General features: G+C 40.6%; 1 long non-coding RNA gene across 1 annotated transcript, besides 1 other annotated feature; it reads left to right on the top strand.

The window, feature by feature from the left end:
• Positions 1-57,745: 57,745 nt before the first annotated feature.
• LOC105373134 (uncharacterized) lies at positions 57,746-67,028 on the top strand. The gene is made up of 3 exons (XR_001755798.2): positions 57,746-60,299; positions 64,782-64,980; positions 66,929-67,028. It is a non-coding gene; the product is annotated as an uncharacterized LOC105373134 (long non-coding RNA).
• Positions 69,736-70,335: an enhancer, noted in NCBI's record as "OCT4-NANOG hESC enhancer chrX:13170505-13171104 (GRCh37/hg19 assembly coordinates)". NCBI's record gives its function as "activates a minimal SCP1, AML or CMV promoter by ChIP-STARR-seq in primed H9 embryonic stem cells {active_cell/tissue: H9 hESC(primed)}" and the evidence as "EXISTENCE:reporter gene assay evidence [ECO:0000049][PMID:30033119]".

Here is a 72,089-nt window from a genome sequence, read left to right as displayed (position 1 = left end):
TACAGAAGTAAAGATTTTAAGAAGAAAACAGTGATTGACCCTGGCATACCTTACAAAGTGGTTATGTCAGAGAAAAGACCATTGGATTGCAAATAGGACAGTATTCAATGACCTTACCAAACCCAGTTTCAGTGCAATGGAAGGGGCAGAACTAGACTCTAGAGGTTGTGGAAAGAAAGGGGGATCCTACAGCCAATCCATGCTGTTAATATCTACACCACAACAGAAAATCTAGGCTAGAATGCATGTAGAAGTAATTACAAACACACTGATTTATTTATTTATTCCTTCATTCAAATATTTATGGCATGCCTATTTTGTACTTGCCAATGACAAAAGAGACATGTAAAAATCATAGTTGAGAGCAGGGGAGTAGGCAATAAACAAAGAAACTTATAACCTGACGTTTGGTGATAGCAAGAGCAACAAAGTCGATTTTGCCTAGTGTAAATACGGAAGAAGGGCTACTGCAGCATTGACAGAGATGGCAAACACATGGGAAGTCAAGGTTTAGAGAAAAAAAGAGGCCGGAAGCAGTGGCTCATGCCTGTAATCCCGGCACTTTGGGAGGCTGAGGCAGGAGAATCACTTGAGCCCAGGAGTTTGAGACCCGCCTGGGCAATACAGTGAAACCCTGTTTCCACAAACAATTTTTTAAAAATTGGCTGGATGTGGTAGCGCATGCCTGTGGTCCCAGCTACACAGGAGGCTAAGATGGTAGGATTGCTTGAGCCAGGGAGGTCGAAGCTGCAGTGAGCTGTGATTGTACCACTGCACTTCAGCCTGGGTAACAGAGCAAGACCCTGTCTCAAAAATAAAATAAAAAAGAAAAGCAACAAGCCAGTAGGGCTCATTTGTTTATTTATTCATCATACTACAACTAACAATATAGGGAAACATTTACAGACTGCTTACATCAGTGTATTCAATTAACAGGATGAAAAAAATAATTTAGGAAAGAATCAAAGAAGGAAAATAACATTAAAAAGTAAGACAAAGCATAGGGGTAAATTTGGTGTGCAAACCATTTCCCTACGTGCTTGCTAGAAGAGGGCAGAAAGTTTGTCTCTAAGCTTTTCTGTGGCAAAGACAGAAGCAAAACAATAAAAACAACAACAATGTTAACAACAGCAATAGTAGTAACCATATTAACCTTTTCATGCGTGCCAAGCACTGTTCTAAGTTCTTTAACCCTTACAACTCCAGGAGATAGAGTTTTTTTGTTCGTGTGTGTGTGTGTTTTGTTTCATTTTACAAATGAGGAAATCAATCACAGATAAATTTGGTCAGTGTGGCAGATGGATTATTGTTATTAATTCTTCTCTCCCTCCCTTTGCCGTGTGACCTAGCATTGCAATAGTACAGAGTGCGTCCCCACCCCTTGACTTTGGGCTTAGCCAGTGGAAACTCTGCAAACTTGACTGGAACTTTAAAGCTGAAGAGGCACAGGTGTGTGATTGGGCATGACATCTTATGCTCCTGTGATTCACCGTGAGGAGAATATACCCTGAGTAGCTGCTGGTCCAGAGAGAGTGAGGAAACACATGAAGCAGGCCTAAAACCAATGTGCAGCCTGGAGGCAAGCTCTCCTAATCCTGGATGATTCCAGCCAAACCACAGCTGACCCATAGACCTGTGCGTGGAAACATGACTATAAGCTCCTGAGAACTGGAGATCGTTTGTTAAACAGCAATGACTAATTAACACTTTCAGTTTCAATGCACCCCTAACCTGGAGTCCCTGAATATCCGTAGTAAGCAATGGATTTTACATTCCTTAGGTGGTCTCATGAATATTCATTCTTACCACCAAGCTTTTCGTAAGGATTGTGCAGTTATTAGAATTCAGTAAGTAGTCTTCATTGTGCCTTTTATAAGCAACATAAATCAGGTTCAAACAATTCATTTCCCGTGGTTGAAGATAGGAATAAAACAAATTGCTTATATCTATCACAATATATGTACGAGAAAGAGGAAAATTTTTAATCCAGTTATACAAAAATTTTAAATCAAAAGCAGGTGACCCAGAAAGAAAACAAGAAGGGAAAAACTTGCTTTAGTCATGCCTTTTGCCTAGAGTCTACCTAGCTTCCTACTCCTGGGCTTAGGATTTTTCATGAAGGCTGGTAGAAGCATGGGGCTCAAACCAGTTCTAGCTGATGCCAAAATATTACAGAGAAAAAGGCAGCAGGAAGCAAACAGAAGACAAGAAAGAGAAAAAAAATCAGGTTTCTCTCAAGCCTCTCAGATTAATCATTAACACCAGTATTTTATCCTTTGGCCATTATAAAAGTTAATTTTAATCAGAGTTAGTTATCCTAATTTCCAAATCATTTTCCATGTTTCCATTATTCTCTATGTCTTTTAAGGTATTTTAAGATGGATCTGATGTGAAGCCCTACTGTCTGGGCATCTGTAACTAAAAACACTCTGACTCTATAGAATTGAAGTTATTTTTAGAATACTGAAAATTCCTCTGGTGCAACAGACATAGTGATGATCATAATATTTTGAAAAGAAAGTGTTTGGTTGGGTTGTATGTAAGAGAAAGGCACACACACACACACAGACCAGAAACAAGTGGTCAAAAACCAGGACTCAGATTTTTTTTCCCAGTGTGTATTTACACAAAGAGTCTTTACAGTTCTTGAGATGGATCTACTAACGTCAACAGAGTCTTTATTAAGATTTTTCAGACCACTGATGAAAGATATAAAAATGATTTATAAATCAATTATAAAAGCTTTCTAGATTAGATTTAAAAAGAAAAGCTAATCTTATTCAAACTGGCAAGCATTGTTATTCAAGAGAATAAAGCCTTTTTAAACCACCTTCTGGTGGCTTTTTAAAAAATACTTTATTTGAACTCTTGTTTTCATAGTAAGTTGAAACTTTTATCATCGTAATCGTGTAGAAATAATTCTATTCCCTTTAACTTCTCCTATATTCCTGGCAAAGTATTTGCTTTAGTGAAGTAGTCAAATAAGTTCTTTGTCAACCCAAAAAGCAAAACTCTTGCTTTATTTGGGTGGGGCGGGGGGAACTCTGCTAAATAGTTGTTTCTGGGCTGGGTGCAGTGTGGCTCAAGCCTGTAATCCCAGCACTTTGGGAGGCTGAGGTGGGAGAGTCACTTGAGCCCAGAAGTTTGAGACCAGCCTGGGCAACAGGGCAACATAGAGAGACTCTGTCTCTACAAAAAATAAAAATGAACTAGTCAGGCATGGTGGCATGTGCCTGTGGTCCCAGCTACTTGGGAGGCTAAAATGGGAGGATCGCTTGAGCCCAGGAGGTCGAGGCTGCAGTGAGCCAGGATCATGCCACTGCACTCCAGCCTGGGTGACAAAATGAGACCCTCTCTTAAAAAAAAAATAGGTGGAGTTAGCAATAGAGAAGGTTCTAGTAGTATATCATCCAGTACCAACCCTTGCCCCTGAAGTGGATTCATCAGGAAGCATAAATGTTCCATGGCATAGTGGGCCCCTTCAAAGGCAACGTGTTCACATGGTCATGTTTTTATAACATTTGCAAAACTAATACTTCCCTTCCTTGTACTGAGTGGCATTGAAGATGGCCATGGCATTTTTGAAATATGCCTAAGGTGAAGTTGAGTTAGGAACAGTTTGGGTTTAGTGGGATATATTTGTATTTCATATTTAAGTTATTACCAGCCATCCTGATGTAGGAATCGCTTTCAGGAACACCTTTACCATCTACTGTGATGTCTCACTTGGAATCACAAAGAAAAGGCGTAGGGCCAGAGGCCATAAATTGTAATGTGTGTCATTGTGCCTAGCAGCACTAGCAGTATGGGGTGGTAGAAGAGAAACAAGATTTGAAATATACACGGCCAAAAGCTACTTTGTGAAAAACCTCTCCCAAGCATGAGCTATATGAAATTGTAAGCAGAAGATTTAGTTCTCAATGACCTCAAGTCAAAATAGAAGTTCTTTCCCATCAGGAATAGACTGTGATACTCAACCTATCCAATTATAAACTTATTACACAGTAAAACTGTTATAAATTATATACAGAAATATATGTATATTAATGAAATCATGAGAAATTATTCTGACATGGAGAAATAAATTGTAATTGAAGGATTCTTTTAGACCATAACAAAATCAACAATATTTGAAGAGGAAGAAATAAATTTTGAATAGAGACTCTTGTATTGCTTACTAATCCAACTAATACAAATAAATAAATTTATAAATATATTTGAAGAAAATTAAATTTCTTGCCAATTTGATAAGAAATACTGATATTGACAATGATTAACATAAAAATCATAATACACCACTAAACAAGGACATCAATGACAAATTCTGTAATGAGTGCCATTAGTTCAAAGATTGTGATTAGTTGCTGTGTAAGGAAAATTAAAATACCTTGAAATTTGACAGTTTATACATGAAAAAACTTGATAGGTTCTCCAAATTGGACAACAAATTCTACAAATTTACCACATGGCCAAAAATGAATTAGGAAGCTGAAAACCAATTTGTTTTCTTTTCTTTTTTCTTTTTTTTTTGAGACAGAGTTTCGCTTTTGTTCCCCAGGCTGGAGTGCCATGGTGCGATCTCTACTCACTGCAACCTCTGCCTCCTGGGTTTAAGCGATTCTCCTGCCTCAGCCTCCCAAGTAGCTGGGATTGCAGGCGTGTGGCACCACTCCCAGCTAATTTTTGTATTTTTAGTAGAGACAGGGTTTCACCATGTTGGCCAGGCTGGTGTCGAACTCCTGACCTCAGGTGACCATCCGCCTCGGCCTCCCAAAGTGCTGGGATTACAGGCGTGAGCCACTGCTCCCAGCCGGAAAACCAATTTCTAAACTATCAATAATTTTTTAAAACATCTCATCAATCATGCTAGATAGAGGAAAGAATGAATCTATTCCTGTTATAAAAAAAAAAAAATCACTGTCATTTGAAGAGGTGATCAAAGAAGATTTAGCTAAAAAATGTAGGAAAAATAGTATAGAGATGTGTTAGGGAATTAAGATTATGCTATGTTCTAGATTTTGTGTTGCTTTGGGTTATTTGCCAGCTTTTTTAATAGTTGTAATTTGTTATTTTTTTCCTCATTGTAAATACATATTTCTATTTTTTGTACCTACTTTTGAATTTGTAAGGTAGTATTTTTTTTCTTGAAGAGGACCCTCAAAATCATATAAGCTTCAAGCCTACAAAATCTGGAATCTTTCCTTCCTTCCCTCTCCCCCTTGATGTAGGCACAGGCATGCGCGCGCGTGCACACACACACACACACACACACACACACTTATATCACCACTACTACTCCCCCACGTTTTTGGTAGTGAGTGTTGCCACCCACAGAGGCAGACATTAGGCCTCTAGAATATCACCTGACTCCAAGGGAGCTCTGGGTCATTGAGCCCTCAAGACAGAACTGGAGAAAACCAAAGAGGCTATTGCCACTGTGGAGAGAACGCTGTGAGCAATGGCGGGATTTGGCCCAGAGGGTCTCTAGGGAAGAGCCCTCGTTTTCAATCATGGGCACCTCAGGAGCTCTGTTTCTGGGATGTCTGGTGGAGTGAAGTTCCTTTGACTCTCAAGGACCCCATGAAGGATATAGAATCCCCAATGGGTCCTCTAACAAACACCACTTCCCAGCATCTTCTGGGCTTTTGAGGGCAGCACAAGCACTTATGGCTCCTTTGAATAACTGCAGACCCCTACCTCTAAAACCATCTCACACTGAAGAGCGAGTGGCTTCTCAGTCCCTGGGGAACATCGGCAGTGAGGAGCCTCCGCGGGTTCTCAGGGGAGCAGCAGTTGAGTGGTTGCTTTGCAACAAACTGGCTCAAATCCCAGGGAATCCAAGGGCTGGCTTCTTGTACATGAAATGCAACTCAAGGTAGTGAAATAGCTTTGCAAACACTTGTTAATTTGCAATGGGCCACACATTACACGTGGGTTAGGAGGTACCCTAGGAAGGGGAGATGTTGAACAGGCAGTGAACACCCAGCAAAGTTGAAGACACATGGTAGGCACACCACGAGACATGATTTTAGATCTCACACTCTCCGCATCCACACAAGCTAGCCCAGTTTACAACCGGGTTGTCCTTGATGCAAATCTCACCACCCTTTTTAGTTTCCCTGTGAAATCAAATCAAACATGGACAAGTTACTGTTTGGGTGAAGATCGGGAATAACAGGGAGGCATCCCATCTACCGCACACTGAATTCCTTTGAAAATATGCTATAGGTTTGTGTTTTCCTTCGAAACTTTTCTTCCAGCCTCAGCTGCCACTTCTCTACCCTCTCCTGACTCCAGCCGTAAGCAGCCTCAGCCCCATTGCTCCTCCTTCTCCCTTCCTTAAAGTGAAATCTGAGGAGTGGTTCAGCACTGGGGACTTCCTTCTGCTGGTGAACTTCACAAAGCTCCTTTTCAGCTTTTCAACTAAGATAGGTCTCTCCCAACATAGGAATTTTAGTACCAGCTGCTAAAATGGTAACTGTTTCTCCATCTGGCTACCTAGATGAAACGAGGAAGAATACTGCTATTTTACCACAGAGGTCATGACTGATGGTGTCCTCTCTGGCAACATATATCACTGCAGCTCTCTAAATAGGATTTTTACTTTCTCAGATCAAGTTGAAACTTAATTTTAGTGTTTTCTTCATGCAGGCCCATTAAAGGAAATTTGAAAAATTCATAAAAGTTGAAAGAAAAGAAAAATGAATCGGCATCATTCCACCCCTCACATTACTCACGGTTCACATTTTTCTGGCTTTTCTCCCAGATTTTATATTCACTCAGCTAAGATTTCTGTTTCTTTGTTTATCAAACCTAGTTCTAACCGCACTGTGTATACATGTCTGTATATTGCTTTTTAAATATAGATCCTAAATATTTTCCATGTTATTCCATAGCTCTCAAGGTATCATTTAAATATTTACATGACCGAGCCTCAAGTATATAGTCCATTTTGGCTTATTGTATTAGTTTCCTATTGCTGCTGTAACAAATTACCACAAACACAACAGCTGAAAAACAACACAGATTTATTATATGACAATTATAGAGGTCAGCATTCCGGCATGGGTCTCACTGAGCTGAAATCAAGGTGTCAACAGGGCTGTACTCCTTTCTGGAGGCCCAGAGGAGAATCATTCCTTTGTCCTTTACAGCTACTAGAGGCCTCCTGCATTCCTTGACTCGGGGCTCCTTCATATATCTTTGAAGTCAATAACATTGCATCTCTCTGTGCCTTTCTCCCATAGTCACATCTTCCTCTTTCACTTTTAAGGACTCCTGGGCCTTAAAATATATAGTTTGGATGTGTGTCCCCGCCCAAATGTCACATTGAATTGTAATCCCCAGTGTTAGAGGTGGGGCCTAGTGGGAGGTGATTGGGTCATGGTGGTGGATATCTCATGAATGGTTTAGCACCATCTCTCTTGGTATTCTCCTTGCGTTAGTGAGTTCTCGTGAGATCTGGTTGTTTAAAAGTGTGTGGCACCTCTCCCATCTTTCTCTCCTGCTCTTGCCATGTGAGGTGTCTGCTCCCACTTTGCCTTCCACCACCAGTCAAAGCCTCCTGAGGCCTCCTCCTCCAGGCTTCCTGTAGCGCCTGCAGAACCATAAGCCAACGAGATCTCTTTTCTTACAAATGACTTGGTCTTGGCCGGGTGAGGTGGCTCACACCTGTAATCCCTGCACTTTGGGAGGCCAAGGCGGGCTGATAACTTTAGGTTAAGAGTTCGAGACCAGCCTGGCCAACATGGTGAAACCCCGTCTCTAATAAAAATACGAAAATTAGCTGGGTGTGGTGGCATGTTCCTGTAGTCCCAGCTACTCAGGAGACTGAGGCAGGAGAATCGCTTGAACCTGGGAGGAGGAGGTTGCCGTGAGCTGAGATCGCATCACTGCACTCCAGCCTGGGTGACGAAGCGAGACTCCATCTCAAAAAAAATAATAATAATAAAAATAAAAATAAATAAATAAATGACTTTGTCTCGGGTGTTTCTTTATAGCAAAGTGAGAATGGTCTAATATAGGCCCACTCAATAATCTCCCTGATTAGCAACCGAATTCCATCTGCAACCTTACTTCCCCTTTTCCCTGCCAAGTAACATATACACAGAATCTGGAAATTAGGTTGTAGACATCTCTGGGTGGCTCTTATTTTATTATTATAGAATAATAGTGTTCCACACATCTGTAAGTATTCCACACTTATGTGTCTCTTATTATTGAGCTTTTAGGTTGTGCTGTCTTATTACTGAGTTTTAGGTATCTTATTTTTAGTATGATATACAATATTATAATAAATGTCATTGTTCATTTTACTTTTTCCTTATTAGGTAAACCAATCTTTCTTAGCTACAGGTCTTTTCTCTCTTAAAGGGGGAAATTATAGACAGAAGAGATGTTCTGAGCAGATGTTGGCACTGAAAGTCGTGTAATTTAGCAAAAATAATACTGGAATTCTAGTCCATACCCCTCCTCCAGCATTTACTAGCTGAGCAATTTTGGACAAGTCACATAATGCATTGGAAAATTTTCCTTATCTGCAGAAAGGGAGCACCCCTTACCCAGGCATTATCACAAGCTCAAATGAGATGATGTAAACTGTGATGTAACTGTATCATTAGAGGTCATAGTGGTGACTATCATGACTATGATAATCTTTTTTCTAGTCTGAATATGTTCATATATGATAATAATGTAATAATTGAAACTATATCAGAGAGCATGGCCTTATTATTATTTTTAATAATTTCTAGTAATAACCCACCTCAAATCATTTATCTTGTCTAAAAGGAGAAGGAAAATGAGAAATATTATCCTAGTAGGAATCAGGCTGAGAAAGAACGCTTTTTTTGAAATTTTAATTATAATTCCAAACTATGCTTCACTTCCTCCCTTGCTCCCTGTAGCCAACCTGGCATCAGTGTAGCCTTGCCATCAGCAGGGCAGTCTCACTCCATGGCCTTCACATTTGTTATTTCACCTTTGTGGAATGTTCTCTCTCAAACATCTGCTTGGCTCCCTTCTCCTTCTTTGCTCAAACATCTCCACAAACATTACGTCCCTGGATCAACTGCTATAAAGCTGCTCTACCACCGCCACCCTGGGCATTCCCAACCCTCTTCCCTTTATTCATTTTTTTTCCTATATCACCACTAGGGTCTAAATTCCATAAAGGCAGGGATTTGTGTCTGTTTTATTTGCTGTGCTGTGTTCCATGCCTAAAATGGTCCGCTATATATTATGCATTTAATAATTGTGTTAAATGATTGAACTGATTTTAATGCAGTCCAAGAAATTCATCCATTGGGCTAATGGACTCTTTTTAGCAGTAGTTTTCTCCATTAAGGCATACTCTTCACACTGATTTGGGCAGCAACAGGCCTGTGGGGAGAGCAGGCAGACGCAAAAGAGTGTGCACATTTATGAAGCTTTTATCAGAAAAACAAATGCCCAAAATGACTGTTTACTCTGATTTTTAAAACTGAGGTATAAACAGAGAGCCATGGACTGGGCATAGTGGCTTACGCCTGTAATCCCAGCACTTTGGGAGGCTGAGGCAGGAGGATTGCTTGAGGCCAGGAGTTTGAGATCAGCCTGGGCAACATAGTGAGACCCCCATCTCTATATAATAAATAAACAAGACTTTTTAAAAATGAATAAGCAAAAGAGCCATGTTGTGTAGTTTACAGTGGTTGGTTTGGAGAAAGAACAAAGAAAGAAGCCATAAATGAAGACTTTTGCATAAAGATAAATCCAGGTGGATACGTCGCTCAGTCCTGTGAAGCTGTCTTTGTGGCCTTTGGTTGAAAGCTGTTGTCGTCATTACGCACACCTTGGTTTAATGTTGAAAGGCAGAAATGAATAGAAATTGGTATTTAATCTGTACGTATAGCAGAAATCCACTGAGGTGGTAAACTAATTGAATCTCAGCACGCCCTTCATGCATCTACAGCAGGAAAAGCCTGTGTTAGAGAGAGATGAATACCTTGCTGAGTACTTTCACTTTATTCATCTTTATGAACTTTTCATAAACTAATTTTAATTGTCCTTTACCCACAAGCAATAAGGACTCACCACCCCCCTGCCCTGCTTGGACATGCTGTTATTTTACACTCATGCATTTGTAACTCTTGCCTAATTTTATTCCCCCTGTTCAGAAAAATAGAACAGCTGTTAGTCCCAGCTTCCTGGCTGTTCTCTCAGCTTCCCCTTCCTTCCTGTCCTTCTACTCCAGGCCCATGGTATTTCTCTTAAAGCAAGTTTTCAAAACATCAAGGTAGATAAAGATCTAGGAATCATAATTCTTGTATACTCCTTAAGCACAATGTTGGTTTTTTTTTTCTTTTTGTCTTGGATCCCATATCCCTAACAATGCAACTGTGCCAAGAATCCATTTGGAAAGTAAAGCCAAGATATATCCCTGTGCAACTAGCAGCAGATAAACAGCTTTCAGTTTAATCCTAATGAGAATGAGCAAATGGACACCGATACTTGGCTTAGTATTTCACCAGGATAATCCCTTTCCCATGCAGTGAAACTCTTCTGTGACCTATTTGTGTGAGTGTGTGTCTGTAGATATAGTCTCCCTTTATCCATGGGGGATACATTCCAAGATCCCCAGTGGATGCCTGAAACCCTGGATAACACTGAACCCTATATGAACTGTTTTTTCCTATGCATACATACCTATGATAAAGTGTAATTTATAAATTAAGCATGGTAAGAGATGAACAATAACTAAAAGTAAAATAGAACCATTATAATATACTGCAATAAAGTTAAATAAATGTGGTGTCTCCTTCTCTCTTTCAAAATATCTTTTTTTTTCTTTTTTTTTTTGAGACCGAGTCTCACTCTGTCACCCAGACTGGAGTGCAGTCGAGTGACCTTGGCACAGTGCAACCTCTGCCTCCTGGGTTCAAACAATTCTCCTGCTTCAGTCTCCCAAGTAGCTGGGACTACAGGTGTGTGCCACCACTCCTGGCTAGTTTATGTATTTTTAGTAGAGATGGGGTTTCACTATGTTGGCCAGGCTGGTCTCCAACTCCTGATGTCAAACGATCAGCCCGCCTTGGCCTCCCAAAGTTCTGGGGTTACAGGCGTGAGCCACTGTGCCCAGCCTCAAAATATCTTATTATACTATACTCATACTTATTTTCCAACGTTGGTTGAACATGGGTAACTGAAATCATGGAAAGTGAAACCCCAGATTATTTTGTATTTATTCTCCTAGGACATGAAGTGTTTAATTCTGGTAGTATTTAGAAATTTCTAGAAAATCCATTTGAATGTTCAAGTGAATGGAAGAATATGTCACACTTGTCTTTGGTGAAGTCATGAGTGTATTGGAGGATTTCCACTCACAAAGATGGCCTCCTTCAACCTAAATGGTAACACAACTGCCAGGAAAAATGTGGGGGGAATTTAATCCAGGTGCTCTCACCCAGCCCTATTTCAGTGGACTCCAGTCTTGCATACCAATTCAGAATGTTCAAGCTTCAGCTCTAGGGTTCAAATGAGAGTAGACACAAAGGGGCATCTTGAGTCCAGTGCCAGTTCACGACATCCAATTTGGGCCTGAGTCAATTACTGGTGGGAAGAAGTTGGCCAGTTCCAAGAGAGTCCTGTAATTAACTATCAATTAATGTGGTGGGAAATTTATATAGAGACCAGAATATGGAACTAGGAATCAGGATCAAAACTTCATTTTAAAGATACTAGATGTGAGACTTCCTCAGCAGATCCAAAACAAGGTTGGTGAGACCAGGGGCAATCTATGGGACAACTAGCTAATATTTCAGTTTGGGGATAAAATTAGACTCACAACTCTGGATATTTGGAAACTAGATTTGATTCTTCTCTGAATGATAAAATTAGCTTGAGGGGATGATTACTGAAAGTGAACGATTCAAAGAAATACCAAGAATTCACCAACAAACAGGACTTCAGGAAATTTGAGATATCTGATTAAATTTTTGGAAATTCTAGAAAGTTTATTTTATGTTGATAACCAAAAAAAGAACATTTTTTTTTTGCTAGTGGGTTTTAAATTTTTTTTATTATACTTTAAGTTCTAGGGTACATGTGCACAATGTGCAGGTTTGTTACGTAGGTATACATGTGCCATGTTGGTTTGCTGCACCCATCAACCCTTCATTTACATTAGGTATTTCTCCTAATGCTATCGCTCCCCCAGCCCACCACCCCCCAACAGGCCCTGGTGTATGATGTTCACCTCCCTGTGTCCATGTGTTCTCATTGTTCAACTCCCACTTATGAGTGAGAACATGCAGTGTTTGGTTCTCTGTCCTTGTGGTGATTTGCTGAGAACGATGGTTTCCAGCTTCATCCATGTCCCTGCAAAGGATATGAGTTCATCCTTTTTTATGGCTGCATAGTATTCCATGGTGTATATGTGCCACATTTTCTTTATCTGGCCTATTATTGATGGACATTTGGGTTGGTTCCACGTCTTTGCTATTGTGAATAGTGCTGCAATAAACATACACATGCATATGTCTTTATAGTAGCATGATTTATAATCCTTTGGGTATATACCCAGTAATGGGATTGCTGGGTCAAATGGTATTTCTAGTTCTAGATCCTTGAGGAATCACCACACTGTCTTCCACAATGGTTGAACTATTTACACTCCCACCAACACAGAAGTCACAGGTCACAGAAGAGTTTCACTGCATGGGAAAGGGATTATCCTGGTGAAATACTAATATATGGTCCACTGAAAATGAGTCAGAAAACCCAAGTGAACTGATCTTAACTACATTAATAAATACTTATATGTATCATTTATTCATTGCATTCCTATTTCTCCACATCCTCTCCAGCATGTGTTGTTTCCTGACTTTTTAATGATCGCCATTCTAACTGGCATGAGATGGTATCTCATTGTGGTTTGGATTTGCATTTCTCTGATGACCATTTGATGAGCATTTTTTCATACGTCTGTTGGCTGCATAAATGTCTTCTTTTGAGAAGTGTGTGTTCATATCCTTTGCCCACTTTTTGATGGGGTTGTTTGGTTTTTTCTTGTAAAATTGTTTAAGTTAAAAGAACATTTCTTAATTCAGCTACATCTCTCCTTGAGTTTCTGGTTTGTGGGCAACAGTAAAGAAGGGGTGGTCTGGAAGTAAAGGATTCACAGTAAGTAAAAGTAATCCACACCAATTCTGAGGGGAAGGACCGAGTTGAGTATCTTCCCAGGCAGTATGGTTCACAGAGAGGCTCAGGGATCATAAGAGCTATGAAAAATAAGGTACAAAGAATAAGGAACATAAAATATATGAGGAATTATCTTTCTCCTCTCCAGTTAGCCTGACCCCTGTTGGCCTCTCATTAAGAAGGAAATCTTAATTATTAGTGTTTTCCTGGAAAATGAACATTTTTTCCATTAAATTCTTTTATGTTATCTAAAAGTCCACAGAAAAGAAAAATGATATACGTTTGTGGGATTAAAGACTTCAGAAAGTCCGGCAAAACTATTTCCAGATCTCAGATCTTCCAATAACAATCCAGTTTTATCTCAAATCTACAGGGCTAAAACTTTTATGTGCAGAAAAGCTTACAGGAGTTGCCCAACGATTGGCAATTAAAGATTCTGCCTTCACTTGGCTTATTTTATTGCAAGGAAACTTAGGGTGAGTTTATTGGGAGGCTGTGCCTGGGATGACCCTAGAATGGAAACACTGTCAGAGAGAAGAGCTCTGGGGGTGTCTCCAGATCTGCAAAGGGACAAGCCCATCAGTGGTAGAAATTGCTAGCAAAGCGAATCCTTATTGATCCTTGTGGTTGGCCCAATCCTTGGACTTCAGACGTCTTGTGGGAAGAAATACCATTTGTGGCAGTTAGTGTGGGTGCTTTTGACTGGGTTTCCTCCTGCTGCCCTTTGGGTACCCAAAACACTAAGGCTCAGAGCTGCCCAGGGCTTTCCCCAACAGTACAAACTCACCCACTTTCATTCCTGGCTTGAAGGATCTTGATAGAATAGAAGTTTTGGGTTCTTTCCATATTCCCCCCTCACTCCTCCGCTATGGCCCAGCTCTCACTGTGGGGAAGCTAGAAGTGGCACAGCTGGGGGTCTTGTTTCAAAATGAATTTCAAACTGTGGCTCAAAACCCACATGAGACTTCAAAAAATAATTTTTAAAACAAGCTAAAAAAAATTCTAGTGAATTCTTCTTACTCATGTCCAGCTGCATCTGACTCAGGTAAGCAAGGGCTCATGTCTCATCTGCCCCTGCCACTGTCTGTCTGTCCTTTGATGTTGGATTAGTTGTTTGCCCTGTGACCTCAGCTTTCTGATGGATTCAAGAAAGGTTTGAACTTGCAGTTTGTCTGTTTTTTTTTTTCTTTTTAAAATAATTTTAAGCCCAGACGGCTTTTTGATGTTGTAAGGGTGGGAGCCATGCTATTCCTTTTTTTTTTTTTTTTTTTTTGAGACAAAGTCTTGCTCTGTTGCCCAGACTGGAGTGCAGTGGTGCGATATCTTGGCTCACTGCAACCTCCACCTCCCAGGTTCAAGCGATTCTCATGCCTCAGCCTCCTGAGTAACTGGGATTATAGGTGTGCACCACCATGCCCAGCTAATTTTTGTATTTTTAGAAGACACAGAGTTTCACCATGTTGGCAAAGCTGGTCTCGAACTCCTGACCTCAAGTGATCCATCTGCCTTGGCCTCCCAAAGTGGTGGGATTACAGGCATGAGCCACTGCCCCCGGCCTAGAGCCACGCTATTTCTAACTCCCACATCTCCAAGAGGAAACTGGAAGTCTCCTCCATAGAACCTAACAAAATGGAAATGTTTGTCTATGGGTCTCTGGATCAAGACACTGCCAAGCTATGGACAGCAAGAACTGTGGCTCCTCCTCTGTATCCCCAGGTACGGTATGGTACCAGGTACATAGTAGGTGCTCAGGAAAAATGCCTGGGGCTTTTTGCTGCATTTTCATTTTAAGTGATCCTGTTCTCCCCTGTATTGCTGGGGCTAGCAACATTGGCATCACCTGGGAGCATGTTAGAAACGCACATTTTCTGGCTGCACCCCATCACTGAATCTGGAAAGTGGGGGGGTGGATGGGATCCCACAGTCTGTGGCTTAACAAGCCCTCCAGGTGATTCTATTTGAGAATCACAGGCCTTAGAGAAAGATAAGATCTGCAATTGCTTCTTCTTGCCCTTTTAGGGCTAATGCTGTGAGGTTTCAGGCTGTAGCCCTGATTTCTCACCCCTGGACACAGCCTAGACTCTCTCAGCTACTTTGTACTTGCCCATGCAGTTTCCCAAACCCTGAATCAATGACCTCAATTTTACCTCCTCCCACTTTAAGTGAAAGTCAGTGGCAATCAGTAAGCTAAAAAAAAAACAAAAAACAAAAAACAAACAAACAAACAAAAAAACAAACCAGCTGGGGAGCAGTGGCTCATGCTGTAATCCCAACACTTTGGGAGGCCAAGGTGGGTGGATCACCTGAGGTCAGGAGTTCGAGAATAGCCTGACCAACATAGTGAAGCCCCGTCTCTATTAAAAATACAAAAATTAGCCGGGCGTGGTGGCACACGCCTGTAGTCCCAGCTACTCGGGAGACTGAGGCATGAGAATCGCTTGAACTCCAGAGGCAGGGGTTGCAGTGAACCAAGATCGCACCAGTGCATTCTAGCCTAGGCCACAGAGTGAGACTGCATTTCAAACAAACAAAACGATGGACTTTCAAAATCTAGCCAGTGGTTTTTCAACCTTGGCCGCATATTGGAAGCACCTAGTGAGCTCTCAAAAACAAAACAAAACAAAACAAAACAAAACAAAACAAAACAAAAAAAACTTCACACCAATTAAATTATAATCTCTGGGGATGTGGCTTTTTGCTTGTTTGTTTTTTAGTTCCGCAGGTAATCCCATGAGCCAACAATCTTCTAGAGAATCAACACTCTGGTTCTGGCTTGGTAGGGAGACTCTGCCCTCAATTTTTTTTTTTTTTAATAAAATAAACCTAACCTCAACATTGGCTTTTTTTGGAGTAAGGCATTTCTCTCTCCCAGCACCCTCCACCCCACATCATGTGTGCCCTCTCCATGTGTGATCACGAAGGCAGAGATGAGGGTGTGTGTCAGTTCTGGGCACACAGCTATGGAGCTGACTGACTGCTCTCTAATATCCCATCCTGGGTGCACCAGAAAATGATCTGTAACACACTAAGGTGGAGAGGGTCCTCCTACGTTCTGTCTTTGGGTTTCAAGAGCAAAGAAAGTGCATGCATTCTGTAACTGCTCATTACCCTGGATTCTGTGTCATGGAGAGGTAGAGGAAAGGTTCTGACAAGTAAGACGTTTACCGGAGAATGAGTTTTCACTTTTAATAAACATCCAGCCTATTGCCTGGGCAAGCCAGCCAGCTTTGAGGCAGGTGAACTAGGTCATTGTTTCTGCTAAACTTTTCAGTGCAAAAGCAGCTCTCCTGTTAGAGAGCAGATCTGCACATCTTTGCAGAAGCTGAGTGACACATTAGCACATTCTCCAGCTTCTTCCTTCTGAGAGTGTCTAGCAGGTATGCACGAAAAGAAGTGTGTGCACAGGGTGGGGACCAATACAGCTTGACAGCTGAGACCACTAAGCACCGTACCCTCCTTCCGTAACAACTTCTGTGCCCTACTCTGCTCCAGCTTCACCACCAAAACTCTCCTCTTATGCTTCTGAAGTTGGCAGGACAGCAACCTTATCTCCCACAGCTCCATGCAGCTCCATCATCTGTGCATCCTTATCTACATAGCATCATCATCTGGTCCTATGCAGCCTGACCCCCTGGGCGCCCACCAGAGCCATCATATGGTCCCACCACACCTCTGCAGCCTTGCCTCCTATGGCCTCCTGCAGCTCTGTCATCTAACGGGCACTTTCCACCTCCACCTCTATGAACTCCTTCCTCTGATAATCAGAGACAGAATTAATCTTGCTTTTCTTGGTTCCAATAGTAGTACTTTATACATACTGTGTACTTTAGAACTTTTCCCACTTTATTATAATTGTTTGCTTGTAGTCCTTTCTCCCTTAATAAACTATATGTTCTTTGCAATCTGGTTTTTACTCATTAAAAATATAAATCCAGAGCCAGTAAGCAACTCATGAATGCTTATTGGTTTGATATCAGTACATGTTAAAGTTATGTTGGTTGATAGTTTGGAGTTGGGTGGAGGAAAACGGTAAGCCCAACTTTGAGGACGACTAAGGAGTTTCTGGGGAGCCATGTAGGTGGAAAGAGGCCACCACAACGGAATGATGTGGTCTGCAAAGGTAGACAGCTGTTGGGTGAAGATGGTGGACGATTGTCCAGCATGGCAATACCCAATGGCAACAGAATGTGAGCCACAAATACAAGCCAAATGGAATTTTAAATTTCTAGTGACCATATTTAAAAAAAAAATAGCAAAATAAATTGATGGAATTAATTTTAATAATGTATTTTATTTAACCTAATACAGTTGACCCTTGAGCAACACAAGTTTGACTTGTGTGGGTCCACTTATATGTAGATTTTCTTCCACCTTTGCCACCCCTGAGACAGCAAGACCCACCGCTCCTCTTCCTCAGCCTACTCAACACAAAGACGATGAAGATGAAGACCTTTATGATGACCCACGGCCACTTAATGAATACGAAATATATGTTATCTTATGATTTTCTTACTAACATTTTCCTTTCTTTAGCTTACTTTATTGTAAGAATGCAGTATATAACGTACAAAACATGTTTTTTTTTGAGACGGTGTCTCACTCTGTCGCCCAGGCTGGAGTACAGTGGTGCGATCTGAGCTCACTGCAAGCTCCACCTCCTGGGTTCACGCCATTCTCCTGCCTCAACCTCCCAAGTAGCTGGGACTACAGGTGCCCGCCACCACACCCGGCTAATTTTTTGTATTTTTAGTAGAGACAGGGTTTCACCATGTTAGCTAGAATGGTCTTGATCTCCTGACCTCATGATCCACCTGCCTCGGCCTCCCAAAGTGCTGGGATTATAGGCGTGAGCCACCGCGCCCAGCCACAAAATATGTTTTAATTGACTGTTTATGTTATTGGTAAGGCTTCTGATCAACAGTATGCTATTAGTAAAGTTTTTGGGGAATCAAAAGTTATACTTGAATTTTCTATTGTGCAGGGGTTGGTGCCCCTAACCCTGTCGATGTTCAAGTGATAATATGTAAAATATTATCATTTCAATATAATCAATATGAAAAATATCAAGGTATTTGATATTCTTTTACCTTTTTCTATGAAGTCTTTGGAATTTGGTATGAATTTTACACTTACTGCTCATCTCCATTTGGACTAGCCACATTTCAAAAGTATTTCAAAGCCACATGCAGTTCATGTCCACCATATTGGACAGCACAGTCTAGAGGCTGAGTAGACTGGAAGAAGGCCAACTCTTCCTTCTATACCTTGGGGCAGGGAAAAAAAAAAAAAGCCAGGTCCCGCCTAAAAGGCCCCAGGTTTATGAAAAAGGAGGGCCATGCCAGAATAAAAGACTACCACTAACAGGGAGCTTGTGGTCCCCCAGAGGGGCAGAGTAGCATGCACTAGGGGCCAGGTGCGAGCCTGGGCAGGGGTGCCTCAGAACTGAAGGGGCCGAGCAGAAATTCCACAGGTTCAAGACACATGTAACAAAGTCATTCTTTTAATGAGCCTCCCCACTCGATGCTGGTTTTATACCACTCAGTTTCATTATCTGTGTTATTATGGGATAATAACTCGCACGTGTTGCAGATAAATGACCAGACCAGCAATTTATGAGGGGCCATTCATCTTAGCCTCATGGCTGGACTAAAGGGGAAAATAGACAAGTTCATCCTTACAAATCCAATTAGAAGCAGTAAGTGAAGATCTTCCTGTAGTAGGACAGGGAATATTTGAATGTCAGACGCAGTTCAGAAGATGGAGGAGGTTAAGCATATCCCGAAGCTTTTATGTGGAGCAAGAAAGTTCAGCTTCTTGAACATGGAATTTTTTGGAAAACACAAGGGGAAAGCCTGAGCTAACACCCCCAAAAGGAAGCAGCAATTTTTCAGGGAGATTTTCTCGAACAATATATTGCAAAATAACTAGCCACTTAAGGAAAACACTGTATATTTAAGTTCTTTATATTCCTGCCTGTGTTTCCGGACAAATAGCAAAGGTACGTGGGAGGAGGGGGAGCCAGGAAAAGCAAGGGGACAACAGAGACTGTTCACCTCTCACTGGTTCAGAAAACAGTGAGTGTCCGGAGAACACAGCTCTGATCTGGAGACTGACCTCAAGCACTGGGAGACTCCTGTTCAGGATATCTTTTTCAGGGTAAAAGCATAGAAGGAAGTATTGCTTGGTCTTGCAGAACTGTAATAGCAAAACCCTCCACCTGCTCGATCCCTCAGATCTGCTTTCTAGATTATTCAGGGATAGATAAATTATTAGACTGAAGCAAAACAAAATGTACACAAACTTAGGTTGTTTTCAGTATTTAAGAAAGTTCATCCAATAATTAAAAGGGCGTCATTCTAGGCAACTGGCTCACCCCTTTGCATTTCTGGCTAATAACTGCCAAACAGCTTTGTTAAAGCGTTGTCAAAATATGGAACGACTCTGGGTATTTTTAGTTAAGGAGACTTTTTAAAAATAAGATTTTCATTTATCTTCTCACTCATTCACCTTAGTATTTCAAACCATGCCTACCTAAATAAACCTCCATAAGATTTGAGATCTGAATGTTTTAGATCAACATTTCAGACTATACCTACCCAGTACCTATTTTGTTGATAGACTCCACACTTCAGAGCCAGATAAATACAAAATAGCACATAAATAGCAGACCACAGTGCAAACAGTAGCCTGAATGCCCGTACTGCAATAAAGAGATGAACATGCCTTATAATATTTCAAAAAATGAAATATCTTTTAAATCAGAAAAAGCCACTTAAATACACACTAGGTGATCGAAAACACATAGTTAATGACAAGGAATTTCGTGAGATAAGAAACCAGAAAACAAGCACGCCGGCTGACCTAGTAGGACTTAATGGCTTCTTTTAAAATAAAAACATGAAAAGATCTTTCTTCCTTTTTTGAGTAGGAAAAACAAAAAGATCCCTTTGTAAACACACACACACGCCAATGTCAGAACTATATCAAGGGACCTAGCTGTTTAAATATTTTATTGCCAACAAATTTCACAGACAAGTACTTCTCTCCCTCATGGAGGCTAAGGTTTCTCCTGGGTTTGATATTAGAACTTGCTGGGTGTTTGGGCTTTTCCAGGTTGTTATGAAATAGCTACTGCTCCAGCATGGGTCTTCGTGATTGACTTTCAGGCACAAGTTAAGCTGCCTTTTTGATATGGGAGGTAGAAAGAAAGTATTTAGGCAGATAGGGTAAAAGAGTCCTCGGCAAGGCTTTCCTTCTAACAAAAATCAGCCCGAGAAATTATTCTCTTCGAACAAAGAGCAGCCTGAAAAATCGAGCTGCAGACATAGATAAGCAAGGTGGAAGCTTGCCCAGGTGAATGCCAGCAGTTGTGCCAAAAGAAAAGGGCTACCTGGGGGCCAGGTATGTTCAACGTGGAGGCCCATCTTCCCCTTTCTTTGTCACCATGTGTAGAGTAAAGGAACAGGCAACATGGCGCCAGCCGGGTAGATGACCCATCTGCATAATAAAAGATCAGGATGCGGGTGGCCAGCTTTTCGTGCCCTATGCAAATGGCACACCTAGTCCTAACCAGTTTGTCGTGCCTTATGCAAATGGAACACCTGGTCCGACCAATCTTTCGTCCCCTATGTAAATCAGACACCGCCTCTTCAAGCTCATCTATAAAACACACTGCATTTCACCTCAGAAGCAGAAACCCATTCAGGACCCCTTTCTCTGCAGGAGAGAGCTCTTCTATTTCTTTCACCTGTTAAACTTCTGCTCTAAAGCTCACTCATTGTGTATCCACGTTCTAGTTTTCTGTGACGGTGAGACAATGAATCTCGGGTATTTACCCCACACAACAATGCTACTTCATTATCATTTTGGAAAAGCCAGTTTTCTTTCCTATTTTGGCTCTGGGAAATGGTGGGCCGGTTCAGTCCTCTGTCCCGTGGGTTCCCCGTGGAGTGAGGATGGGAGGGGTGCTTCCATTGTGTGCCAGTTACTCTTGTAATCCCCAAGACTCCCACCAGCCCATTACCACACAGGTTAGAGGCCACAGATGTTACGTACCTTTCCAGATTCCTCTTGTAATTAATGTTGTGGAAAAGTTTTTCTGAGGCTATAATTCCTGAAGGGAAGTTAATAGTATGTGTTACAAAAAAATAACTCTAGAAGCAGGAATCTGTGAAAGGATTAGAATAGCTACATTGATAAATCTGGCTTCTCTTTTTCATTCATCACATCTGCCATGACTGGCTCCCATGTCAACTGTTCATGACTCTTTTCAAAGTATCATTTTCAAAAAGTTAAAATCATGGCTCAGGTCAAAGGTTTAATTCAATTCATTAATGATGGAACCAATGAGACAATAAAGTGTTTCAAAGAGCATTGGAAATGTATAGGCATTAAAAAAGAAGAGTGTTTGAATGAGATTGCTAGGTTGGATACAAAACTGCTCACTGTCCTACAAGGCAATAAAACTATAATCTTTGGGAAAATGATTTGCATCTCTACTAGACATTATACAAGTTAACAAGTAACTTCACAAAGTCTGGGATCTTTAGCAAATGGTATATAGCAAGTTATACAAAGGTATCTTCCTATGGAAGGCCCTGGGGTGGGCTTATAAACCAACACACTATTATGACATTGAAAGGATATCCTGAACTCTCCTGGCCTTATTTCCAAGTTCTGGATAATTTTTCTTAGCACTTTTGTTATTAATCCTTCCCTGCTCTATTTCCATCCATTATGAAGATGGTCAGAAGAATGTGCTGGCAAGTAGATTTCACAATGTGAAAGTTTTCAACACACACCAGAAATTCAGAGAATTGAGATGCATTTTGGAGTTGGGGTAGACGGAATAGGGGAGGGGGACTGAGGCAAAACTAAACAACAAATATAAGTGGGTTTTTTTTCTTTTTAAACTGACTATACCTCTAGGTTTAAAGTGCTTTGTCATAATCTGATAAACTACTTTGGGAAGCAGTTCATCAACTGCATTTTGACTTTGAATAACACATGGAGAATGCACATGCTCATTTTTTCATAGATAAGAGCCTCTTGATTTATCTCATGTTAATTATGCAATTCTATAAATGTTAATTGGTAACGGGCTAGGGACCAATTTGCAGAAAACAGAACAATAGAAAGCAAAGTGAAAAACTGAGGTTTGGAGCCAAGCTCAGGGTGGGGGAAAGTGCTGGGAAAAGGAAAGAAGAGGAGTTAGAGGTTGTGACCTCCTAGAAGCAACATGACATTGAACAGTTAGAACGGAAGCTGAATGAAGGTCTCTGGAAGTGGAGGAAAGCCCCTGGGTATGGAGATAGGGGTCACAAAGAGCAGCAGATTCAGAAAGAGAAAAGCTGTGTGGAGTTCCAGGGCAGCCTGGATATCAAGCTGTGTTGTAAGAGTTAGCTGAAAAAGTGTTACAAAGCGGTGACATTACCAAGGGGGCCAAGGTGATGGGAGCAGTCCACCCTCACCTAGGCAGCGTATTGTATCTCTGTAATTTTTCAGAAATTCTGGTGGATGGTGATAATGAAAAGCAAACTGACTCTTAGTTTCATTGTTGTGTGGAAATTAACAAAGACCACCCAAAAGAAAACAAACAGAGTCTCTTTATTCAGAGCAAGGGAGTCAGCCATCATCACTTGCAGAGACTCCAAGGTGGGCAGAGGAGTAGGAAAGATTTATGGTAGGAAAAAAAAGGCTCCGAGTGTGCTCTGATTAGAGATTGCTGGCATGGGGAAGCTGGAGGTGAGGTAATTAGAAATGGGGCATCTTACGGGATTGATTTGGGGAGCATATTTGCCTTTCTCTGGTTGGTCCTGAGTTGAAAGTGGAGGTAAAAACTAGGGAGGCTGGCAGTCATTGACCAAGTCCTGACCATTCTTGGCAGAGATTGTTGGTTAGGATTCTGTTGTCATATATGATCTGACCATTGTCCATTTGTATATGAGATAGCCATTGTCTGTCAGTCTCTCAATTGTTTCTAAATATTCTACTTGCATTCCTTTATTGCCTGCACCTTAGCAGATGGCTCTCTTGGTATGCTGCAACTATATAGAGATCTGACTGTAGTTGTATTAAAGTTGTACTGAATATGGATCAACGTTGTTGACAAAAAAGAATCAAACTCTGTAAAATATTTGAAGAGATTTATTCTGAGCCAAATATGAGTGACCAAGGCCCAAGGCACAGTCTCAAGCAGTCCTGAGAACATGTGCCCAAGGTAGTTGGGTTACAGCTTGATTTTATACATTTTAGGGGGACAGAAGTTACAGAAAGACATCAATTGATATATGTAAGGTGTACATTAGTTCAGTCTAGAAAGGCGGGACAATTGGAAGCTGGGGGCTTCCAGGTCATAGGTGGATTCATAGGTTTTCTGATTGCAAATTGGTTGAAAGAGTTAAGTTGTTATCTAAAGACCTAGTATCAGTAGAAAGGAGCATCTGGGTTAAAGTAAAGGGCTGTGGAGACCAAGGTTCTTATTATGCAGATGAAGCCTCCAGGTAGCAGGCTTCAGACAGATTCGATGGTAAATGTCTCTTACCAAACCTAAAAAAGTGCTATAATCTTAGTTAATCTTTCCTGGATCAGGAAAAGACCTGGGAAGAGAAGGGCATTCTCTGCAGAACGTAAATTTTCCCCACAAGAGACAGCTTTTTAGGGCCATTTCAAAATATGTCAAAGAAATATATTTTGGCGTAAAATACTTTGATTTCTTTCAGGGCCTGCTATTTGTCAATGTGATGCTATACTAGAGTCAGGTTGGAATTTAGTTTCTTATTTGCTACAAAGAGTCTGCTTTGTCAGTCTTAAGAGCTCCATTTTAATGTTAATGCTGGTCAGTTGTGCCTGAACTCCAAAGGGAGGAGGGTATCATGAGGCCCATCTGACCCTCCCACTTCCCATCATGGCCTGAACTAGTTTTTCAGGTTTACTTTGGAATTCCCTTGGCCGAAAGGGAGGTCCATTCAGTTGGTTGGAGGCTTAGAATTTTACTTTTGGTTTACAATGTAAAAAAGAGAAATCTGATTTATCTGGTAGCCATATTCAGGACATCCTGGCCATGAAGACACTCAAACTCTGACACAAAACCTGGGTTCTGGTGATGCATAGACTGAGCTATGATATTCCTGGCTTGATCAGTCTCCTGCACTTTTAACTTGTAATTCTCAGTAACTCTGCAGCCTGCCTGCACATTACTATGACAACCACAATCTATTAAATCAGAATCTCTGGGCATGGGCCCCAGGAATCAGTAATTTTTAGAAATCCCCCAGGCGATTGTAATGTACAGGAAGTTTGAGAATGAGCGCTCTAACCCTTGCTACTTAAAGTCTGGTTCCCCAGTCACTGGCAACATCTGCAGCACACAGGAGCTTGTTAAAATTTCAGAACACTGGGCTGCACCCTCCACCTTTGGAATCAGAATCTGCATTTCAACTAAGCTCCAGGTAATTAGTATGCGCCTTGAAGTTTGGGAAGCACTACTGAACAATTGGTTCAGTGTGGTCTCTTTGTGAAGAGGAGAAACACTAGTATTATTTCCCATTTTGCCACCCAAAGAAGAGATCTCTTCTCCCTGCCTTCATCTCATCAACTGACTGTAAACATTGCTAGAGGTGACAGCTCAGGCCTTCTTCTCTTGGAGAAACTGAGCAATTAGTCACCAGAGCTAGACTTTTAAAAATTAAAAGGTATAGTGTGGTCATGAACAGTGCAGTTGCTTATCACAATTCCCAAAAACTTAAGGAAAAAAGAAAACCGAGAGCAAAAGCCACCCCTACCAAAAAACAAAGTTGTCTTTTTTTTTTTTTTTTTTTTTTAAGACAGAGTCTCACTCCGTCACCCAGGCTGGAGTGCAGTGGCATGATCTCAGCTCACTGCAACCTCTGCCTCCTGGGTTCAAGCAGTTCTCCTGCCTCAGCCTCCCAAGTAGCTGGGATTACAGGTGCACACCACCATGCCCGGCTAATTTTTTTTATTTTTTAGTAGAGACGGGGCTTCACCATGTGTGCCAGGCTGGTCTTGAACTCCTGACCTCGTGATCCACCCGACTTGGCCTCCCAAAGTGCTGGGATTATAGGCGTGAGCCACCGCGCCCGGCCCAAAGTTGTCTCTTCCCAGGAAAACATTTTAGGTCAAAGAGTCAAAGGCTATTCCATTAGATTACCAAAACCCTTGAAGTTTGTTAAATAAATTAGTGTCAATAAAAAAAACCTCTGATTATTTCATGTTTTAAAAGCATTTCTAAGGAAGAAAAGATTCAGGGTGGGAATAAGTAATAATGAAATATTTGTATTTGTCCTTCTGTATGTGGAAGAGCTCACATCCAAGAACAAGATATTCTTAAGAATATCTTAAAACTTATTGACAAGGGTCTTAAACTGAATTAGGTAAGGCATGGATATTTCTCTAGAACCCCACCCCCACACACAAGAAACAGTCTAAGACTTCTTATCACATCTCATAAAAATTGTGAAGTCTACTTCTAATGAAGAAGTTAAATTGTGAGGATATGGTGTAAGGAAATGACACCAGATGCTAACTCCAATCCACAAGAAGTGACGATAACCAGAAGTAATAAATATGAAGGTTAATATATAACAAACTCTGTAAATATATACTTGCTGTCCTTTCTTCTCTCAGCCGCTTTAAAAGACATAAGATTATGTAAAGCAATAATTATAACAATGTATTTTTAGGTTTCTAACATATACAGACATGGTATATATAGTAGCAATAGCACAAAATAGGGGAAGGGAATGGAGCTATATAGGAATAAAGTTTTAATATCTTACTGGAATTAGGTTAGAATATTAGGAGTGAATTATAATAAATTAAGATGTATATTGTAAGCTGCAGAGCAACCACTAAAAAAAAAAATTAAAAAAGTTAAAATGTAATTAAAGGAATTAAAAGGATACACTAGAAAATATCAACTTACTACAAAAGAGAATAGTAAAGAAGGAAGACAGGAACAAAAAATACCTGAGACATGTAGAAAGCAAACAAAACAAAATGGCAGACATAAATCCAACTGTTTCAATAATAACTGTAAATGTAAATAGATTAGACAATCCAATCAAAAGGCAGTGATTATCAGATTGGATAAAGAAAACAAGATCTAACTATATGCTGTCCACAGTAGACACACTTAGGATTCAAAATTGTAAGGGCATGTTCATGTCTAAGGATTGGAGTCTATGCTGCGTGTGGATGAGTACATTTGATCTACTGTGTGTTGGGCACTGAGGTACAATGATTTTTTTTTTTGTCTTAACTATAGCTCTTTTGTATGAAAGATCCTAACCCTCTAATACCAAGACAATTTCAGCTCTTTCAGTGAGCATCCTGGAACATTCAAATATTATTCTCTCCTAATAAGTTCAAAGAGGAGAAGGACAAGATGAAAAGATGAGGCTAGAAACTATCAAATTATAATTTTCAAGAAGTTAAAAACATAGTTATACCTACAATAAATGAACATGTTTTGAAGATTTATTTAACTCACAAATGAAGGAGCCAGTAGGATGGTATAGCTGGTCCAAAGGAGAATGCTTAATCCTTAAGCATTTATAGTCTCTGAAAGAAAGAATGCTGAAACAAGATCTCCAAGCTAGAGACAAAAATGCTTAATATCAGATGGGGCAGAAAACCCATAATACTTTTCTAATGGAAAGAAATCATCTACATCTCTATCTGACAAAATCTCCTTCCCATCTCTTTCAGTTTATCAATTTTTTACAAGTTGTCATCTAATTTTATAAAGTCTTGGGTCTAACCAAGTAAATAAGAAATCAAGTTTGCCTACATTAACTGTACCTTAGGTGGGCATGAAGATAATGTTCTAGTATGACATGGAAAGGGCACACTATAATCTTTCTATGATCTAAGTTTTGGAAAGTTTTTCTTAAAAGCAGATTCAATTGTGAAATACTTTTTAATACGACAACAACAATCGCATGGCTAGTATTTACTACTGGCTCCTTTCCAGGCACTCTATTGAGCACTTTACATACTTTACTTCATTTCCTTCTCCTCACTCGAACAGTAAGGGATGGGTGTATAATGATTCCCTCCAATTTTGGATGAGAAAATTAAGGCTCAGGTAAATTAAGTAAGCTCCCCAAGGTAACACATCCAGTAAAAGGTGTAGCCAGGATTTGAACTTGTGGTTTCTTACTCCAAAAACCTTTTTGTATTTCAAAAAGAGATTTTCTAAAATGTCTTTGCATCCACAATAGTGCCTTGAATGTAACATGTATTCAATATGTGTTTCTGGTGACTTAATTGAAATTTCAACCAATACAAGCCAAAAAAAAAATTAACAAATAATTTTTTAAAGTCTTCCCTTTTGAATTTCTGTACAATTTCTCCTTCCCCATAGAAAATTCTTCTCTTTAGCCAGATTCCTTCTCATTCCCTTTAGGTAAAGATGCATAAAATTATACAATGATTGTATCACTCCAAAATACTCTGCAAGTTGGGAGCATGTATGGACATAAATCACTCTTTATCACAAAGTGCTGGCAGTGGAAATGTACTGGCTCTTCTTGTCACGGGGGTTAATTTTGAAATTCCATCATCTCTTTCAGCAAGGTGTCTAAAAGTACTTCATGGACAACAATCATTCACTAGATCACTTGAGGAAGTGAGTGAATATAAACTTAAATTTTTTTTTTTTTACAGATGGCAGACCCAGATAAGCTAAACAAGCCCAGGGTCACAGAGCAAGGACTTGAAAGAATGCAGAAAAGAAAGCCAAAGTTTTTACTTGAAACTTAGAGTTTAACTATTGAACAATCCCTGCCAAAGTTGTTTTCTTCCGTTTTAATAAGTCCTTTCTTAAGGAAAAATAATGACTTAAAGACAGCTGGTTATAAATGGGCAGTGAGAAAACACTTCAGAAAAAAGAATATCTGAAACATGTTTGGCAGTGACAATTTTCTTGATTCAAACAGTGAGTGATATTTGTATTTCCACATGAGTGACCACGTTCAACAAGATGTAATTGCCAAACACCTGGCATGTGTCACATACTCTTAGCTAAAAACAGAGCCATGGGAATCAAGAGCCCATCTGTGATCATGTACTGGAGAAGGACTGAAGTTAATAATCAAAACGAGTCTGTCTAGATGTTCTTTTCCAAAAACTATGCACTTACACTTACAGATCTCTTTCCACTTAAATAGCTTGAGTGTGTGCAGGTGTTCTGCAAGACTTGTGTTGCCATTGTTGTCAAATTCAATCTTATCTTCAGAAGCAGCTTAGTAATGAGCCAAATGAACAATCTGATCATTCCATTTCATGGTGCACATCATGGGAACACCTGGGTTGTGTCCCAATAAACAGACATATGACAAAGGCAGGGCAATGGCGAGCATGGCACTGGCCCAATTTGTCCTTTCTTCAGAAAATTACAGAGCTTGTCTGTATTTGGAAAAGGCCTTGATATACAGGCCTGAGCTAGGGCAAGAGGGGACAAGGAGTGAAGAGGACAAAGAAGTAATGCAACAACATCAGAAGCTTCTCAATCAATCAGAGCAGATGGTTTTGGGGGCCACGCAAACTATTTCACAACTATTCAACTCTGCTGGTGTCAGGAGAAAGCAATCATAGATAACGCATAAACAAATGGGTGTGGCTGTGCCCTAATAAAACTTTATTTACAAGAAGAGATGGCTGGCTAAATTTTGCCTGCAGACTATAATTTGGCTACCACTGAGTTAGAGGAATAGACGTCCAAACATAGCTTCACCTTGAGCTTGAACATTAAAACTGCAGATGTCATGATCTGACCTGGGATTTTTTTTGCCCTCTCAACACATCACAGAAAGTAGGTGTTTTCAAAATCTTTTTTTTCACATGTAAGTAGATTTACACAAACTGAACACATCCATGTAACAAGCAGCCAGATTTCAAAATACAGAAAGAGCAATACCAGCCCCTCAGAAGTCCAACATTATGTCTGTGAGACTCATCCCTGTTGCTGTGTGTAGTTGGAACTCATTCAATGCTATTTCTGTATAGTGCTCCACTGTGTAAATATTCTATTTATTCATTCTATTGCAATGGACATTAGATAGTTTCCAGTTATTTTGCTATTATGAATAGTTCTGCTATAAAAAGTCTAATCCATGTCTTTCAGAAAATATGCAGTCATATGTCACTTAATGATAGGGATATGTTCTGAGAAATGCATTGTTAGGCAATTTCATCGTTGTGAGAACAACACAAAGCAGACTAACACAAACCTAGATGGTACACCCTACTATACACCTAGACCATATGCTAGAACCTGTTGCTCCTAGGCTACAAACCCGTACAGCATGTTCCTGTACTGAACACTGTGGGCAACTGTAACACAATCGTAAGTACTTATGTATCTAAACATATTTAAAGATAGAAAATGTACAGTAAAAATATGGTATCATAATCTTATGAGACCACAGTTGTATATGTGGCCTGTCACTGACCAAAACATCATAATGCAGTGCATGGCTATATGTACAAATATTGTTAGGTCCATATCTAAGAGTGGAGTGGCACTGCTGGGGCAGGTTTAGTAGACTGTTTTCTACACACTGTTTTCAAAAGTAGTTTGCTCAAGTGGTATATACCCCACTGTGGTATGTGAGAGTTCCATTTTCTCCACATCTTTTCTAAGCAGTATTTTTCATCTTTCTCATTACAGACATTCAGGTGGGTGTGCGGTGGCATCTCATTGATGTTTTTATTCATTTCCCTGATAGCTAATGAAGTTGAGCAACTTTCATTGAGATTATTGGCCATTTGGTTATTATTATTATTCTGTAAAGTGTCTCTTCAGGTCTTTTGCCTATTTCCCTATTGTGTTGTTTGTCTTTTTCTTGCTGATTTTAAGATTTCTTTTTCCGAATTCTAGTTGTATTGCTGTGTAACAGGTTGCTTAAAACAATAGTGTAACAATAAACATATATTCTCTCTCACATTTTCTGTAGGTCAGGAATTGGGGAACAGTTTGATTGGGCTGGTTCTGGCTTGTGATCTCAAGCCAGATGTCAGAGATTGTCAGATGTCAGCGGGGCCTATAGTCATCTAAAGACTTGACTGGGGCTGGTGGATCTACTTTCAAGATAATGCACTCACATGGCTTATAAGTTGGTGCTGGCTGGTAGGAGGCCTCAATTCCTTTCCTATGTGATTCTCTTCACAGGGCTGCTTAAGTGTCCTCATGACATAGTGGTTGGCTTCCCTAAGAGTAAGAAATCTAAGAGAGCAAGGCAGTAGGCACAATACCCTTTGTGTGTTAGACTACGAAGTCATATACCCTCATCTCCGCCATATTCCACTGGTCACACAGACCAGCCCTGATTCAATGTGGCACTACACATGAGCACAAATACCATGAGGGGAGAACCCTTGGAAGCCATATTAGTCATGGTTCTCCAGGGGACAGAACAAGTTTTTTATATATATATATATATATATATATATATATATATATATATATATACACACACACACACACACACACATATATGTATATATATGTATATATATTTATATATACATATATATTCATATATATGTGTATATGTATATATATATATACATATATATGTGTATATATATACATATATATGTATATATATATATACATATATATGTATATATATATACATATATATATGTATATATATATATACACATATATATATATGTATATGTATATATAAAGGGGTTGATTGGGGGAATTCGTTCATACGATCACAAAGGTGAAGTTCCACCATAGAGCGTCTGCAAGCTAGAGAACGAGAGAAGCCTAGTAGTGTGGCTCAGTCCAAGTCTGAAAGCCTCAGAGCCAGGGAAGCCAACAGTGTAACCCCCACTCTGAGGCTGAAGGTCAGAGAGGCCCAGGAGGCTCCTGGGGCAAGTCCCAGAGTCCAAAAGGCAAAGAACCTGGAGTCTGATGTCCAAGGGCAAGAAGAAAAAAATGGCATCCTGCTCCAGAAATGAGAGCGAGGGAGCAAGAGCCAGTCGAGTATCCCCCTTCTTCCACCTGCTTTGTCCTAGCCCGGCCCCCCACCCTGCATTGAAGGTGGATCTTCCTCTCAGCCTACTGACTCATGCATCTATCTCTTCTGGAAACACCTTCACAAACATACTCAGGAACAATGCTTCACCAGCCATTTAGGTATCCCTCAATCCAGTCCAGTTGACACCTAATATTAACCATCACGGGGGCAATCTTGGAGGCTGGCTACCACATGAGTCAGTTATATCAAGTCATTTTTGGAAAAGAAAGAAAAAAAGGAAACGGTGAGGAAAAAATCCTTTGGGATGTGCTTTCAATCATGCTAACATGTCTTCCCTTCTCATCTGACTACTTAGCCATTCTTCAAAATTCAATTCAAGTCCCCAGTGCATCAGTTTCCCTGTGGCTCCACGTTTCTGTGCTTAGACATGCAGAGTGACATGAGACATTGCCTGCCAACTGATACAGATTTCAGAATCCCCAGAGGTTGCTGGCCCCCACGATATTCTGTTCTACTAAGTCATGCCTGAAATCCTGCTTTGGTGCTTTTTTAATTAAGATTTTAATCCTCTTTTAAAGCAAGCATCTTTGGGAGGGTGTAGTGCTATGAGTCATTTATCCCGTAGTTATTAAAGGGTCATCCAAGAGATGGTTTTCAGGTTGCAGAGAGGCACCAGGCACCTGAGAGGAGAGGAGGAATTTCTCAGCTGAATAAGGGGAACCTGGCAACAGGTCTGGGACTGAGAAGAGCCAAGAGAGGTGGTTGGGAACAAAATTTAAGGAAATATTTGCTCTCAGAGTCATGCAAGTATGGAGTCGGCACCTGAGAATGAACACCCCCTTAAACTTTGCATGGTAGGTACCTGGGCTCAGCCTGTGTACACACAATCATGGTAACAATCCCAGGGCTAACAACTTTAGGTAAAATGACTAGTTATTGCCATTTATCGGCGGTTTAATATGATTCAACTTAATATTTATTTACTAATTTACTAATTGTCAGGCGCTTTGCTCAAACAATTATTAATCCTCTCAAACCTCTGCAAAATAGGCATCGTCCCCATTTTATAGCTAAGGAAAGTGAGGCTCATCAAAGCTACAAAATTCGCCCAAGTTCACACAGCTGGTAAGAGTAGTCCCAGAAATCCAAAGTAGGTTGGCTTAAGTCCTACCCCTAGGCTGTTTCCCTCCCACCACGTTGTATATGTCTAGAGGAAGATAGAAATTGACAGCTATGGGTGTGGTGTAACTTGAGGCCAGCTGAGCAGAGGTTTACTCTATTATATTAGCAATGACCTGCAATGACCCACATTATACAAACATATTCATGCCACCTTTTAAGTGAAGCATAAACATTTGTGTCTGCAGAAGATGGCATGGGCAGAAGGAACTAATACAAAGTTCTCATGAATGAATAACTGCAGTTGAGAGAGATGTTATAGATGGAGCAGGGCGGATCTATGTCCATAGAGAGCTGCAAAACCTTTCAATAGAAATTTCTGTTTCAGGACCAGTGAGCCAGTCTAGTCTTTGTCCATTTCCTGTGAAAAGGAAAGAAGATTTTTTTATTTTTATTTTTTTTGTATATGAGAAAGTGATTTTACAGATAAGCATAGCTATTGTGAAATTCTGTTTTGAGCCGTAAGAGCCACAGCAAATTTTAACCTGCAAGAAAAGAAATGCCATTTTTTAGTGGAATCACTATCCTTTGATTTTTAGAATGAATTTATGAAAGTGTAGGTCAAAATTGCCAAGTGGTGGCAATTTCATATGGTACAACCTAATACATAATCAAGAGCAGGGTCAGCAAAATTTCCCTGCAAACGGCCAGACAGTAAATACTTTAGGCTTTGCCAGTCAGAAGGTCTCTGTTGCACTACTCAATTCTATGAAAGTAACCGTGTAAAATATGTACACGCATGGGCGTGGCTGTGTTCCAATAAAACTTTATTTATAAAAATGGGCAGTGGGCTGAACATGGCCTGCAGGCCATAGTCGGGCAGCCCCTGATCTAGAGGCAGTACTCAAGTGTAATTCAGTATTTTTCTTTGCTCTTTAATATTTTGATTTTTTTTTGTTTTGTGGTCTTGTTGTTTTTCTTTTTTTCGTTTTTTTTTTTTTAATTGTACTTTAAGTTCTGGGGCACATGTGCAGAATGTGCAGTTTTGTTACATAGGTATACACGTGCCGTGGTGGTTTGCTGCACCCATCAACCTTAACCTACATTAGGTATTTCTCCTAATGCTATCCTTCCTTCTTTTTTAAAAAACAAGTTTTTAAATGCTAAAGTGATGAGGATAAAAAATATCCTAGACAGTGCAAAGCGTCTTTGAAGGGTAGAGAAATGGTTTGGCCACAGCGCACACAATTTAAAGGGCCAGCTGTTTTCACTCTGCATTGCTAGCTGGAAGAGCCATCCGGTCTCATAACAAGTTCCAGGCTTCAATTTGGTATTTCAAAAATAGAACTTGTTGCTGGAACATCTCTATCTTTAAACATTTGGAGGGGATGCTAAATAAATCATGAGCCAAATATGTCATGTGTCCAATGCTATTGTTAGATAATACATGAGAACCTTTGATTTATGTGTATAACTATGTGATCTTGTGTATGCATATAAGAACACTGTATGGGGAATGAACGCTGAAAGAATAAATAAATGAATGAATAACATAGCTATACCTGAATGCACTAGAGGGTACCTGTGTGTGTATATTGATTCAAACTGACATTGTGATCACTGTCACAGGCTTAGATTCTCGATCTGGTTTCCCCATTGAACCTTAGGCAAATTTTTGGACCATATCATAGCTCCTTCCTCATCTACAAAAAAAAGAGATTAGATGAGATCGGAGGGTTGCAAACTCAGATGCCTCCAGGGGCCACGCTGATAATACAACAACTAAGCATTGTATAAGACAACAGACAGATGTTAAGCTGATTGTGCTATAATCTGCTTTTTGGTTTGGCCTATTAGAACTAGGTAGAGGACAAACAGTACTACTTGCAAAGTTCATATTTGGCCCGTGGGTTACCATCTCCTGACCCTAGGAACTAAAGTAAGGTTTCTGCACTATTGATATCTTGGGCCAGATACTTTTTTCTTTTGGGGGCTGTCTTGTGCAGTATAAGATGTTTAGCAGCATGCCTAGCTTCTGCTTCCTAGGTCCCAGTAGGACTAACTCCCACCTTTCCAATTAGTGGCAATCGAAAATGTCTCCAGACATTGCCAAGTATCTCCTAGGGGGCAAAATCACTCCTGGGCTAAAACCACTGATGTTTTGAGATAACTATGCAAACATGGGTTTTGAGGCATGGACGATATAGTGCTACTCAAAGTGTGTGGTCCCCAGACCAACGGCATCAGCATTATTTGTGCATGGGCCGTACTCATCCTGTACCTACAGACTCAGACTCTGTGGGGGTGGGGCCCAAGAACCGGTGTTTTAGCAAGACCTCCGGGTGACTCTGATGCTCACTGAAGTCTTAGCGGCATTGGAGTTGATTCTTCGGGGAGCAGTTTAAGCTTTTCTTCCCTCTTGAATGGAGGTGAAGGTAATGGGAGTGATCAGGATTCTGACAGGCAGGGTGGAGAGCAAAATGCTGGGGGAAGAGAAGAAACAGGGTTCCACATGGTTTTTCATCAATGAGAAGGGGAAGAAGGGAGTGGAGGCCTGATTTTAGTGGCATTGTCCATTTCCTGTGAAAAGGATTAATGGCCTTTAAGGATTTTAAATAACATGGGGTTCCGGAAATGAACTTTATTCACCATTTACCTGTGTACAGTAGTCCCCTTATCTGTAGGGCGATAGGTATCAAGACCCCCAGTGGATGTCTGAAACGATGGATAGTACCAAACCATATATATATATACATTGTTTTTTTCTTGTACATACATACCCATGATAAAGTTTAATTCATAAATTAGGCATAGTAAGAGATTAACAATAAATAGTAATAAAATAGAACAATTATGACAATATATTGTAATAAAAGTCACATGAATGTGGTTTCACTCTTCCTCTCAAAATATTGTACTGTACTTACCTATTTTTGAACCGTGGTTGATTGACAGTGGGTAACTGACACCTCGGAAATCGACACCTCCCATAGGGGGAGGCTACATATAGAATCCAGGCTCTCTTCATACATTTGGGCCATGTATCTATAGTGAGTTGATGCTAATCACAGTGACTGCCACTCCAAAATAAAGCCCCACACATGACTGCGACTCCTCCACCTCCTCTGCTTCTGCTGATAGAAACTCACATTCTTTTTTTTGAGACGGAGTCTCGCTCTGTCACCCAAGCTGGAGTGCAGTGGTGAAATCTCAGCTTACTGCAGCCTCCGCCTCCTGGATTCAAGCGATTCTTTTTTTTTAACTTAAGTTCTGGGATACATGTGCAGAATGTGCAGGTTTTTTACATAGGTATACATGTGCCATGGTGGTTTGCTGCACCTGTCAACCCATCATCTAGGTTTTAAGCCCCGCATGCATTAGGTATTTGTCCTAATGCTCTCCCTCCCCTTGCCCCCATCCCCCAACAGGCCCTGGTATGTGATGTTCCCTTCCCTGTGTCCATGTGTTCTCATTGCTCAACTCCCACTTAGGAGTGAGAACATGTGGTGTTTGGTTTTCCATCCCTTTGTTAGTTTGCTGAGAACGATGTCTTCCAGCTTCATCCATGTCCCTGCAAAGGACATTAACTCATTCTTTTTGATGGCTGCATAGTATTCCGTGGTGTGTATGTGCCACATTATCTTTACCCAGTCTATCATTGATGGGCATTTGGGTTGGTTCCAAGTTTTTGCTATTGTAAATAGTGCTGCAATAAACATACATATGCATGTGTCTTTATAGTAGAATGATTTATAATCCTTTGGATATATACCCAATAATGGGATAGCTGGGTCAAATGGTATTTCTGGTTCTAGTTCCTTGAGGAATCGCCACACTGACTTCCACAATGGTTAAACTAATTTACACTCCCACCAACAGTGTAAAGCATTCCTATTTCTCCACATCCTCTCCAGCATCTGTTGTTTCCTGACTTTTTAATGATCTCCATTCTAACTGGCATGAGATGGTATCTCATTGTGGTTTTGATTTGCATTTCTGTCATGACCAGTGATGATGAGCTTTTTTTCATTTGTTTGGTGGCTGCATAGATAACTGCTTTTGAGAAGTGTTTGCTCATATCCTTTGCCCACTTTTTGATGGGGTTGTTTGTTTTTTTCTTGTAAATTTGTTTAAGTTCCTTGTAGATTCTGGATATTAGACCTTTGTCAGAGGGATAGATTGCAAAAACTTTCTCCCATTCTGTAGGTTGCCTGTTCACTCTGATGGTAGTTTCTTTTGCTGTGCAGAAGCTCTTTAGTTTCATTAGATCCCATTTGCCAATTTTAGCTTCTGTTGCAATTGCTTTTGGTGTTTTAGACATGAAGTCTTTGCCCATGCCTTAGTCCTGAAGGGTATTGTCTAGGTTTTCTTCTAGGGTTTTTACGGTTTTAGGTCTTACATTTAAGTCTTTAATCCATCTTGAGTTAATTTTTGTATAAGGTGTAAGGAAAGGGTCCAGTTTCAGTTTTCTGCATATGGCTAGCCAGTTTTCCCAGCACCATTTATTAAATAGGGAATCCTTTCCTCATCACTTGTTTTTGTCAGGTTTGTCGAAGATCAGATGGTTGTAGATGTGTGGTGTTATTTCTAAGGCCTCTGTTCTGTTCCATTGGTCTATGTATCTGTTTTGGTATCAGTACCATGCTATCTTGGTTACTGTAGCCTTGTAGTATAGTTTGAAGTCAGGTAGTGTGATGCCTCCAGCTTTGTTCTTTTTCCTTAGGATTGTCTTGGCTATACAGGCTCTTTTTTGGTTCCATATGAAATTTAAAGTAGTTTTTTCTAATTCTGCAAAGAAAGTCAATGGTAGATTGATAGGAATAGCATTGAATCTATAAATTACTTTGGGCAGTATGGCCATTTTCATGATATTGATTCTTCCTATCCATGAGCATGGAATTTTTTTCCCTTTATTTGTGTCCTCTCTTATTTCCTTGAGCAGTGGTTTGTAGTTCTCCTTGAAAAGGTCCTTTGCATCCCTTGTAAGTTGTATTCCTAGGTATTTTATTCTCTTTGTAGCAATTGTGAATGGTAGTTCACTCATGATTTGGCTCTCTATTATTGGTGTATAGGAATGCTTGTAATTTTTGCACATTGATTTTTGTATCCTGAGACTTTGCTGAGGTTGCTTATCAGCTTAAGGAGTTTTGGGACTGAGATGATGGAGTTTTCTAAATATACAATCATATCATCTGCAAACAGAGACAATCTGACTCCTTCTCTTACTATTTGAATACGCTTTATTTCTTTCTCTTGCCTGATTGCTCTGGCCAGAAATTCCAATACTATGTTGAATAGGAGTGGTGAGAGAGGGCATCCTTGTCTTGTGCTGGTCCATTTCTTCTAGATTTTCTAGTGTTTGTGTGTGTGTGTGTGTGTGTGTGTGTGTGTGTGTGTAGAGATGTTTATAGTATTCTCTGATGGTAGTTTGTATTTCTGTGAGATCAATGGTGATATCCCCTTTATCATTTTTTATTGTGTCTATTTGATTCTTCTCTCTTTTCTTCTTTATTAGTCTGGCTAGTGGTCTATCTATTTTGTTAATCTTTTGAAAAAACCAGCTCCTGGATTCATTGATTTTTTTGAAGGGTTTTTTATGTCTCTATCTCCTTCAGTCTCCTCTGATCTTAATTATTTCTTGTCTTCTGCTAGCTTTTGAATTTGTTTGCTCTTGCTTCTCTAGTTCTTTTAATTGTGATGTTAGGGTGTTGATTTTAGATCTTTCCCACTTTCTGATGTGAGCATTTAGTGCTATAAATTTCCCTCTTAACACTGCTTTAGCCGTGTCCCAGAGATTCTGGTGCACTGTCTCTTTGTTCTCATTGGTTTCAAATAATTTACTTATTTCTGCCTTAATTTCATTATTTACCTAGTAGACATTCAGGAGAAGGTTGTTCAGTTTCCATGTAGTTGTGTGGTTTTGAGTGAGTTTCTTAATCCTGAGTTCTAATTTAATTGCACTGTGGTCTGAGAGGGTGTTTGTTATGATTTCCATTCTTTTGCATTTGCTGAGGAGTGTTTTACTTCCAGTTATATGGTTAATTTTAGAATAAGTGCTGTGTGGTACTGAGAAGAATGTGTATTCTGTCGATTTGGGGTGGAGAGTTCTATAGATGTCTATTAGGTCCACTTGGTCCAGGGCTGAGTTCAAGTCCTGAATATCCTTGTTAACTTTCTGTCTTGTTGATCTGTCTGATATTGACAGTGGGGTGTTAAAGTCTTTCACTATTATTGTGTGGGAGTCTAAGTCTCTTTGTAGGTCTCTAAGATCTTGCTTTATGAATCTGGGTGTTCCTGTATTGGGTGCATATATATATTTAGGATAGTTAGCTCTTCTTGTTGCATTGATCCCTTTACCATTATGTAATGCCCTTCTTTGTCTTTTTGGATCTTTGTTGGTTTAAAGCCTGTGTTATCAGAGACTAGGATTGCAACCCCTGCTTTTTTTTTTTGCTTTCTATTTGCTTGGTAGATATTCCTCCATCCCTTTATTTTGAGCATATGTGTGTCTTTGCATGAGAGATGGGTCTCCTAAATACAGCACACCAGTGGGTCTTGACTCTTTATCTAATTTGCCAGTATGTGTTTTGCAACTGGGGCATTTAGCCTATTTACATTTAAGGTTAATATTGTTATGTGTGAATTTGATCCTGTCATCATGATGCTAGTTGTTTATTTTGCACATTAGTTGATGCAGTTTCTTCATAGTGTCAATGGTCTTTACAATTTGGTATGTTTTTGCAGTGGCTGGTACCAGTTTTTCCTTTCCATATTTAGTGCTTCCTTCAGGAGCTCTTGTAAGGCAGGCCTAGTGGTAACAAAATCCCTCAGCATTTGCTTGTCTGGAAAGGATTTTATTTCTCCTTCATTTATGAAGCTTAGTTCGGCTGGATATGAAATTCTGGGTTGAAAATTATTTTCTTTAAGAATGTTGAATATTGGCCCCCCACTGAGTGGGCCTGTAGGGGCTTCTGGCTTGTAGGGGTTCTGCAGAGAGATCTGCTGTTGGTCTGATGAGCTTCCCTTTGTAGGTAACCTGACTTTTCTCTCTGGCTGCCCTTAACATTTTTTCCTTCATTTCGACCTTGAAGAATCTGAAAATTATGTGTCTTGGGGTTGCTCTTCTTGAGGAGTATCTTAGTGGTGTTCTCTGTATTTCCTGAATTTGAATGTTGGCTTGTCTTGCTAGGTTGGGGAAGTTCTCCTGGATAATATCCTGAAGTGTGTTTCCAACTTGGTTCCATTCTCCCTGTCACTTTCAGGGACACCAGTCAATCATAGGTTTCTTCTTTTCACATAGTCCCATATTTCTTGGAGGCTTTGTTTTTTTCGTTTTCATTCTTTTTTCTCTAATCTTGTCTTCACACCTTATTTCATTAAGTTGATCTTCAATTTCTGATATCCTTTCTTCCACTTGATCGATTCAGCTATTGATACTTGCGTATGCTTCACGAAGTTCTCGTGCTGTGTTTTTCAGCTCCATCAGGTCATTTATGTTTTTCTTTAAACTGGTTATTCTAGTTAGCAGTTCCTGTAACCTTTTATCAAGGTTCTTAGCTTCCTTGCATTGGGTTAGAATATGCTTCGTTAGCTCAGAGGAGTTCGTTATTACCCACCTTCTGAAGCCTACTTCTGTCAATTTGTCAAACTCATTCTCTGTCCAGTTTTGTGCTCTTGCTGGAGAGGAGTTGTGATCATTTGGAGGAGAAAAGACATTCTGGTTTTTGGAATTTTCAGGATTTTTGCGCCGGTTTTTCCTCATCTTTGTGGATTTATCTACCTTTGATCTTTGATGCTGGTGACCTTTGGATAGGGTTTTTGTGTGGGCATCCTTTTTGTTGATGTTGATGTTATTGCTTTCTGTTTGTTAGTTTTTCTTCTGTCAGGCCCCTCTTCTGCAGGTCTGCTGGAGTTCACTGGAGCTCCATTCTAGACCCTGTTTGCCTGGGTATCACCAGCGGAGGCCCCAGAACAATTAATATTGCTGCCTGCTCCTTCCTCTAAATGCTTTGTCCCAGAGGGGCACCCACCTGATGCCAGCCAGGGCTCTCCTATATGAGGTGTCTGTCAACCCCTGCTGGGAGTTGTCTTCCAGTCAGGAGGCATGGAGGTCAGAGACCCACTTGAGGAGGCAGCCTGTCCCTTAGCAGAGCTCGAGTGCCATGCTGGGAGATTCGCTGCTCTCTTCAGAGCCAGCAGATAGGAATGTTTAAGTTTGCTGAAGCTGTGCCCACAGCTGCCCCTTCTCCCATATGCTCTGTCCCAGGGGGATGGGAGTTTTATCTATAAGCCCCTGACTGGGGCTGCTGCCTTTCTTTCAGAGATGCCCTGCCCAGTGAGGAGCAATCTAGGGAGGCAGTCTGGACACAGCCACTTTGCTGCACTGTAGTGAGTTCTGCCCAATCAGAACTTCCCAGCTTCCTCAACACTGTCAGGGGAAAACTGCCTACTCAAGCCTCAGTAATGGTGGACGCCCCTCCCACCACCAAGTTTGATCATCCCAGGTCAACTTCAGACTGCTGTGCTGGCAGCAAAAATTTCAAGCTAGTGGTTCTTAGCTTGCTGGGCTCCGTGGGAGTGGCACCCGTGAGTGAGACCACTTGGCTCCCTGGCTTCAGTGGAGTGAATGGTTCTGTCTCACTAGGGTTCCAGGCACCACTGGGGTACAAAAAAAAAAAAAAACTCCTGCAGCTAGCTCAGTGTCTACCCAAATAGCTGCGCAGTTTTGTGCTTGAAACCCAGGGCCCTGGTGGTGTAGGCACACGAGGGGATCTCTTGGTCTGTGGGTTGCAAAAACCGTGGGAAAAGCATAGTATCTGGGCTGGATAGCGCAGTCCCTCATGGCTTCCCTTGGCTAGGGGAGGGAGGTCCCCGGCCCCTTGCACTTTCCAGGTGAGGCGACGCCTTGCCCTGCTTCTGCTTACCCTCCATTGGCTATACCCACTGTCTAACCAGTCCCAGTGAGATGAACCAGGTACCTCAGTTGGAAATGCAGAAATCACCCACCTTCTGCATTGGTCTCACTGGGAGCCACTCCTATTCAGCCATCTTGCCAGATCTCTCAAGTGATTCTTCTGCCTCAGCCTCCTGAGTAGCTGGGATTACAGGAGTGCACCACCGTACCCAGCCAAAACTCACTTTCTCTTTACCCTGACCAACACTTTCCAGCACAATATACTTCCACCTCCCCTCCCGCAACCAGGAATGAGCACATGACGCAAGCAAGACCTATCAGAATCCTCCTGCCATTTTTCAAACTAGATCTAGTGTGCTGGCTTGAGGGAATGATTCCCATGCCATAGAAAGAAGTAGGGGGAGAGAAAGGGAAAGCTGATGGTGTTTGAGCTGGTTCCAGTTGCTCCTACATCCTTCCTGTGGTTTGAGTGTGTGTGCCAATAAATGCCTCCTCTTTTTGGCATAGGTTGAGTCAGCTTTCTGTCAACTGCAACCACAGTGTCCTAATACACAACTCAGCAATAGTAATCTAGAAAATATGACTGCCTGTTACCTACTAAGGATTATGACCTGGGTTTATGGTTGTAAAATACGTTATAGAATAATCCTAATCCATTATTTTTCTTTAGATTGACAAACCTACATGAATATTTATAAAAGGAGCAAAATGCTAAAAGAGGTTTAGAATAATACTGTTTTAATTTAATTATGATTTGATTATGAAAGACAGTTTCCCTCTATTCTCATCTCCACATTGACTTAGAAAAAAGTAATTTCCATATTGTTTAGGTCTTTTTTGTTTAAAGAACTAGACCCCACCAAATATCCTGGGAGTGGGGGGAGTTGTTGGGATGTGTGTGTGGATGTGTGTGTGTGTGTATGTGTGTGTAATAAATATTCATTGAAGGACATCTAGCAAATCCAGAAAGAAAAAAGAAGAAAATTAAACTGCTCTATAATCCTACTATTCAAAGATAGCCATGATTAACATTTTTTGTGTCTTCAATTTTTTTCCCCTTCCATATAGAAGTTTAAAAGCCCTATTTACTTAACCTCTGGAAATCACCAAACACACCAAGATGTACTTATTAGTTGTATAGAGTTGTGCTGAGTTCTTTACAAAATAATCAAACTAAACCTGTTCTATGATCTCTAGGTGCTTATCGTCTATAGGGGGGTTACAAACTTTTTCCTGTAAAAAGCCAGATAGTAAATATTTTAGGCTTTGAGGGTCATACGATCCTGTCACAAATATTCCCTTCTTGCTACTGTAGTGAGAAAGCAGCTATAGACCATATGTAAAAAAAATATATATATGTGGCTGTGTTCCAATAAAACTATTTACAAACGTAAGCATGCAGACTGAGCTACCATCCCCTACACAAAACCAGCAGGTCAGCATTTTAATGCCAACCAACAAAATATTTTCTTTTATTGTAGATTAAAATGTAATAACTACTGTATTTTATTGTCAATTAAAATTTTTTCTTTTTAATATAGATTTCTACATTAAGCAACTATCATTTCTCTTGGTAAAGAATAAAGAGGACTATAGTAATCGATAGTACCCTATAGAGTCACTGACAAGGGGAATGAATGTTACTTGGAATAAAATCTACATCCTCAAATATTCCCACATCCTCAGGAACACATATATGTGCCAGGAAAAGATTCCAGGACAATAAGCCAAGCTAGACTAACTAGAACTTGACTTATATACATCTGCTAGCAAAGTCAGCAGAAGCTGTATTGGTACTTATCTATGAGACGAAGGCTCACTTTACTAACATATATTTCTTTCTATGAAAGCTAAGAACAGAGAACATCACTGAGGCCTGGTATGGATGAAGCGTCTGGAAGTGACCTTGATCACACTGAGTGGTCCCTAGTTAGTTTCCCCTGGTTCTAGGATGGTGAAAGTAAATGGGAACTACTCTGTACTGGATCAATTTCAGAACTCCCTAGAGGTCTGAATTGTCCTCTGAAATGAGTCAGGAGAAGAGTGCTTATGGGCCACTTCTGTGCTCATTGCTGGAGTCCTTCTGGCTTCCCAGCAAGCAATGGGGTGGGGATGGTTTGTCACTGTACCTTCTTTCAGAGTGAAGAGATGATCCCCACATGAACTGACTTGTTGGTAAGCCTTCTTTTCCCCTAACTGGGCTGACTCACGGGATGCACTGTAGCCCAGACACCCTGTGAGCTAGCCCAAAAAGAGAAGGCTGTGATAATTACTCCCCCGGGGCAGAAACTTGCCTGAGAATTTAGTATGGGGAGCCTAAGGGCACACTTTAGGAGGAAAACTTAGAGGAAGACTAAAAGCTGAGGCTTCAGGGAAGGGCACCCAGGAGGTCTAGAACGAGAGCCAGATAGAAACTAGAGTAAGGGTTGAAACTTACAAATGGGAGACTGCGGAAATCCAGCTAGGACTGGAGCTGAGACGAGCAGGATTTGGGGTTTGGGGTTTGGGAATGAGTAGAAAAAAATCCAAATTGTCTATGAGTTTGCCCTGAAGCCTAACCCAGCAGAGGTCAACCAAACACCCCCTTGGTGGGGACTACAGTCTGGTTCTCAAAACTTCAGTGTGCATAAGAGTCATTTGATGGGCTTACTTACAATGCAAATTACTAGACACCCACCTTCCTCTTCAGGGATTCAGATTCAGTTATAGCTAAAATGGGACTTGAAGATTTCCTTTTTTAAAAACATTCCAGGTGATTTTGATGCACTGGTCCTTGAACTATGCTTTTGGGAAGACTAGACATAAGATAAAATTATGTCTTCTCTGCTATCGTATCTATAACTGCTACTGGGGTAGCTTGGCCGCCAACCTGGGCTTTTTCATTTGTTTCGTATTTTTAATCTTAAAATAACTTTTGTACTATTTGCCTTAATTTTCTTTCCAACCATGTTCTGAGATAGGAATTTTTATAATCACTTTTAAACGAGGTTCACAACACTTCATGTAGAGTAATAAACGGCTGAGCTCACAGCACTGAGACCTTTTGAGCACAATGTCAGTGCTCTCGCCCTATTACATCAGATATTTGTGCAAAAAAAATGAAAATGTGTAGGATCTAGTAATCCTGCCCAAATCTCCTGGGTCTTTGAGGACCAGAATGACTCAGGACTAAATCAGAAGCTGCTCTATCTTATATATAGGAGGCATGCAATATGACAATTCAGTAGCACAGCCCCAAACAGAGATGAAATCTTTCAAGGTACAGTCAGTGTGGTTTGAGAGTGTAGAAGGGGAAAACGGCATTATTGAAAAGGCCAGTGTTTGCACAGCTGCTGATCCAGCTCGCAGAGTCTAGGATCAGAAAAACCAAACTTGGTAAGATTCACACTGGCAGAAAAGATGCGAGAAGAACCTGCAGCCCATCAAAGAGAGCTTCAGACAAACTGGTGAAATGTGGTTTTCTTGCTGCTCCACATCACCTAGGCCTGAGTCTTTCAGATCCACAGAGGAGGCTTTAGGTTCAGCAGAGGAAATTAAAGCCTCATCTTCTGGGTAGACTTAGGGTAAAATCAGCCATCTCCAATGGGACTCTGGTTTGCCCTCAGAACTGAAGGAAGGAATTAACCTCAATCTTGTGATTATCATCCAGGAACATGGGACAGGTCCCAGCAACTAAGATTCCCAGGGCACACATCTTAGAGCTACTTCTATCTGACACCTCGTTACTCAAAGTGTAGTCCGTGGACCAGCAGCATTAGCATCGCCTTGGAGCTTATTAGAAACGCAGAATCTCAGGGCTACCTCAGACTGGATTAAAATCTGCATTTTAATAAGACTCCCCTAGGTGACCTATATGCACATTGAATTTGAGACTTTAAAGCAGACACTCTGACCCTAATATGTATTCAAAATAATACATGGGCTAGAAACTGTTGGAATTAGATCAGCTGCTAACATCAGGAGCAAGAGATAAATTTTCATAAATTTTAATGATTTTCCTGGTCATCCCACGTTATTTGCTTTACTAGAAAGTAAAGATGTACAACAGGTTTAGAAAGAAAAAAAAAAACAAAGTTATTTCTTTGTTTGTTTTTGGTTTTTTTTTTTTTGCGACGGAGTCTTGCTCTGTCACCCAGGCTGGAGTGCAGTGGCTCAATCTTGGCTCACTGCAACCTCTGCCTCCTGGGTTCCAGCAATTCTTGTACCTCAGCCTCCCAAGAAGCTGGGACTACAGGCACGTGCCACCACACCCAGCTAATTTTTTTTGTGTATGTATGTGTTTTAGTAGAGATGGGGTTTCACCACGTTGGCCAGGCTGGTCTCGAACTGCTGAGCTCAGGCAATCTGCCCACTTCGGCCTCTCAAAGTGCTAAGATTACAGGCATGAGCCACCATGCCTGGCCCAAAGCCATTTACTTCTAATAAATATCCTTATTAATTTGTTAATTATTAATTCATGCCCAACTCTCTCCACAAAAAAATTTAAAACCATTTTTAAAAGTGTGAGAAGTTGTAGCAGGTTTTATTTTCCGAAACAGCCACAGCAGTATTTCCCATCCTTTCCAGAATCTTGTCATTTCTCAATTGAAAGATGGACTCTATTTTCCTTCCCTGGGAAGGACTGTGTTTCCACCCTGAGGAAGAAAATGTGGTAGCAGTAATGCTACCTAACTTCCAAAGCTAGGTCATAAAAGGCAATATAGCTCCTGCCCAGCTCATTCTATCTTGGGATAGAATCTTGTGGTACCCAGTGGGTACCCAGCCACTATGTCAGTCATATGAACAGGTGACATGTAGGTGTTCTGGCCATAGCCCCAGTTGTTTTTGTCTTGTCACTTAACAGCATATAAGTGAATATATTAGTCCATTTTCACGCTGCTGATAAAGACATAATGAGACTGGGAAGAAAAAGAGGTTTAATTGGACTTACAGTTCCACATGGCTGGGCAGGCCTCCAAATCATGGCGGGAGGTGAAAGGCACTTCTTACCTGGCTGCAGCAAGAGAAAAATGAGGAAGAAGCAAAAGTGGAAATCCCTGATAAACCCATCGGATCTCATGAGACTTATTCACTATCACGAGAATAGTATGGGAATTACCAGCCCCCATGATTCAGTGATCTCTCCCTGAGTTCCTCCCACAACAAGTGGGAATTCTGGGAGATACAATTCAAGTTGAGATTTGGGTGGGGACACAGCCAAACCATATCAGTGAGCAAACCTTCAGATGATTCCAGCTTCCAGCCTTTGAGCGGCCCCAGGTGATGCCATGTGGAGCATAGACAAGCTGTCCTGCCAAGCCCTGCCCAAAGTGTGTATTTGTGAACAAAATAAATATGGATTTTTTTTAAGTCACTATGTTTTGGGATAGTTTGGTATATAAGACTAGATAACTGAAACACTACTATAAACTCATACCATAGTTATGAGAATAAGGTAAAAGGAAAATAAAACTAGAAAAGGAATAAACCTAGCAACAAGAAGAGTTTGGGGGGAACCAAAGCTTTATTTATTTCTGAAATACGAGGGATTTTTTGTTTGTATGGTTTTTGGTTTTTGTTATTATTTTTGTCTATGATTTCTGGCAAAGAAGAATATAGTTTAAGGCAATGTTTGTCAAACTTTAATGTGCACACAAATCACCTGGGGGTCTTGTTAAAAAGCAGATTCTGACTCAACAGGTCTGGAGTAGGGTCCAAGATTCTCTATTTCCAACAAATTTCCAGGTGATGTCAAAACTGCTGTTCCCAGGACCACATTTTGAAAAGCAAATATGTAAGGCAGCTTTGGCAACTTTTCTGCAACACATAAAAATGAGCTTCATAAGTCTGTTCTTATAAGACACCTGTTCTTATAAGACACCTTCATCATAGAGTAAATGTATAAGGCAGATGTAAATTCACTAAGTGATCTGTGTGGGGCCGAAACAATGATGATCAAATACAAAGCTTGCTAATGGATTAACTTGGTCCAAGGAAAAAAAATTAAATATCTGAGGATGGACTTCATTTATGTCTTTTCTTTTCTTTCTTTCTTTTTTTTTTTTTTTTTTAGCTTGAGACAGGGTCTCACTATGGCGTATGTCATCCAGGCTGGTCTCAAACTCCTGGCTTCAAGCAATCCTCCTGCCTTGGCCTCCCAAAGTGCTGGGATTGGACTTCATTTCTCTTAAGCAGTGCTCCAAAAATATTATTTCTTGTAAAATGTGCTTTCGACAAGATTTGCAGAGCAGATTGTGAACACAGTGCCAGACATTTTCTGTTGCCAATTAGGGAAAGATCCATATGTTTCAACCATCAAAAGGATAGGGTAGTGCTATGGTTTGAATATTTGTCCCCTCCAAAACCCATGTTGAAATTTAACCTTCAATATGGCAGTATTGAGAGGTGGGGCATTTAAGTGGTGATTGGGTCAGAGGGCACAGAGCTGATTCATGAATTAATACATTAATGGGTTAATGGATTAATGGGTTATCATGGCAGTGGGGAGTGGTGGCTTTATAAGAAGAGGAAGAGAGACCCGAGCTAGCATGCTCAGCCCCCTCGCCATGTGATGTCTTGAACCACCTCAGAACTCTGCAGAGTCTACACCAGCAAGAAGCCTCTCACCAGATGTGACCCCTCCACCTTGAACTTCTCAGCTTCCTTAACTGTAACAAATAAATTCCTCTTCTTTATCAACTACCCAGTTTCAGGTATTCTGTTATAAGCAACAGAAAACTGCTTAAGATAGGTAATGTTAAGTTCATCTTAGGAAATTTAAAAATGCCAGTCCAAGACAGGTGTTTGGATGAAGGTCCACACAGCCATCACATGTGGAAGGCAAACCAAGTAGGATGTATATAGACACATAAGAGGAAATGTATTATGGGAATCAGCTCACATGACAATGGAGGTTGAGAAGTCCTATGATCTGCTGTCTGTAAGCTGGAGAACTAGGAAAGCCAGTGGTGTGATTCAGTTGAGTCTAAAGGCCTGAGAACCAGGGGTGGAGTGGGGAGTAGGGTGGGAGTTGGGGGAGTGGGGCACTGGTGTAAGTCCTGGAATCTGAGAGCCTGAGAACCAGGGACACAAGAAGATGGATGCCTTAGCTCAAGAAGTGAGAGCAAACTAGACCTTCCTCTGCCTTTTGGTTCTATCCAAGCCCTTAATGAATTGGGTGGTGCCCACCCACATTGGTGAGGGTGGATCTTCTTTGCTCAGCCTACTGATTCAAATGCTAAGCTCTTCCAGAATCTTCCTCACAGACACAGTCAGAAATAATGTTTTGCCAGCATTTCTGGGCATCCTTAACCCGGTCAAGTTGACACATAAAATTAACTATCGCTTCCATGGAAAGGGATCAGTAGCTCCCTTAAGAAACGGTTCTGGACTATTCCAAACTACAGATAAATGAATAGCCAAAACTCAAATATGGGCCACTTAATGTTCAGGGCAACCCTACAAGATAAGTATTATTTGCTCTTTTAGGGAACTTTTTGTGCCGAGCTTGACCTTCAAGATTACACAAATGTAGGTTTTGCATGAGTAATTGGTATAATTTAGCACTTAACTGATTTCCATCCATAGAAGCAAAGGCTGAGAAATGACCAAAGAAAGCTGCAGACAAATGAATGTTTTTCTTCACACATTTCTCTCAAAGTGCTAGGGCTGTAACAATTGTCAATTACAGACAGAAATTCCTAAAGTCTGCCTGTTCTTCACGGAAAATTATGAACTGAGAAATCCAGGCTTCTAATCCAAAGGAAGAAATAGGCAAAGAATGAAAAAGGGTTATCTAATGAATGAGGCTGGATCCATAATTAAGGGAGTGAGAGAATTTCACTTTCTAAAAACAGAATGGACTATGGTCTGGGCCCAACCAGATGGAAATATACTAGAATGTAAAATAGACTGGATATAATACTTCCTTATGGAATTTATTGAATAGTAATTCTACATTTGCACCTAGCTTATAGATAATTCAAAAACTGATGAGGATAGAGGGAAACCAGTTGGTTAAGGGGAAAGTGGCTGAAGAGAAGTTGACTGTGACCAACTTTTTATACAGACAGAAGTAGCATCTTAACATTCAAAACATTCAAAAGTTTTTATCTGTCATCATTTTAGACTCATTAGTGCTTCCGAAAACTTTGAAAATTCTTTAGCGTAATGAGATGGTGGTGTTTATTATCCAAAATGAGAATGTTCTCATGTTTCGGTAATTAATGAAATATATGGTTTGTAAATTTAACCTGAGGATCAAAGCGGTCTCTAAAGGAATGGGCAGCTTCACCAACTAGTGAGAGCCTGTCTGGAGTTTCACATGGGAATCATGTTCCTTGGAGATTTCTACCACCACTAACTTAGATTTCAGCTTTCAAGTCTTTTAGGTCAGTTTCCACTCGTGTAACCATTGTCCACTTTCCAAAATTTACTATCATCTTTTAATTTACTATCATCTTTTTTCCCCCATTCTATCTTATAGTTCTATACCTTTAAACAAATAATCTTTTGAGTTCCATCTTAGTAGGATTTTGTGAGGAGTAGACATAAATGTGGGTGTTCAATCTATCACATTTAATCAGAAGGCCAGTACATCTATCAACTGTTTATTTTAATGGCTATATTTTTATTTCCTAATTTTTACTGTGTGTTTGTGTGAGAGTGTGTGTGTGTGTGTGTGTGTGTGTGTGTGTGTTAATTGCAATTGTCTTCATATCTGTTAATAGCTGTTGTCCCTGGGATATGTTATTGCATGGTTATTCACATTCCACTTCATATACTTTCTCCTGTTTTAACATTTTGTTTTGTATTATTCAATAAATACATATTGTTTTTACATTCTAAAAAAAAGCTTTCATCTTGGAAAACACTAATGTATCAATGACATTTATTTCTTGTGGTTGTTCAGAGAAGACAAAAACAGTTAAGGAAGAAAAAAAGAAAATAAGTAAGAGAAATGAAATTTTCACAAATATCAGCACTGGAATTTAGAGCGTCCTGAAATAAAAAGAGAGTAGTTTGTTTTGCTAGTATTTTACTCATGTTACTACACTAGATTCTGAAGAAAAATAGTGTACATTAATTCATTAACAACTCATTGACACTTGACTAAGTGCCAGGCACCAAGGTAGGTCCTAAGATTACAAAGCTATAGGAAACCCAGTCTAGTGGAGGAGAGAGACACATAGATCAATGATTGCATTACAGATTTATGAGTGCCATGGTGAAAACACAAACAAAGCTTTGCCTGACACAGAGACACAAAATATTAGTTCTCCTGGGGCAGGAGTGGGTAGGGGTGGGTTAAGATCTCCAGAAATGTGACATTTGAAGTGAATCTTTTACCAATTTCCATTTGTGTTCCAGTGCTTTCTGCTAATGTACTGGATAGAACAAAGCAGGTTTTTATTTTTCCTTTTTCTGAGTTTCTTTTTCTCATTTTGAAAAATGGAAATATATTAATTTTTCAAGCATACTTCCAGACAGAGTAATGAGAGTTAGTTTCGGAAAGGTTTGCTTCTCTTGGCCTGAATTTCCTAACAATATTTTAAAAATAAAGTTAATTCTTCTAAGGTTTACCATAGCTAAAATTTACTGGTGAATGTAACTTTTTGGTAATACGTCTGCGTATTACACAAAAAAGAATGTGTAACTATTATACAGTACAAATCTTCCTGGCATTCCTGTATGCCATATCCTGGTTCCTACCACCCACCTCCATCCTCAGGTGAGTACTCTCCTTAGTTTCACATGCATTTTTTTTTTTTTTTCTGAATTTCAAGCAAACAAATCTGAGTGTTGATTCTGGCATCTTCCTTTTTTATACAAGAGTTATTTCTGGCAAATGCTAAGTTTGGTCCAACAATATAAATATCACCTAGAATTTAAGTTAACAGCAGACTTTTAGTTAAATATTAAAGACTGAACACGCACAATGATTTCTGATCCTCCTCCCATAAACCCATGAAAATTATATTAAAAAATGAAAACAGTATAACTTTACACGATAGAGAGAACAGGAGAAATGAAACCAGTCAGCATGAGATACCATGAGAGATTTTATTATTTGTTCATAATCATTTCTTCCCTGCCAATACTTGTTCTGCTTTCCTATAGGTGGAATTACTTCTCCACCCCATGTACTTTGGGCATGGCCATTTGACTTGCTTTGGCCAATGGAGTGTGAGCAAATACTACATAAGACATGTCTGAGCAGAAGCATTAATGCACTTCTGTGGTTCAGTTCTTTTCATTGTGCTTCTGTCCTTCACCAGGAGAATAAACTTCCCCAGATGATGTCTGCTCTCAAGCTAGAAAGCCAGAATGCAAAGTCATGTGGAGCCAGGCCCAATGGAGCCTAGAGGAGCAACAGCTGTCATGTAACTTAAACAAAAGATCAGTGCTGTCGTAAGCCATGGAGATTTGGGGGGCATTTGTGGCTATAGCAATAGCTCACCAATACAAATTGTGGAGTGGTAACTGAAGAAAGTAAATTTCTCACAGAAAGATTCTATAGATACTAATATCTAGAGGTCCACCAACATGAAATGTAACTCAACAAAAAATCACCCCACACCCCACGATGAAAGTCAACTGTCATCAAGTTCCACCTCTGCTCACAAAGCTTTGAATTTTATTTTCTGTGCTTTAGTATTAAATATGAACATACAACCAAGAAAAGCCTGCAACATGAGAGACAGAAAACAAAACACACACAAATAAAGGAAGCTGAAGGAGATGGAGATAAATCAGGAGGAATACAAAGTTTAAATAAATTAAAATTAATATTCACAGAACCATAAGTTATGAACGGTACTCTATGCATGAAACAAAACTAGGATAACATGTTAAAAAAAGAAACAGAAAAATGTTCCTTAGCCCAAAGGAAAAAATTCAGTGAAAATTTTAGATGATAAAGTCAAGGTGATCTCCCAGTCATACTGCTCTATTGAACAAACTCATTACCATTGGAAAACCACTGCCATTATCTGGTGTCCCATGAAATTGTACAACTAAATAATCCACAGGAGAATAAAATCCAAAATCAAAATGGTGGAAAATGTGAGCGAAAGGATAAGAGAAATCTGTCTAAGCTGGGCACAGTGGCTCACACCTGTAATCCCAGCACTTTGGGAGGCCAAGGAAGGAGGATCACTTGAGCCCAAGAGTTTGAGACCAGCCTGGGCAACATGGTGAGATCACATCTCTACAAAAAAAAAAAAAAAAAAAAAGGAAAGAAAGAATGGGCATGGTGGTGCATACCTGTAGTCTCATCTATTTGGGAGGCTGAAATGGAAGGATTGCTTGAGCCTGGAGGGTTGAAGCTGCAGGGAGCCATGATTACACCAGCCCGGGTGACAGAGTGTGACCCAGTTTACAAAAAAAAAAAGAAAAGAAAAAAAATCTGTCTGGCAGGTCCACCATCTAATAAATAAAAGCTCTAGAAAGAGGGAATGGGGAAAGCAGAGGAAGAAACTCATAAAATAATATATTAATATATTCTAAAACAGAAGGGTCTCCAGACTAAAGCTCACTGACAGCCTAACATAAATAGATAATAGATAGTAGACAGTAAATAGATAAATAGATAGATAGATAGATAGATAGATAGATAGATAAACAGATAAGACCTGAGTGACAACACGGCATTGCGAAATTTCATGCCACCAGAAATTTTTTTAAAAAAAAATGCATAAAGCTTCCTGTAGGAGGGGTGGAAGTGGTAAAATAACATATAATAGATTGGAAATCAGATTACCTTGTACTTCTTAATAGAGACATAGGATGCTAGAAGTCAAAGGGACAATGCCTTAAAATGTTCAGATAATTCTATATCCAGCCAAAGTATCAACCAAATGAGTGCTTAAAATAATAACATTATCAGATAGAAAAATACATAAAAATTTACCTCTCATATATTCTTTCTCAGAAAAACACTGATGGAAATGTTCTACCAAAACAAGAGAATAAACAAGCAAATAAAAAGGACAAAAGAATGAAGAAAAATGTGATTTGTTGGTTATATATCCCAAGAAGTAGGACCATGAAAAAAATTATTATGTGGTCAGGAATCCAAAAACAGCAGAGCAAGGATGGCTCTTTTCTCCTCCATGATATCTTGGGTCTCAGCTGGGATAATTTAAATGACCAGCAGTAACTCAAATGGCTGGAGGCTGGAATAGCTGGAGCCAGAGAATCTATTTCTGTGATGGGTTCTTTATCCACATATATGACACCTGGGTCACCATGGCTGAAGGGGCTGTCTACTGGAACTGTCTACTGTCTACTGGGACTGTCTACTGGAACTGTCTACTGGAACATTGGCATATGTTATACATGTGTTCTTCCAACATGGTGATCTCAGGGTGATTGGACTTCTTACATGGTAGCTTAGGTCTCTCAGAGCAAATGTCCCCAATTAACAAGACAGAGCTTCAGAGCTTTTTATTACCTAGCCTCAGAATTTACATAACATCACTTCTGCCTCCTCTATTGTTTAAAGCTGTCACAAGCCCACCTGATTCAAGAGGACAGGACATAGACACCATTATTGATGAAAAAATTGTCACAGAATTTGCAACCTAATAAGGTTTGGCTCTGTGTCCCCGCCCAAATCTCATGTCAAATTGCAATCCTTAATGTTGGAGGAGGGGCCTGGTGGGAGGTGATTGGATCATGGGGGCAGACTTGTTGCTCTTGTGATAGTGAGTGAGTTCTCACAAGATCTGGTTGTTTAAAAGTGTGTAGCACTTTCCCCTTCACTCTCTTCCTTCTTCTCTGTACATGTGAAGCCTTCACCTTCTGCCATGTTTGTAAGTTTCCTGAGGCCTCCCCAGCCATGCTTCCTGTACAGCCTGTGGAACCGTGAGTCAATTAAACCTCTTCGCTTCATAAATTACCGGGTCTCAGGTAGTTCCTTATAGCAATGAGAGAACAGATTAATACACAACTGTGTTTTAAAACCACTGCATATGGTATCAGTGATTCAGGGGATCTGACACAAAAGTATAAGAGAAAGAAATCCTAGGGAGATAGTCATGTCTATGCTAAACTTTAGAAGAAGTAACTTACATTTTCAATATTGTTATGACTAAACTACAAAATTGAATTGCTCTCTTCCCAAAAAGCCTTACACAATGGTACCCGAGTCCAGTTGCCTAATACGTAATACCAAAGTGTTTATTTAATCTCAAACATCCCCTTCTCCTTCCTATTGATATAATTTGAAATCCTTGTTGGGTGATAATTGATTTTCAAGTCAGAGTGGAGAAGCAAATATTTCCTAAACTAACTCTCATTATTCTGTTTGGAAGTGTGCTTTAACAATTCATATAAAAACCACGGAAACTAGTGGGTTTTCCCCACGCTGTCATTCTAGGTTGCCGAGAGGGCGGGATAGGTGGAGACCAGAATGTAAACTCTGGAAAGTCTCCACAGTCAACTAAAAGTTTGGGTAAAGAAAGGAGAAATATAAGAGCATTTCAGAGGGCAGACTTCCTCTGAGAGCAGGAAGTGGAAGGGTTCACAAGTTCAATGCAGAAGGACATTCAGAACGGGCTCCGCTGGAAACATTATCACCTTCATCAGGGATGTATTCTTCATAATGAAAAGCAGCTGTCTGCCCTTGCAAAGTTCAGGGAAGTTTCTGCCCCAGTGGAAGCCAGAATGTACGAAGATACACAGAGAGGGTCAAAAAACTACTTTTTGCCTTTAAACTAGAAGGAAACCTTTTTTTTTTCCTGCGAGTTTCCAGTGGGATAAGGAAGTCTGCTCACCCAAGGCTAGCTGTTGATTTCTTCACACTAAGGCCTCACTGATGCCAATGCCCATTGTTCTGTTGTGTCACTTGTCTTAAGTAAAAGTGAAGCTGTCTGTAATTAGAAAGGCGATGATGTCATGGAGGAAAGGGCCAAGCAGCAGACTCTGAACAAAGCCCCAGGCTGCAGCTGCAACCTACACTGTAATTTTAAATTTAAGTCCAAATTACAAGCTAGCATAACCCAGCAACAAAGGGGCTTTCTCCTACTAGGGACACACAGTAGCCAGCAGGCAAGCCTCAGGATGTTAAAATTCTACCTTCCCTCAGGGAGAGAAATTTTATTTAAATCTGGGAAAGTGGATGTTTTCAAGGAGTTGCATAAACTTGCCAGGCAAAGCCAGGGAAGGCTTTTGCGTGGCTTGGTGAGCAAATGGAAAGCAGCTCATTCTGAACAAAAATTGGTAAAAGTACACTGTCTTCTAGCATCTAGTTTGGCTTCCTACCTAGCGTCATTGAGAGTTAAAACTCAAAGGAGCTGGGAGCAGTGGCTCACGCCTGTAATCCCAGCACTTTGGGAGGCCGAGGCTGGTGGATCACCTGAGGTCAGGAGTTTGAGACCAGCCTGACAAACATGGAGAAACCCCGTCTCTACTAAAAAAATTACAAATTAGCCAGGCTTGGTGGTGTATGCCTGTAATCTCAGCTACTCAGGAGGCTGAGGCAGGAGAATCACTTGAACCTGGGAGGCAGAGGTTGCAGTGAGCCGAGATTGCACCACTGCACTCGAGCCTGGGTGACAGAGCAAGACTCTATCTCAAAAACAAAAACAAAAACAAAAACAAAAAACTCAAAGGAAATCCTAAGATTCAATAGCCATGCCCTTTTACTTTCTGACATATGTGCTATTTGGGGATGGAGAATTTTAAATCTATAGCCTATGTGGCCCTTAATCCCCAGCCCTCTGGCCATTCCACCTCTTCAGCGGATAATCACTCCCAGAGACACGCCTCCCAAGCTCATCTGCCACTCTGTGCTCACCATCCCCAAACTCCCTCCTCTCACCCTATTTCTAATCTTCTCAGGAAAATGGCCCACCATTAACCCAGGTGTCCCCCTAGAGACCTTGAAGTAATGTTAGATACTTTCCTCTTCCCCTTTTCAATGGATTCACCAAATTCTTCCAGAATTATTGCTTGAATGAGCCCCCTTCTCTCCATGTTCTTCCTTAGGTCATATCTTCCATCCCTTGCATTACTGTAATGGCCGCCTTTCTGGTCAACCAGTCCCCAGGCTGCTTGAGACTCTGGGTTCTTTTCCACGTGACACTCATTTCATGATTTGTTATCTAAGTCGTATACTCAAAAAGTCTAAATTGAGGCTAATATGTAAAGCAGGCCACATGATAATGGGCACAGAGCCCATCCTCAATAAATGTTACTATATGGATTATGGATTTTTTTCTCCTTGACGCTCACGACCCAATGAGACAGACAGTACAATAGCACATGTTATTGCTTTTCCTATTTAATGGATTTTTAAACAAATTCAGTTCCATAAATATACACTGAGCATCTTCAATGTGTCAGGTCCAGTGGTAGGGGTGGCATGTAGGGAAGATGGGACAGACACAAGGCGTGCCCTGCCTTGTCTAGTGGATAAAGCAGACATTTACACATAGTTAAGCAATTGAGAGCAGTGTATGATAGGAGAAAGACACGGTGCTGCAGACACATGGGACACACAGGACATTTGCCTTTCAAATCAATCCCCCTTGCATTGTTATAGGAAAAACACAATAGAGACAAAGTAGCTTAGAGGCCTGGCTGCGAAATCTGAATCCTGGTTTTGGTTCCTGCCCTCAATAGTTGCTAGCTCTGGGTGCTGGGAAGTCACTTAACCTACCTGTTCCACAGTTTCCTTATCTGTAACAACAACAACAAAAATACTGATGGTGAGGATGAAGTGAAATAATAAGTGGGAAACATCTTGCAAGAAGTAAGCATTTGATAAATGTCAGATGTATTATTGTTTATATTGTCACTACAACATTAAGAGCTCTTCTCACAGATACGTATTCATTAACCCACAGCTGAGCAAACACTGTAGTTAGAATACCCTCTACAAGGAATATATGTGGCTCATTAGGCCTCCAGGAACCTGGTACATAAATCTTAAAATCTTACTCCTAAATACGGTTAGGAAACACTTTCAGTTTTACATGAATAATATCAGATTTCTGTGATTCATTAATTGAATATTTATTTTCTCTCTACAATGTGCCATTCACTGTGCCAAGTCTTACTCAATGTTAATTTCCCTGTAATAACAGCACAGTTCCTAGCACATATCAGAGATAAAAAGACGTGTTTAAAAATTTAAAATAGCTGATGTTTCAGTCTCTGAAACCAAACAAAATTAAACACAAATGTCATAAACTCTAGAGAAGTTTAAAAAAATACAGTTCATACTTCTCAGAGATTCCTACAATCCCACCTAAATGTTTCCAAGGCTCTAAAATGAATTTTCCAGAACATGCTGGGTAACATATTTTTCCCAGTATAAGTAGCCTTCTTTCATCTGGATTTTAAAACAAACTAGATCCCAGTATCACTAAAACCTTTATTTTCCTGTTTTCACATTCTTTGGAGTCAAAGCTTATTTTTATTATTTCATGACTTTGTAGTAGCTGAGATATATATCATATACAGTATTTTAGCCTTCAGAGTACTAAAAGGAATTTTGTTAAGTAATTCGTAGATAAAACGATGAGCTAAGTTATCTTACTAGCTAAATGATTAACACATCAAAACAGCTAGTTTCCCAGAGCTAAAAGAAAGGGTTTGGATTTGTGTTGGTAGCTGTTTGCAATTCAAATTAGTTTGTCAAGTGGTTTCAGATTCTTCAATCAGGGTCCTGAAGTTAACCTGGGGACACTGAGTGAAGGCTGTAATTGCAAAGATGTTTTCACATGGGTGAATTGGAAGCCCTATGGATGAAAAGCAAACGACGGAATAGGGCCCTGGATTGCTTGGCTGAATGGAAGGGAAAATGAAACAGTGAGTCGGTTGTCATTTTCTCTCAAGCGAGGCAAAGTCACTGAAGGGATCAGAGAAAGGTTTAAATGTGGAACGATCAATCTTAGATGTGATCTGGACTTCAGTTGAGTGGAATTTCTTGAATCCTTGATGTGAATGAGGAATGCGGAGGAGCCCATGCAAAAGCAGATTTACTGGAAAGGAGAACTGGAAATTTCAAGGGGTTTGTGTTTGTCATTGTCAACCCTTTTAGCAAATAACATTGATCATTAGGGTGGGTGTTATTGTTGTTGTTGTTTAAGAACGTACGAGAATTTGTAAAATGCAGAGAAGCAAAAGTTGGAAAACTAAAATTGCTTGCCACCAGAGATCAACTACAGCACTTAGGCCTATTTCCTTCTTACCTTCTTTCTTTCTTCCTTCCCTCCCTCCTTCCTCCCCTCTTTCCTTCCTTCTTTCCCATCCATTTATCCATCATCTACCTAGCTCTTTTTATATAGCTATTTCTTTATTATTATTATATCGTTATATATCTTTGTCATTTGTTATATAAAGTTTGCATTGTTGCTGCTTTTAAAATGTTTTGACCTGTAATCTTTAACTTGCAACCTTTAAGCCAGGGGGTCTTCTGGCTTTGTTAGGCAGGGTGGCTCATGGGAATTCATGGCCTCTTATTCTGGTAAAAACTTCCTTGCAATCAAGAATGTGGTGTTTTTTCTTGGTTTAAAACAAACAGAAACAAAATCACACAGAACTAGAAGAGTTTGCACTAAACATATATTTTTAAATTTCTGCCTGCAAAATTATGTTCCACTGCCTCCTCTTTGCTCAGTTTCCCCCTTATATCCCTCCAGATGTAGCCTCTGGAGTTCCTTGAGTCTCTGAGAGATTGTTTCATAGGGCAGGATCAGAAATGACTTGTCAAGATCCCTGCAGAAGCATCTAGAAAGATGGGTAATTTATAATTAAAACAATAAGTAATGGCGGTTAACATCTTGCAAGGTGTTATATATTTAATTTTTTTTTTTAACAGTCTCTTTTTACATTCATGAACTCAGCCAGGAGTGGTAGAAAGATAGTTTGGATTGTGAGTCAAGGTGCCTTGAGTTCTAGTCCTAGTTTTTTCTCAACTATTACCTTCTAAAAGCACTTAAATTCTCTGTGCCTCCATTTTCCTATATATAGAAGGAAGTGGGAGGGTTTGATGGTTAGCGGGCCAGATGCTTGCTGAGATCATTTCCAGGTCAGCAACCGCACTGTATTATGAAGGTTTTGGTGGCCCCATATTGGATGGGCATTATTTCCATTAACTACCAGTGAACAGTGCATTTGCCATGGGTACACGCTTAGATGGAACCTGATAATATACTAATTTGGTGAGGTTGGGGGTTGGGAGGCAGGGGAATCCAAGGTCTGATTTCCCCCAAGCAAAGTCTGCTAATGTTGTTCCTCTATGCTGCTTCTAGTTTTTTTGGATAAGCTAAGTGAATAGGGGTGTGTGCATATAGATATGCAGGATAATTTATCACACACATACTTCATTGGGGAACTGGCACCAGTTGGTACTTCCTGAGCAGCTCCAGTCAGTGCTTTCAGAGAAGAAAAAAAACTAACTTGTGCAGATGCCTTTACATGTATTATTCCACCTAATTCTCACAGCATCCCTTCAGGGTAGATCCCCTGTTTTGTAGATGTACACACTAGGGTTCAGAGTGATTGAGTAACTTGTTCAAAATGTGAACACGGATCCATAGGACTCTAGGGCCAAAGTACATTTCAGAGGACTCCACTTTGACTCACTCTACTGAGGCAGAGGGAAAAGAAGAAAATAAGGGGAAGAGGAGCAGGTGAAGAAGTGGACTAAAGGAGTTTCCTCTGCATGGTGCTGTCGCAGAACTACTCTTACAGATAGTGCAGCGCAGGTGTGGGTCAACAAGCTCCTTTCCTATGCTCCTTTGCCACGTTCTATTGCCTTTCTTTTGGGATTATCAGGTTTCCCAGGGCTCCCAGGCTTTCCTATCCCTCCCACTAGCACCCCATCCTGATGAGCCATTACCAATATTTCATGTTCTAGAATCATCTCGTCTTCTGATTCCTGCAATAGAAGCTTCCTTTTCTCTATATGGTGGATTCAGCTAAGTGGAAAGCAATCTGACTGAGTGGATCTATATGAGAATGTGAATGCCTAAAAGGTTCTCATTATTAAGAAGGATGTTGATATGTGAAAATCTGACAAATGCCATTGCAAACAGAAACTGGGTGAAGAAAACAAAAATTCAGGCTGTTGGGAGAAGGTGAGATATTTGGGGACTGAGAAATGTCAGGAGCCAGTCAGTAGGAAGTGGAGTGGATGTTCCAGCTACAATTCCATGGCAACAGGGGGATCTGAAAAGGAATCTCAAAGGTCCCTAATAAGTAAGGGGTTCCTGTGTAGGAGAGCATCTGTGTATTAAAAATAAGGCTGATCCCAAGCTGAAACAAAAAACAAGCAAATTGTGATATTGTGATGTATATTTGGTCTTTGACCCTGTTTCCTGGCATACAAATCCTAAAATCCTTAGAAATTCCAAAGTGTTGTCTTTTTGTACCCTAATGAGTTGACTGATAGCAGGCAGCCCCTAGGCAGCTTCAGGATGGGGGTTTGTCACCCAGAAAGACTAACTTTTAGCACCACTCCCAACCTCCAGGGAAGGGAGAGGAGATGTTGAGTGTATCACCAATGGCCAATGGTTTGATCAATCACGCCTAAGTAATAAAGCCTCTAGAAAAACCCAAGAAGACAGGATTCAGAGAGCTTCCAGATAGCTGACCACGTAGAGGTTCCTGGAGGGTGGTGCCCAGGGAGGGTATCAAAGCTCTGCACCCCTTCCCTCATACCACGCCCTACACATCTCTTCATCTGTATCCTGTGTAACATCTTTTATAATACATGAGTAAACATAAGTGTTTTTCTGAGTTCTGTGAGCCACTCCAGCAAATTAATTGAACCCAAGAAAGGGGGATTGTGGGCAACCTGATTATAGCCAGTCGGTCAGAAGCACAAGAAAAATAACCTGCAGCTTTTAATTGGTATCAGAAGTGGGGGTGGGGGCAGTCTTGGGGACTGAGCCCTCAACCTGTGGGATCTGACACTCTCTGGGTAGAGAGTGTCAGAACTGAATTAGAGGACATGCAGCTGATCTGCTCCTTGATGTGTAGAGAAATGCCCCACCCCCCCACCCGCCACACACACACACACACACACACACACACACACACACACACACACATATTTGGTCACAGAAGTTTTCTGCATTGTTGTTGAGTGAGGAAAAGTAAAAGCGCTTGGAGTGTGTGTGTGTGTGTGTGTGTGTGTGTGTGTGTGTTTCCACGTTCAGACAAATGAAAGGTGGAGCAGTGGTGAGAGAGAGCAGACAGTCCATTGAATTTGGACCCACAAAGGCCCCCTGCAAGAGCTGCTGGTGTTTGCTCCCAAATTGCAGAGTACATGAAGACAATGTGTTTCCTGCTTTCCAGGGCATAGGTTAGTACTCATGGCCCTGGGCCTGGGCATTCAGCCACATCTGTTGGCCCTGCCACGTACTCAGGGGTGGGAGGGGAAAGCAACTTCTGGGAATGGCTTCCTGTTCCCTGCTCCTGGAGCTAAGTCCAAGAAAAGAAAAAGAAACCAATTTCACCTTTTCCTCTAAACGTCATTGTTATTGACACAACCGTCTGCAATGATCAATTAAGCAAATCTGAAGACTCAAATGCTTTTATGCTTCTTATTTAAAAGTTGCTTAGAATTTATTCCCTAATTCCAGATGAGTTACCAAAAGAGAACGTTTAAGTGACTTCTCCAAGATCACTGGACAAGGGGGTGGGTCCAACCCCTACATACGTAGCACATACAACTGGCCTGATTGGAGGGACCATCCAAGAATCTTCCTCCTCCATATTCTCACACAACTCTCTGCCCCTTTGCAAGTGCCTACACTTTCCAGAATTGAGAGTCATTCCTCAGTGTCTTGAGAGTCCCTTTATTCAAGTCCAAATCCTAGGGCAGGAATTGCACTTGAGCTTTTATCAACAATTTACCTAGTGGAACCTTCTGCCTCATACCTCTTTCTGAGACAGATGTCTGGAAGCCAGGCCTTCTGGGGATAAGGCAGGAATGGGATGCTTCACCCTATTGTGGGAGAAGAGAAGACTGGAGATGGGAATTTGCCAAAAACAAACCTTGTTAGGGGCCTGTGCTGCTTCCAGCTGGATAGCTATCCCACACTGCAGCTTTATTAATTAATCTTCCTCTTGGGAGTGTGTTTTAAGTACCAAGCAATAAAATAGTCTGGGAGTTGACATGTTTAATTAAATTGAGGTTTATTTCAACTTATTTACTATCTTCACTGATTCTTTTACCTATCTCTGGTCCCCAAACATAAGCAGCCCCAAGGACTGGCCCTGGCTCCTTTTTTCTATACACTGTTAATTTGGATCACTCTCACTCTTTCAGGTTTAAGAATCACAATTGGGAGGCCATACCTCCCAAGTTTGTCACTAATTCAGGAGCCAACAAACTTTCTCTGTAAAGGGCCAGATAGTAAATTTGTCAGGCTTTGCAGGCCATGCAATCTATTGCAACCACTCAACTCTCCTATTGCAGCATGAAATCAGCCAAAGACCATATGTCAATGAATGGGCATGGCTGTGTTCCAATAAACTTTATGAACATTGAGATTTCAATTTCATGTAATTTTCACTTGTCACAATATATTATTCTTTGGATTTTTTTTTTCCCAACCACTTGACAGTGTGAAAACTATTCTCTAGCTCATGGACCTTAGAAAAGCAGGCAGTCAACCTCTGTTCTGACCAATACCTTTCTCCAAGTTCCAGGCCTCCTGCTCTCAAAAATGCCCTCAGACTTGAAGTTTCTAATATGAAAATTGCTCTGTCTTTTACCCACCCCACAAAACAGCTGTTCTTCTTGACTTCTTTGTCTTAGGATACCAGAATTCTCCCAGAGTCCCAGCTGGAACTCCAAGGGTTTCCTTGGTTTCCACTTGTCATCCCTTATGCCAAACCAGTACCCCAATCCCATTGCTGACCCACATGCAATGCATCCAGCATCTGTCTCTCTCTCTCCTGTCCTCAAAGTTCTGTATATCCAAATTAATTTTCCTAAAGCAAGATTTTTATTAAAGAACACACTTCAAGGTCTCTACTGTTTCCTGCACACAGTAACCCAGCCTGCAGCACCCTGCACTTATATATATATGCAGTTTTCCCTTTGAGGGAGTTTTCTAGTTTCATCTTCCACTATTTTCCTACACAGATTTTCTGTGCAAACAAAAATGACTTGCCTTCAACAGGTGAAATTAACATGCTGGGGTCAGGCAGGGAGTTCCTACCTCTATGCCTTTCTTCTTGATCTTTTCTTCTGTGAAATCCTTTTCCTGCACCCCTGGACCTATCAAAAAGTTCATGACCAACCATACTGAGATACCACTTCACTTATACTAGGGTGGCTATCATAAAAAGACTGACAATAACAAGACTTGACAAGGATGTGGAGAAATTGGAACCCTCCTATGCTGTTAGTTGAAATGTAAAATAATACAGCTGCTTTGGAAAAACAATCTGGCAGTTCCTCAAAAGGTTAAACATAGAGTTACCATATGACCCAGCAATTCTACTCCTAGATATACACTAAAGCAAAATGAAAACATATGTCCACATAAAAACCTGTACACAAATATTAGTAGCATTATTCACAATAGCCAAAAAGTAAAAACATCCCAAATGTCTGACAACTGATGAATGGATAAACAAAATGTGGTCTATTTATACAATGAGATATTATTAGTACAAAAAATGGAGCTGGGCACGGTGGCTCACACTTGTAATCCCAGCACTTTGGGAGGCCGAGCTGGTCGGATCATGCGGTCAGGAGATGGAGACCATCCTGGCTAACATGGTGAAACCCCATCTCTACTAAAAATACAAAAAATTAGCTGTGTGTGATGGCACGCGCCTGTAATCCTAGCTACTCGGGAGGCTGAGGTAGGAGAATTGCTTGAACCCGGGAGGCAGAGGTTGCAGTGAGCCAAGATCATGCCACTGCACTCCAGCCTGGGCAACAGAGACTCTATCTCAAAGAAGAAGAAAAAGAAAAATGGAATGAAGTTTTGATACATGCTATAATATGGATGGACCTTGACACCATTATGCTAAGGAAAAGATGTCAGACACAAATCCCCACATGTCATATGATCCTATTACTATGAAATGTCCAGAACAGAAAAAACTATAGAACTTGAAAGTAGATTTGTGATGGGCTGGGGTGGGAGTGAGGGGTCAAGAGAAAATGGGAGTGACTGCTAATGAGTAGAAGGTTTATTTTAAGGTTGATGAACTATTTGAAAATTGATTGTGGTGATGTTTGCACAACCCTGTGAATACACTAAAAATCATTGAATTGCAACTTTAAGTGAATTGTATGGCATATGAATTAAAACTCAATATATATTTTTAAAAGGCTCGTGGCCAAACCAGATCATTGTAATTTGACCTTTAAAAATATTATTTTTATTTTGTAACTATCTGTTTTATTCACTTGACATTATATTTTACTTTGTAATTTTTTTCTGCCTATATTTTAATTTTCCAACTACACTGTAAACTCATACTTTCATATACGTGTGGGTGTATGTATATAAATATGCTTGTGTTTGTTGATTTAATTCAGGAGACAATTCTGAGTAGTCAAAATAAAGTACAATAATTTAAATTACTAGAGCTGAAGACTATAGGATGTCAACTGTGGATACAACTCACAAGCTACCATATTGATGTGACATGATGAAGTGGGAAGGAAAGCCATCTGGAGTTTCACTGGTGAATTGATACATCTTGCACTTAACATTGTGTATCCCCTGGACTTTGATCAAATGGACATGGGCTTTCTGATCTACTGCAGAGTGCCTGGAAATTCAGGTATTTAGTTATGCTTATTTTGCAGTTTCCGCATATATAATGGAGCCATGTATATTTTTAAAATTTATTTCTGACTTGAACAACTACTGATGAAGAACCTACTGTGTGCATGGCATTGGACTCAAAGATGATCTGAGTAAATTCAATAAGCAATAAATGACCATGCTAGTGTGGCTGTCAGCTTGCTGCATACTCAGCTTGTGGTACTCTACATTCCATTTGCTAACAGTTTTTCTAAATGCTTATATTTGGCACATGGGTTCTTTAAAAATATCAAAAAATACACTTGAAACTGTATATCATAGGTCTATATTCAACCATATTGAGTAGGTCAGCAAGAAATTAAGTATATGGAAACCAATACGATCCTGTTTGTGTTTAGCATTTTCTCTGGAGAGCATCCATGATCCATCCATGAATTATATCCAAGTAAATGTTGCCAACACAAGGGTTAAGTTACATTAATAGTAATCTAGGGCCCCAAGAGACTTTCTACCCAGGAATACTAGTCAGATTAAAGTGGCAGCAATATATTAAATTACTCTAAGGCTTGACTTTGGGGGAGTGCAGTCTAACACCATTTGTCTCTCAAGTGTCTCTATTTGAATTACCTAATTTTCAGTAGGTGAAATGAAAAGTCAAAGCTATAGGCAAAGCAGTACCCTTGAAAGGCCAGTTTTCCACAGATTGCTTTATACCCTCATTTTCAAGGTTACTAAGCCCACAGAGGGCCATCCAGGGCTCACCAAAGCTCACCAAAAGCCACAGTGTCCACCTACAAACATGGGACCATGGTTGTAGTTAGTAAAAAGCATCGTTGACTTGCTTGGAGTGTCCTCTCTTTGTATCTCCTCTGGGAACTCATAATAGTTGTGACCAAGGATTCAGAAATTGGAATCCTAGCCAATTGCACTGGCTTTGACTTAGAGACTCAGTTTCCTCTTTTTGCCATAACAAATTACCACATACTTAGTGGCTTACAACAGAATACATTTATTATCTTACAGTTCTGGAGGTCAAGCCTGAAATGGCTTTCACTAGGCTAAAATAAAGGTGTCAGCAGGTCTGGTTCCTTCTGGAGGCTCTAGGAGATAATCCATTTCCTTGCCCTTTTCAGTTTCTAAAGGCTGCTGGCATTTCTTGGTTTGTGGCCCCTTCCTCCATCTGCAAAGCATAACATCTTTCAATCCCCACTTCTTTCTTATAAGGACCCTTGTGATACATCAGGCCCACCACCAAGGTAATCCAGGATAATGTTCCCATCTCAATAACCTTAACCACATCTGCAAAGTCCAATTTCTCATGTAAAGCAACATATTCACAGGTTTCAGAGATTAAGATACGGTCATTTTTGGGGGCCTTTATTCTACCACAGAGACACAACAAAAAGGAAGACTCCTTGATTAGTGATCATCATCATCATCATCATCATCATCATCATCATCATCATGATGGAATCAAAGGAGATCATTTTGGAGCTTTAAGATTTGACTGCCCTGGCCGGGTGCGGTGGCTCATGCCTGTAATCCCAGCACTTTGGGAGGCTGAGGCTGGTGGATCACCTGAGGTCAGGAGTTTGAGACCAGCCTGACAAACATGGAGAAACCCCGTCTCTACTAAAAAAATTACAAATTAGCCAGGCTTGGTGGTGCATGCCTGTAATATCAGCTACTCAGGGGGCTGAGGCAGGAGAACTGCTTGAACCCAGGAGGCAGAGGTTGCGGTGAGCTGAGATTGTGCCATTGCACTCCAGCCTGGGCAACAAGAGAAAAACTCCATCTCAAAAAAAAAAAAAAAAAATGTGACTGCCCCACTGGGTTTCAGACTTGCATGGGGCCTGTAGACCCTTTGTTTTGGCCAATTTCTTCCATTTGGAATGGGAGCATTTATCCAATGCCTATACCCCCATTGTATCTAGGAAGTAACTAACTTGTTTTTGATTTTACAGGCTCCTAGGAGGAAGGAACTTGCATTATCTCAGGTGAGACTTTGGACTTGGACTTTTGGATTAATGCTGGAGTGATATAAGACTTTGGGGGACTGTTGGGAAGGCCTGATTGTGTTTTGAAATGTGAGAACATGAGATTTGAGAGGGTCCAGGGGTGGAATGATATGGTTTGGCTGTGACCCCACCCAAATCTCATCTTGAATTGTAATCCCGATAATCCCACCTGTTGAGAAGGGGCCTGGTAAATGATGGGATCATGGAGGCATTTTCCCCCATGCTGTTCTCATGATAGTGAGTTCTCAGGAGATCTGATGGTTTTATAAATGGCAGTTTCCCCTAAGCTTTTCTCTCTCTTCTGCTGCCTTGTGAAGAGGTACTTGCTTCTCCTTCACCTTCCATCATGATTGTAAGTTTCCTGAGGCCTCCCCAGCCATGTGGAACTGTGAGTCAATTAAACCTGTTTCCTTTATAAATAAGTCAGTCTCAGCTACTTCTTTATAGCAGTGTGAGAATGGAGTAATAAACCATCCATGACAATATTCTTTGATTTTTACCTGGTTCACTAATTTTAACTTAGTTATAATTTTAAATAATTATAAGTAAAGATCCTTCCTGATTTCCAGGTGATAAACTGGGGCACAGAATCGTTATTCAGTCCAGAAAGAGGAAGAAAAATAACCCAGGGGGATGCCAGTCTGAGGCAGCCACTTCCAGAGACTGTGGGCCAGCTCTGAGAAATGTCCAGATTAGATAAACTGTATCTGGAAAGATAATCTTGTCCCATGACTGCAACAGACCACTTGAATTTACCTGCCTGGTTTATTCAGATTTTATGCCTAGAAATCCCCGGAATACACCAGAAAATCCCAAGTTGTTCTGAGACTGAGTACCTAAAGTTGCTGGGTCAAGAGAGTATTTTTTTAAATGAAAGACACTTGAACATATCTCTATATTAAGTGGTAGAGGCAGAAGAGAGAAAGCAATTAAAGATAGAGGAGAAACAATAGCCACAAGCTAGAAACAACTCAACCATCATGAAAATGCTTAAACAAAAACTGCTGCATCCATACAATGGAATACAACTCAGTAATAAAAAGGCACAATCAACTGCTGCTACCCACAAAATGGATGACTTGTAAAATCATTATGCTGAGTAAAAAAGCCAGACACAAAACAGTACGTACTACATAAGTACACTTACGTGAAATTCTAGAAAATGCAAACTAATTTATAGTGACAGAAAGGAGATCAGTGGTTGTCTAAGGTTAGAAGCAGAGAGAAAGGAATGAACAGCAAAGAGGCACAAGGAAACTTTTGGAGGTGATGGAAATATTGTGTCTTGATTATGGCAGCGGTTTCATGGGTGTCAAAACTCAACAAATTGTATACTTTAAATGGATACCATTTACTGTACATAAATTATACTACAATAAAGCTGATTTACAAAAAGAGGGAAGCTTCTTGGGGGCCCCTGGACTGGATGAGGAACCCCTTTTCCACTGGGAAGGAAGGGAAGTACAATCACCTGATGGGTTCTTCTGGCCCGCTGCGCAGATAAAACCAATTCACTGAGATAGTGGTACTGCAGTAGAGAAAGAGTTTAATAATCACAGGGCCAGCTAAGTGGAAGAACAAGAGTTTAGTACTCAAATCAGCTTCCCCAAAAGCTTGGAGGGTAGGGTTTTTTCAAGGATATTTTGGCAGGCAGGGGGCTAGGGATTGGGTGTGCTGATTGGTTAGGAATGAAATTGTAGGGTTGTGGAAAACAATCCTTGTGCACTGACTCAGCCTCTGGGTGGGGGCCACGGGATTAGTTGAGTCATGAGTCATGGGTCGGGGTAGAGTCAGTTGGTTGCCATAATGCAAAAATCTGAAAACCATCTCAAAAGACCAATCTTAGGTTTTACACTAGTGATGTTATCTACGGGAGCAATTGGGGAAGTCACAAATCTTATAATTTCTGCCACATGACTCCTGAGTAGTAAGGGATTACAGAAGCAAGCTAGGAGGCTGGGCATGGTGGCTTACATCTGTAATTCCAACACTTTGGGAGGCTGAGGTGGGAGGATCTCTTGAACTCAGCAGTTCAAGGCCAGCCTGAGCAATATAGTGAGACCCTGTCTCTTTAAAAAATAAAAATAAAATAGAAAGCAAGTTAGGGAACAATGGCTGGTTATCGTTTACACCTACATCTCAGCAGAATTCAGGCCCCTCCCATAATCCTAATCTTGTGGCCCTTCATTAGTTTTACAAAGGTAGTTTTAGTCCCTGAACAAGGAGGGGTTCTGGGAGGAACTATTATCATCCTTGCTTCAATGTTAAACTGTAAACTAAATTCCTCCCACGGTTAGCTTGGCCTATGCCCAGGAATGAGCAAGAATAGCCAGATTGTGAGGCTAGAAGCAAGATGGAGCCAGCCATGCTAGACTTCTGTCACTGTCATGATGTTTGCAAAGGTGGTTTCAGAAGGAGGCCAAAGCAGAAATGGTCACAGATCCATTCATAGATGAGGAGGGGCTGCAGAGAGAAGAAAGTGGTTAGCCATGATACTCTTAATGTTTTCTTAGAATGTAATGGCCCAAGGGGTTCTTTCCTGCCCCCTACACAAAGAAAGACCATGGTATTGTAGCAAAGGAAGAGTTTAATAGACAGGCTGGCCACACCACATGGGAGATGGAGTTAGTACTCAAATCATTCTCCAAAGCTCACAAGTTAGGCGTTTCTCAAAGGCATCTTTGGGGGAAGGGGTGGGGGTGGCTAGGCTTGCAGCTGGTTGGTTGGTGCAGAGATGAAATCATAGCCAGTTGCACCTGTTCTCCTGTGTGCTGAATTGCTTCTGGGTGGGACCACAGGAGCAGAGTTGGAGGGTCCAGGTGGAGCCATGGGTGTCAGACATACAAAAAGCCTGAAAAGATATCTCAAAAGGCCAATCTTAAGTTCTACAATAGTGATGTTATTTGTAGGAGTAATTGGGGAAATTGCATATCTTATAACCTCTGGAATAATGGCTGGCAATTGTTCATGTTTGCATCTTAGCAGAACCCAGGCTGCTCTCCTCCCCGCAGCCTGATGGCCTTCCATTAGCGTTACAAAAGCGATTGAGTTTTACGGGAGGCTTTTTATCATTTAAACTGCAGCCTAAATGTCTCTCAAAATCAGCTTGGCCCAAAAGCCCAGGAATAATTAAAGGAAAGGCAAACTGTGGGGTGGGTTAGCTCAGCTCACCGTTACAACTTTTCTCGCAAAGGCAATTTCAAGAAGCTCCCTGCATTACTGCCCACAGCAACGAGTCTCCTTTTAACATGCAGATTCACGTCGATCATAACGAGCTCAACTTGCATCTGAAGACTGGAGACTCTCACTGACACATCTTAACCCACAATGTGTACTATCCAGGCAGAATATTTGCAAGGTCTACCCTTCTCCTTTTAAATCAAAATTCAGCCCACCTTCAGCTTGGTATTCCTGCCACACAGAGCCCCTGAGAGCTTCAGCAGAGAACTGGCTGATGTGTTCTGAGTGTTGTTTTCTTTGATTCCTTGTGAGTGGCATTTTCTTTTATTTCTTCCTGTGTCTCTTTAATTACTGGCAGCTCCAGAAGCAATGAGAAGCTGGGAGGAAAGACTTCGTCAGAAAGCTTCAGGCTGAGAGGAGAGCTTGAAAGATAGGGATCTGCCAGCACCTCTGTGGTTATCGACTCTTTCATGTAACCACTTACCAGAGTATATCAGACAGTATTTTGCAGTAACGAAGACAGAGCCATAGCAACCAGACTACAAAGAGAAGCCCAGGGTTCTGGAAATGGCTCCAAGTCTCTGAAGAGATGTTAGCATTTCACAGCTTCCATTTCTTTTTGTGTTTGTTTCCTTTTGGTAGCCACTGGAGACAAGCCGTGTTTTCTTTACACACCCCAAAACTAGGGAAATTTTTATTTACCACAGCTGGGTATATGAGCCTAAGACTGGAATTCTTCAGTTAACAGTCATGTTAAATGGAAATTCATTTTCTCAGTCAGGAAAACTATCCTCAGAACATATTTTCTGAGCCGCTATCTAATATCTGGTGCTTTTTCACACTAATAATAATCTTTTTCTCCTTCCTAAAAAACTGAAAGTTATAATTAAGTAGAGGAAGCAAAAAACCCTTCCCTTGACACTGTACTAGTTATGTGGAAGTCCTTCATCAGGAATGAGTCACTCACGTAAATTGAAAGCTGCTCTGGGTCCCCACCTTTGAGTTAGAGTCCCCGCAACTTCTCTACTATAGCTATGTGGGCTTTTACAAAAGAATAATGATGTGAGACTCCAAAAGAGGACAAAACTTGTGACTATGCTTGTGAAGGTAAGCATGACACTGTATTGTCCATTTGGGGGCCACCCCTCTGGTGAAATAGGTGCCTACTGTCCCTTATTACCCACCAAAACATGTATCCACCCTATGTTTAAAATTGTGTAGGCTACCAAAAGAATTGAAAGTAGGGACAGAAACAAATACTTGTACATGCATGTGCATAGTAGCACCATTCACCATAGCCAAGAGGTAGAAACAACCCAAATATTTATCAGTGGATGAATGGATAAACAAAATATGGTCTATCCATACAATGGAAAATTATTCAGCCATAAAAAGTAAAGCAGTACTGATAAACACTGTAGCACAAATTAACCTGAAAGAATTATGCTAAGTGAAAGAAGCCAGACACAAAAGGCCACACATTGTACGATTCCATTTATAGGAAATGTCCAGAAAAAGCAAATCCATGGAAAGAGAAAGCAGATTGTTGATGGCCAGAGGCTGGAGGTAGAGGGCAGTGAGGAATGACCACTAAGGAAAATGGTGCTTCCTTTTGGGGCAATGAAAAAGTTCTGGAACTTTTCATTATGTGCCAAAAGTGCTAAAAGAATATGCTGAAAGTCACTGAATTGTATACTTTAAAGTGGTTAATTTTGTGTTATGTAAATTTTACTTCAATTTTTGAAATTCCCATATTCTTCTTTTAAAAATTTTATATATTATGATAGAGACAAGGTCTTGCTGTGTTGCTCAGGCTGGTCTCAAATTCCTGAGTCCAAGTGATCCTCCTTGCCTTGGCCTCCTGAAGTGCTGGGATTACAGGCATGAGCCACTGTGCCTTGCCATATTCTTGAAAAGTGCTAAGAGA

This window comes from Homo sapiens, chromosome X (genome assembly GCF_000001405.40).
Source record: "Homo sapiens chromosome X, GRCh38.p14 Primary Assembly".
Lineage (NCBI taxonomy): Eukaryota > Metazoa > Chordata > Mammalia > Primates > Hominidae > Homo > Homo sapiens.
The sequence above is the reverse complement of the archived record's forward strand: the minus strand, read 5'-3'. Positions and strand labels throughout refer to the sequence as shown.